This window comes from Pithys albifrons, chromosome 1, assembly GCF_047495875.1.
Source record: "Pithys albifrons albifrons isolate INPA30051 chromosome 1, PitAlb_v1, whole genome shotgun sequence".
Classification (NCBI taxonomy): Eukaryota; Metazoa; Chordata; class Aves; order Passeriformes; family Thamnophilidae; genus Pithys; species Pithys albifrons.
The window spans coordinates 71,963,363-72,034,398 of NC_092458.1; the positions used below are offsets into that span (position 1 = coordinate 71,963,363).

General features: G+C 38.5%; 3 protein-coding genes across 9 annotated transcripts; 2 read left to right on the forward strand and 1 right to left on the reverse strand.

The window, feature by feature from the left end:
- Positions 1-4,160: 4,160 nt before the first annotated feature.
- AASDHPPT (aminoadipate-semialdehyde dehydrogenase-phosphopantetheinyl transferase) lies at positions 4,161-29,773 on the reverse strand. 2 transcript variants are annotated; one of them, XM_071555037.1, is made up of 6 exons: positions 29,514-29,768; positions 28,479-28,704; positions 17,761-17,882; positions 16,898-17,059; positions 9,438-9,515; positions 4,161-5,546 (listed from the first exon to the last, which is right to left on the reverse strand). In XM_071555037.1, the coding sequence occupies exons 1-6, from the start codon at positions 29,727-29,729 to the stop codon at positions 5,388-5,390; spliced, it is 963 nt and encodes a 320-aa protein (XP_071411138.1). In that variant the 5' UTR covers positions 29,730-29,768; the 3' UTR covers positions 4,161-5,387. The 2 variants fall into 2 exon arrangements, with proteins under 2 accessions (XP_071411138.1, XP_071411139.1); XM_071555038.1 differs by lacking the exon at positions 9,438-9,515 and having other exon boundaries at positions 29,514-29,773.
- Positions 29,774-29,927: 154 nt separating this feature from the next.
- Positions 29,928-47,172, forward strand: KBTBD3 (kelch repeat and BTB domain containing 3). Of its 3 annotated transcripts, XM_071554972.1 has the most exons (4): positions 36,837-37,623; positions 38,267-38,470; positions 38,723-38,964; positions 41,617-47,172. In XM_071554972.1, exons 3-4 carry the CDS (start codon positions 38,741-38,743, stop codon positions 43,235-43,237), a joined length of 1,845 nt encoding a protein of 614 aa, XP_071411073.1. In that variant the 5' UTR covers positions 36,837-37,623; positions 38,267-38,470; positions 38,723-38,740; the 3' UTR covers positions 43,238-47,172. The 3 variants fall into 3 exon arrangements, with proteins under 3 accessions (XP_071411083.1, XP_071411073.1, XP_071411092.1); XM_071554982.1 differs by lacking the exons at positions 36,837-37,623; positions 38,267-38,470 and adding an exon at positions 29,928-30,066; XM_071554991.1 differs by lacking the exon at positions 36,837-37,623 and having other exon boundaries at positions 38,043-38,470.
- Positions 47,173-50,258: 3,086 nt separating this feature from the next.
- Positions 50,259-60,248, forward strand: MSANTD4 (Myb/SANT DNA binding domain containing 4 with coiled-coils). Of its 4 annotated transcripts, XM_071555024.1 has the most exons (4): positions 50,889-51,460; positions 51,702-53,729; positions 56,054-56,682; positions 58,336-60,248. In XM_071555024.1, the coding sequence occupies exons 3-4, from the start codon at positions 56,221-56,223 to the stop codon at positions 58,909-58,911; spliced, it is 1,038 nt and encodes a 345-aa protein (XP_071411125.1). In that variant the 5' UTR covers positions 50,889-51,460; positions 51,702-53,729; positions 56,054-56,220; the 3' UTR covers positions 58,912-60,248. The 4 variants fall into 4 exon arrangements, with proteins under 4 accessions (XP_071411105.1, XP_071411133.1, XP_071411125.1 ...); XM_071555004.1 differs by lacking the exons at positions 50,889-51,460; positions 51,702-53,729 and adding an exon at positions 50,259-50,345; XM_071555032.1 differs by lacking the exons at positions 50,889-51,460; positions 51,702-53,729 and adding an exon at positions 50,518-50,839.
- Positions 60,249-71,036: the final 10,788 nt, after the last annotated feature.

Genomic DNA, 71,036 nt, shown 5'->3' on the forward strand with positions numbered 1-71,036 from the left:
TTGACTTTTATAAATAGATAAGATCTGGCTTAGAATTCCTAGCATATCCAAGGGGTCTTTACTACTTTAGGACAAATTATTGCCTTTAGCTGATATTACTTTCTTCCTTAACTGAACACTCACCTCAGAAGATAAACTTATTTTTCAATTACTTAAAGGCATTTACATGGCCAGTGTTACATACCTCTATAGCAAGTACGTCTGACTTTACCCAATCCAACTGAAATCAATGTGCTTCCACTGCAGTGAGTAATTTTCTAGTTTTTGTTTTATCCTGAAAGGTGACCAGGAGATAACATTGTTTTATGCAAGAAGTTGCCTGACTACTCCAGTTTAAATGTAAATAAATATCTTACTGCACTCTAGGGAAAACATTCTAAATTAACATGGCAAATCATCTGAAGATCCTAACAAGCAATTAGGCAGAAACAATGATATCAGAAATATCAGTCTCCTTGTAATACGCTGTTTTCACTCACATGAGAATTTTAATTGTGGTATATGCAAGTACAAAACTGAAATACAAGCTTTACCCATACACGGTTTTACTATACAAAACTTATCTAATACATTAATTAATCTAATACATTTTCCTAATGTTTTACAGGCAGCTAATTAATTGTAGAGCATGTAACTGTCTTAAGATTAACAAAATGCTTTTATGCAGGTAGTAAACATTGCTTGCTGAGAACATTACTCTATTCAGCAGACAGTGTTTGAACTTAATACCTGCAGGAAAATTCCATTTCTCTTACAAAGAGACCAGTGACCTCATTGAATAAGCAGTTCACTGTGCCCATCACACAAACTCTTCATTAGGATGAAAAGCACATTCTACAATCAACAGATACACAGGCTGAGAATCCACTGCCCTGACGGCAGCTGTGATAAATTACTGAAAAACATGCTGCTGAAGCTGAGAAAAAAAACCAACAAAACAACTTCAAAACTGCAGTGCTGCAGTCGATAGTTTAATATTCAGTGACATCAAGTAGTGATGTTACTCAGGTGAGTGAGGTAATTCAAGAAATAAGGAGCCTGCTTTAAGAGCCATTACAGCAGGAGCATATACGTCCTTCCTCTGACCAAAGCAGTGTCAAACTGAACAAGTAACCACTGGCTGTTCAAACAGCAGCAGGTGTCGGGTGAAGCACTGTGCTGTCATGCTCTTGCTTCTGCTGAAGTATTTTAATGAAAACCTCCGAGACTCACCATCCAACCTCAGCCTTTGCCAACACTTAGCAATGAAAAGGGTATGAACAAGCCCTGCCTGGGCAGCTAACATGCTCTGCAGGCACACAGGGTGCTGGACACACAGGGCATGGTCGAGCAGGAGAATGGGCAAATGGCTGACCTGTGTGTGAATTCAGGGGCAGGCCAAGCTCCTGCTTTCTGTCTCTGGTCACAGATTCCCATGGATTAAGTTGGTTTAGCTGGCTACTTAAGTGAACTTCAGCCTATTTCAAGATTAAAGGAAAGCACACCAATGCACGCAGAAACACGATGGAATTGATGCACCACCTAATTCAGGTATTTTAACAAAAAAGGCAAGTTTGCAATGAAAATCTCAGTGTCCTTTTCAAATATCTGACTAGACTTAAATGCATGAATAAATTTATGAGGTAATTAACATATCCAAAGTGAACCATTTGTACATCTTCAACATCAAAGCTTAAAATATGAATCTGAAATAAACCCTCTCCCAACCTCTTTAGAGCTTTGCCATTCGTAAGAACATTGCCATTCACCAAAGCTTCATCAGTCTTTCCAAGTTCTGGCATTGCCTATAGGTCTATCGCACTTTGGTTATTCTGGGAACCTTGGTATTAGCTTGCTGCCCCAAGCCTGCTCCAGATGCCAACAGGCCCCACTAAATCCCTAGGACATATTGAACAATCAAGTTTGGCAAATATTTTAAGTACTCTAGATGCTGGAGGACAAAAAATGTATTTCAGCTGAAATACCCATTTTCTTACTGTTTCCATCACTTATAAATCCAAAGCAATTTTTCAAGAGTTTTAAAGAAAACTCTTGTGCAAGTGCTTTTTCTATGTCAAACTCCTACTACAACCTACGGAACCTTTTGTGTTCTAAGTCGTACTAAAAAATCTTCAGAAATTACATGTGTAAGCAACACTGTGCAGCACTGTAGCTTTGTATTTGAAAATGTGTATCTTCCTACAAGCATTAAACTTCACACTATTGCAATTTCAACCAAATGATGAGACACTTCAACACAGAATTCTGCCAGAGTTATGTCAAGAAACTGGGTTACACCTTATTATATTAAAACTGCGGAAGAAACCAAGGAGTGGACAGCTGGTCCAGGCCTTTGTTTCACAATTCATCTAAAGGATGCCATTAAGAGTATACAGTTTCTTGGTCCCATAAATTGCTTCCAAAATAGCAAAGGAGCACTAGACAAATTGTATCATCAGTCTTATCTATGTCTGGATCTAAACAACAGAAAGATTAAAAAAATAACCACAAATAGACAACACAAACACAAAACAACCCACTTTTTATTTCAGTAAAGAAATTATATTCAATCTTAGAAGAAATAGGATTCATATTGTGATGGGACTGCAAATACACGACAAAAAATATAACATATTACAAAAACTGACTTTTTGAAAAAAACCCAAAACACTTTTAAAATGTTTTCTCTCTTGAGAATTCAGAATTTATTTTCATGCTTATGTTTTCTATACGGAGTGGAGCAGTCCAAAATATCTATATTCTGGAGGATAACAAAGCACATATTAGGAAGTCTAGACATCTGCAGAATTAGGCAGCAGTTAAGGAGGAGTCAATTGCTGTTTCAGACTTGGTTGTATCAATTGTAAACCAAGAATCACTTATCTTCTTTGTAGAATGTGGTACTATATACTTGCACAGCTTCAGCAAAGAGGCAGTCTATGCTGACTTGTATAACTATCCTTTCCTTTTTATCTTCTTTGCAGATCATTGCTTTATTGCAGTGTCCTGGATAAAAATGGTTGTTTAAAGTTGAGTTCTTGCCTGGATGTTTCCAAAAACATATATATTACAAACATATATGCACTACTTCTGTTGCAACATCTATGATTTCTTGTCTAAAATGAGCACACTTGATTAACATCAGTGCACGTGATCCCATAAGATCATCATAATATGCATCTTGTAAAAGTTTATGGATTCTGTAAAAGGCTAGGAGTGAACTCACATGATCCACTTTTCAAGGTTAGATTTTCACATCAAATGGCACCAGTTTCTTGTCACACAACTGCAAATTCTCTTGAACACAGTTTTACCCCCTGAAGTTCCTAATCCACTCTGACAATTTTGATGCAAGATACAAAAAGGTTTGAACAAGATATAATCACAGAGTCAGAAAATATTCTGAATTGGAAAGCAACCACAAGGATCACCGAGTCCAACTCTTAAGTGAATGGCCTGTATGGGGGTTGAACCTGCAATTTTGGTCTTATTAACACCATGCTTGAACCAAGCTAATCTCAGGGTCCAAACTAAACCACATTTATTCAGTTTTGACAATCTTTTCACTAAAGACCAAAACTTTTATAACTTATTATTAGGTCACAGACTGTTACTAAGTACTTCTCAGAAAATACTGGGTTGATACACAGTCTAGGCTAGCAGATGTGACCTAAGATCACAAAGAAAAACAAGAAGTAGAGAGGCTGGGCAATCCCATTTTATAGGAGAAAAAAATTCCCAGCACAGCCCCTGCTGGGAAAGGCTCATGTGCACCTGAGCTTGTGTTTTTACAGCTTCTTATCCTCTAGGATCCAGGTATGTGGTATGGTCATGTCATGTAGGAAACAAAACACATGAAGGAACAGAGCTCTGGAGAACCTAAAGGCCCAAAAGCTTGTAGATGTAACTGGTCCATTTCTTACAGAAGAATGATGGGAGACAGCAAAGGTCAGCTCACCTGCACTAGACTGGGCCAACAACATGAACTAGTGAGAGAAGTTGGAGCTGTGCAGTACCAGTATTTCTAAAATGGCAGAGGAACTCTGTAGCCATTAGGACTGCACTGTGAGGAAATGCAAGGAAGTCAGTGTTATGGACATGTTTGGATACATGGCTCAATTATTTTTATATTAGCGAAAAGTTTGATAGTGAAATAAAAAAAAACAACATCAATCTTAGACCTGTGAGATTACATTAATTTATTTGTACATAATATCAACACTTACTCCAGTGTGTGCGTCCACACCATAGATGCCCAGAAAAATCTTTCAAATGAGTTTAAGAAGGACCATTCACATTCATAAGGGGTCAGAATGTCCTGCTGGCCTTTTAGCAGCATGCTTTTAGCTGATAATTCCACAACTATCCAGCTGCTCTTTCCCACAGTGGTAGAAAGAAGTGCAACAAGTCTGTCTACTTGCACTGACATGAAACAACCTGACTCAAGTGGCTCTTCACAAGGCATTACCATCACCTAACTCCACTGCTGTCTAAGATTAAAAAGGGGATTAATCTTATTTTTCAAATAGTTCAGTGTAAATTAAAGACTTGGAAAAAATCACAGTGTGAGCAACTGCAATCTTCTTCACGATTCCATTGGAACCATTGGAAACTATGATTTTATTTCATAGAAAGCTAACAAAACCAAACACCTCTGGTTTTGTAATCTTTCTAATTAGATATAGTCCTAAAAACTATCATATTCCTGGCAAGCAAACCAAGTCCAATTTTCTAATTTAACAAAATTGGTTTGTCCTCTAATTAGATGTGAGAACAGTATTATAAATAATTTAACTAACACTTTTAAAATTCTTTCTAATGAAAGAAAAATTTTGGTTGGAGACACTGCTTACATGCAAAAGTAACTAATCTCTAATATGAAAGTAATTGCTTTATCCCCAGAAATCTAGATCTGAAATTTCTCTATTCATCTCACCCCATATCTGCAATTCACTTCTACCTATTCTCTTGGCTTTATTCATCCATCTGAGAATAAAACCATTATTTTTGCAAGAGAAAAAGCAGTATTATAATTTAAGCTTCAGCATAAATTAAGTATGGAAACACATTTTAATATACTAAATACTTGTTGACTAATAAACAACATTATTGTAGATCTGCTTTCAGTTCGTAGCATGGGTAAATATTGAAGTCTGAGAACCACAGTCAACAAGATGCAAAAAAGTACGTGGCCAGCTCAGGCTTGGGCTTTTCACTCAGAATTCCTTCCACAAGGAAACTTGTGTCTTCCTTACGATTCTGATAAAGCATCAGTTTTGAAAATGGTAAAAATCAGGTTAGTAGTTTAAAGAATGAAAACCATTCTTCATCTACACACGTAGACTTATTCCCACATTTGGAATTACAGCATAAAAACTTTGACAATTTTCTTTTTCTCACAAGTATTCTTATCTTGAATGTGAACTCTGTTTCACTGGACTCTCTTGCTTTGAACAAAAATTGTCCCAATATGCAGAATCTTCAGGTGCAACTGGAATACCAGATGCAACTAAATCTTCAAAAGTCAGTAACATAAACTGTGGAGGGTTAGGCTCCAAGGAATGTACCTAAAGAAAACACATATTAGCAAAACACGAATCAATAAGTATAAAAGTTTTCTTCCTGTACAATTCTCTGTCCAGTTTAAACTATACATTGCTTACTGAAGAAGAAAGAAAAATTGAGACATTTGAGACTAATGGCACTGACTCTGATTTAGGCTATGCATTACCTAGTAGAAGCATGTGAAGGGCCTTACAGAAAATTCAAGTTTTTCCTTGAAACACAGTTCACAAAACTGACACAACAAGTGCTATAGAATGCTGCAGTATGGCAGAATGGGTGTTTAAGTCCAATAAAAAATGAAAGAAAAAGACGACCATCAAACAAATTGTTCTTCATTCTCCAGCAGAACTGATTATTTGAAACAATTATGTGAAGATTTATTCCACTAGAGGTGTGTCTATTCCTACCCTTTTTAGTACCAGTAATCATCGTGGTTGTGCATGCCTCTCTCGGACTCAAACACTACTTGAGGACTAAAGCAGTCACAATCAGCTCGCAACTTCCTGTCTTAAATCCACATTAAATGCAGACTGAGATATTGGAGATTAGAGTGTCATAGACTCCACGTTAGTTTCATCACTCCAAGAAAAATCATGTTTCAAAGCAAACAGGGTTTGGGGGTGTTTTTTTGATCACAAGTTACTGTGCAGCATGCTGTATGCCATCTCCAAGTGTAATTGATCCCAGACAGCAGGGCGAATAGTACAGCTTGCATGAACCCCACATTAATATAGCTGATTCTTCTAAATTGGCATTTGTGCAAGTGACATATTCTTAGTGTTTAATATTTTATAAAATCCATCAGGGCTGCTCTGCAGTGGGGGTACTCTGTACATCACACAAACTTGCTCATGTTTGATTCAGGCTAAGCCTGTTGAAGTCCCTCTGGGTGGCATATTAGCCACTCCTCCCAGTTTGGCGTCAGCAGCAAACCTACTGAAGGTGCACTGCAACATCATCCAGTTCATTAATGAAAATATTTAACAGGACTGGACCCAGTTTTGATCACTGGAGTACATTAGTTATTGGCCTCCAACCAGACTTTGTACCACTATCACCACCCTCTGGCCCCAACTGTTCAGCCAGTTTTCAATACACCTACTGTCTCCTTATCCAGTACATACAGCAACATTTGCTCCAGGAGGACCTTATGAGAAACAGTGCCAGAAGTAGAAAGTACTGAAATACAGGTAGAAAATATCCACTCCTCTCCCCTCATCTACCATGCTGGTCGTTTCATTGTAGAAGTTTACCAAGCATGATTTTCTCTTGGCAAAGCTATGCTGACTAGTCCTGATGATTTCTTTGTCCTTGATGTGCCTGGAAATGGTTTCTAGAATTAGCTGGCCACCTTTCCAGAGACCATACTTTATTCCTCAGACTTTGTGGACTAGTGTACAGGCACTGTAGAGGCATCTCAGCATGCTGAGTTCCTGGATAAAGGTTGGGGAATTTATTCATAATTGTGCTTTGTAGGCCCTTGCTTGCTTACATGCAAGTGTTGGAGATGATCCTGTCTAACGTCTGTTTTGAGGATTTTGTTGCCCTTTCCTGTCACATCAATGAAGGTAGGTTGGTAAATAGGTAAAAGCACGAAAAGGTCTATTCTCCATTTCTGTGTTTGAGTAAGCTACTCTTAGGAATAAATGGAGAGACAACAAAATGGGGTTTTTTTTGTTGTAACAGCACAGAACAACTCTAAGTTGTCAGTGCAGATTGAAACCAGAAGTTATTGAGCAGCCTGTAACTTTATGTCCTTACACAAGTGACATAGTGTTGAGACATTCCTGTTCATCTGACATTTTGGAGATGAGGTGAAGCTGCAAGAACTGCAAGTGATATCACAGATGCATAGCAAATACAAACTAAGCCTCAGAACTGAGTAGACATTAACAGATATAGTCTGAACTTCAGCACATGCTTGTCTGAAGGCAAGTGTGTTCTGAATGAATTTATCTCAAGTCTTGTGCAATTTAGCAAGTGATAAACAAAAATATAATTTCTGTGTAGGCTACAAAATATCAGGAAGTATAAACTCAGTTATCTTTCATTGAGATTTGGCACAGATAACTGCCTGTATCTAGGTAAAGAGTGCAGATTAAATGTTTCTTAAAACATATAGCAGTCACTAGGAGACATTTTGTTAAGTTTCTGGACACTAGAGATTTTTAACTATATTACATTAATGTAACAATTGGTCTTTCCTGTGAATTGTAGATATCAGTTCAGGAAGAAAGCTGAAAGTACATGTTCTGCAAAGAGGACATAATGAATTACTCCTGTGATTGCAGAGAGCGAACAGACACACTGACATCCTAGAACAATTGCATAATATCTGCACACATGTATTTAACCAGGATGAACAACTACTTCTCTCAACACATCTAGCGATACATTTTTAAAAAATCATTTTTTACAGTTGTTACGTAGAGAGAATGTCACTTTCATTTCTTCCACCTTCCTGTTAGAAGGACATCTAGAAAGGTATAATACCAAATTTTCACTTAATTTCTGTGCTTGGGGGTCACAGGATGCTCACTTGTCCTGCTTAAAATGACCTTTCTGTGAATTGAGATAATTAAATTTAGGTCATCACAAATTTAGTCAGTGGACAAGTATGACTTTGAGACTTCTCTTTATTCAAAGACTTTTCTTTTGAACTCTTGATATCATTATTATTCTTCCTATGCTAATTTTTAGGTATGCGATAATGACGGTGAAGGTCAATACTTAAAAATCCTGGATTTCTGTAGAATACTTAGGTAATCTTCTTTAGAAATAATAGCCACCTTCTTTTCACCTCAGACTGACATTTATCAGTATTCCTGTTGAAATCCCACTGTGAGCCTAAGTATGTCCTGTCAAACAGAAGGAACATATTTTCTTAAAAAAGTATTTCTCCACTCATTTAACACATTAAGTCCTCAAAGACAGTTTATTTCTCTTTTTTTATTTTAATCTAACCAATACTAGTTAAAAGATCTGTCTCTCTGTGTTATCTATGGACACAGACTTCAACTTTATTACCATGATGGATGTGTGCATTACTACTCTCACACTTTTATCCATTTCTGTAATAATTTTTTTCTAGTTCCTACCAGAATCTTTCTATCTAAGTAACAGAAAACAACTAACCCATTTTCTTGTAAGCAACAAAGACACCACATAAAAATCTGGCAATTTGTCATGCTCTCCTTTTCTGAATGTCTGGCTATTTCAGTTGTAACTTGCCAGTCTGTCTCTCTCTTGAATTTGGCTTTTATTGCTATTTTTATGACTGAGATCTTTGTTAAATTGCACAGAAAATCCTGAAAACCTTTTAAGTAGCTTTGTTCCTTCTCTCAATAGACACCACATGGAATGAAGACTAACACTGCTGTTCTTCCCATCTGTTGGCTGTTGTTGCTTGTCTCAAGGGTTATCTTGTCATAATGGTGTTTGAGCGATGGATCTGCTCTGGGATACATGCACTGACAGTCCCCCATTAAAATCTGCTTGGCAAAGTGTTGTACAAGTTTAGCACTCCAGACTGGTTCACTGTCTCCATTTCCTCCTGTGAAAACCATCTTTCTCACATGAGTACTACCAGGCTGTGACAAAAATCACTTAATCTTCTCTTGAATGAACACACTGAACACTGTAATACATGCATTCCAAATTTGACATTATCTGTTGCTGTCCTCTGAAAGCATTTCTCCTTCCCAGACCTCTCCTGAAATAGCCACAACAGAGTTAGAGGAAACAGTTCAGTAATACTGTTTGGCTCTGGTTAATATTGTGCTAAAGATAAACTTTCTTCTTGGCCCTACATCTAAGATAACAAACTTTTAGCTACAGCATAAGTTTATGTTCAAATGATTACCAAGACCTGAAACTGTTTCATCATTTCTTACATCAGAATCCTTCTGTACAAATCCCTCCTGTTTCCCAAGTGCCACTGCAACATGATGATGTTCATCTAACCGGGTTTCCTAGTAAAGAAGAAAAATGGCTAAGTAAATGCATTTTCTTTATTTTCTTTCCAGTGAAGACTACATAAATATTTAGAATATGGTTCAGAACAACTGTAAAACATAACTTGAAATAATTTAAAAGAATGACATTCAAAAAGCAATACTACTTTTTTAGCAGTTTTGTTGGAGAGCTCAACAATGCAGACACATTAAAAAGCTAGTGGGGCTAATGGGTTACTATAGGTTACCAACACCTCACCCATTTATAGATATTTATATTTAAGTCTGTGAACTCAGCATTCTTTTACCAGTCCCTTCTGAGTCCCAAAACATATAATACATCTTAGCTATCCATTTTCCAATAAGATGAACTGTGAACTTATGGAAGGTATTCTGAAAAAGAACAATATAAATGTAAACTTAAACCAATGACTCTCTAATTCTTGGCTTCAGACAGCAGGTAAGAGCACAGCTTTAAATTCCTGACACAGCAGTCTGTGTAAATATGAATCAGTTTTTCTCAAAATTTTTAGATATATAACTAAATATTTAATGATACAGTTTTTACATATTTAATAGTTTTGTTCATTAAGTGTTTTTGTCTACAAAGGCTGAGAATTAATCCTGAGCAAATAATTTCAGAAAAAATACCCAAACCACTTTATATACTGTTTCTGAATTATCCTTTTTCTATAGTAAACTCATAATTATATTGGCTTTTTTAAAATATGTAAGGCAAGGAAATAACATTTTTCTTGCATCTTTATGCAAAGTTTTCACAGAATTTTTGCACAGACTTACTGAAACATAAATCAAGACTAACAAGAATTTTACCTAGAAAAGTGAACAATTTAGATATTGCCATTGATCTGAAAGTCAGCTAGTCCTTGGGATATTCTCCTGACATGTAAGAGTGAATCTCCAGTTTTGCCATCCCTGGGAAATCTAACTGCACTCTATTAAAATATAAACCAAGCACCATGATGTCCTCCTACTTGCTCTGAAACATTGATGCTTGACTTGTTTTTTTCTGCTTTCAATCTGAGCAAAATATCGTTTAAACAAATTATGTCAGTCTGCATTAGGCTTCTCTACAGTCCATTACTATATAGAATTTTCAAATATTTCCGTTGCCAGAATACCATTCTCGTGATTCCTAAACAGCCCTATACATCTGCATATAAAAAAAAGTGCCAGGATGCTCAGCTCAAACCTACTCAATGTAGCTCAGCCATAACAGCAGCTGCACAAGTCCTGTGTGCAGCACAACTGCAAAGTTGGGAGGCTGCTCTAGCAAACGTGGGTGCCTTGGCAGAGGTGCTGGTGAGGAATTACAACTGTTTTTTTACTTTGATCTCTTCACCACTGTTATGGGTTTAGCCAAGTAGGCCAAAAAAATTAGGCTTTAAAGTTCAGATTAGGCCTGAAATTGTCAGCTGACTTGAGCTGGGCTGAGCTAGCTAACAGCTTACTTCTTCCAGCCAATAATACTGTATTCCATACCATACTACGTCATCTCAAAGGGTGTAAAATCCAGTGTGTGGGAGTGGCTTAGTGAGTTCCATCATGGCTGCACTAAGAGGAGGACATCTAGCAGCTCCTCTACTATGCTAGGCCCTGCTCCTGTTGCCTGTGCTTGCATTTTGTTTGCATTCAGGAAAGTAGAAATATTTTGTTGTTATACTTTCTCTTTCTTGCTGAGTATCTTTTGGAGTGCTTATGAATTTAGAGTAATGGGCTTTGTATTAATTGGGGAGTGGGGAGTTATTCCTTGTTATATATAGGTAACTTGTGTAAGTGTGTGTTATATTGTAGTTTCCTCTTAATATTCTCTTCTCTGTATAAATACATGTAGTTAGTTTCAGCATAGACCTGGCTTTGGAAGTTTTTTTTCCTCTCCCTCTTCTTTTCCCCTTATCTGGCTGGGGGGAGGAGGAACCCTTTTCACTCTGTCCTGGACAGTTGGCGCTTTGCCAGCTCAACCCAGGACAACCACCAAACCCGAACCTATTTGACAGCTTCAGCAGTGAGCTTTGCAACCCTCACCTTCTTAAAAGCAAAACTTCAAGCTCATGTTTTAACCTTTCTGCAAAACGCTAGTTAGAAAATGACTATTTTCATTCCGTCTAGATTGGGAAAAATATTTAAGTGATCATAAGAAACATTAACAAACATACAGCATAAGCAGTATTTCCCATGACTGCAAGAGCTACAGATGTATTTACTATGAAGTATTTTACTCAGTTTTCCATTCCTTTACTAAGGAACAAAACTGAAAATAAGTCAAGCATAAAGAATGCTACCTCAGAGTTTTGATGAAATACAACCATTTGCACACAGCGTGCACATTTCTGTAACTTCATCAAAAATACTATGACAATTAGATGCTTCATCATGTATTGCTAAACCATTTATATAGTTCTGGTGTGGCAGTAGCTCATATTTGTCTAGATGGAAAAATTACTGCAACTAGTTTTTTATCGTGTCAGAGGTTAAAGACAGATCAGAACAGAGGACACACTATAGCACGTTTAGCACTGGCTTATACCTACAGTCAGAAGACTGTAAACAACTGTGTTACAGCTTTAAGTTAAATGGTCAGAATTTTTCTTTTGTGAAGTCAACTTACATATTACTTCTTTTTGTGCAACTGAAAACATATTATAGACAGTATGCAACATATTGTTAATAAAATAATGTTTTTTCTGTTCAAAGCTGCATTAATCAGGCAGTGACTTTTTAGATAGACCACTCCCTGTAGAGACCCTGCTCAATGAACAGTGAATTCAAAAGGGTCCAGTTCATTTATTTCACTTTTTCTCAGTGGTCACAAAAGACTTTTCAGCATCTTTCAATGAAACATAACAAACTATGCCCTTCATCTATCCTTGCTGTTTCAGAGAAATGTAAATCCAAATGAAATATAGAAAGGAAGATCTTTCCCTGCCTATACCAGTGGCCAGCATAAACCTTAAACTATGGAGTTAATGAAACATACTGAAACTATATAAGATGTGGGTTAGCTTGCTTCACTGGAGATATCACTATCCTGGCTTATAAATCAATATCTTAAATGGAAATAAATGAGAAAACCAAAAGAAGATAATTGTATAGAATTCCTTTGAGGTAGAGATTTCTTCTTGTGAAGATTCCTCTCTATAAACCATATAATAGATAAAAATTTGTTTTTATCTGCAAAGAACAACAGTGTTACTAGAGCTGTTCAAGCTACAGGCACACCGAGAATTACAATGATCTCATTTCAAAGACTCGGTAGAATGGTATGTCTGGGATTCAAATCATTATGAATTCACTCAAGAACAGAGAGCTTATGAGGAAACTTCCAGAGAATAGAATTGATTGCTGTGTGAATCCAGTTGGATTAGCAAGTTTTAGAAATAAAAAAGTTTCTATTCTTATTTATTCCTGACAATGCAACAGGATTAACTTTTCTTACTCAAGGTGAAAGCTGTCAACTACAGTTGCACACCATCAATTACTAAATAAGTTTCAAATTGACCCAGGTAATCTCTCTTTGAAATTCATGTTCTGGAAGTAATGTATTTGCATACAAACAAACCAAGCAAATATTTGTTGTGAAAAAATGCAAACAATTATTTGTACAGCAGCACTGATGCCAAGTGATTCTTAATGCCAGAACGGGGTTTAGGACAAATCGTGTGCTTCCTTTATAAACCAGTTGTATCCAAAATTGTGGTAGGTACCAAAACAGAAATGACTGGTATCTCATTTAAGATTCTTCAATAAAGATTTCAGAAAATGCTTTCCAGCCACTCTTCCTTAACAACAGTACACAACTGAGATCAATAAGGAAAGAGTCACAAATACATTTAGCGTTTTGCAAATCAGAAATTAGGATTAATTTTTAACATTGAAATGGATCTTAAAGAACAACTAGTTCCAACAGCCTTGCTGTTGGGAGGGACACCTTCCATTAGACCAGATTGCTCAGAGTCCCATCCAAACTGGCCTTGAACATTTCCAGGGATGGGACATCAACAACTCCTCTGGGCAAATTATTCCTGTGCCAATATGTTTCCACATATAAGACACACATACACATGAGTGTGTGTGTGTGTATATACACATATAAATTATGTTTATCTCTTTAAATTATAAAACATGCCTTAATTGTTTCAATCAACTTCTTTCTCTTTAATCAAAATTAACTACTACTTCATTCTTGTCATGGTTTAACCTAGCAGGCAGCAAATACCACACCGCCTCCTCACTGGCAGGGCATTATTAGAAACCGAAAAGTTCCTGATTTAGTGTGTCAGTGTGTTATCAACACTGTTCTCATCCTAAATTCAAAACACAGCACTATGCCAGCTACTAGGAAGAAAACTGACTCTATCCAAGATGAAACCAGGAAAATTCTGCAAGATATTTTCTCCAAAAGAAGTAAATGGAGCATGTAGAATTAACCATAATCATCATCATCATAAAGCCTCCATCATAAATTAACACCCTGACACAAATACTGTTATCACTCTTCACTGAGCTAGTTATCTTTTAATTACTACTAAATAAATTCACCTTTTTAAAATGAGAAAAATGTGCACAGTCTACCTGAATAAAGCATATTTAATACATATAGCAGACATATCTTAAAATTAAATTGATGCTTTTAAATGAAACTTTACAGTACTTTTTCTCCTACTCCTTCCAAAACAGTTGAAGGGAATCTGAGTAGCAATCTCTAGAGAACTGTATGAAAACAAGTGCCTAAAGCTAAACCATTCCAGCAAGATCAAACAAGAAGAGGCTGTTTCTGAGCTACTGCCTTCCATGCAAGCTCAAAAATATATGAGTAAAGGAGGAGAAAGACAGAGCAAAACTAAACCCTTGGTAAAGGGATAGTAAGCTAAAATACTACAAATATACAAATACTACAAATAGCAAACTACATAACAAAGTAGTTAATTTGGTACTTACAAAGACATAAGTGGTTTTTTTTAAAATATTCACAGAAAATTCTACCTCCAATATGAATTGGCTTTGCTCTGACTGTGAGCAGTTACAGATGTCTGAACAGTATCAGCTTTGATTTACTCTGCTTCATCACTATTTCTCTTGACCTTTAAGTCATGGCAAGTATAAAGTGGTGGATCTTTTTCTACATTTAACTTGCCTTTTTTACAATACATGGTACTTTCTGAAGGAGATTTCAGAATATTTTGTGTAATTTAAATGGGTAAAATCCCCTTTGTTTCTCTCTCCTGTTTTTGGTAAATTAGATTCTCTGAAACTGAAATGAGGCAACCCAAAATGTGATAACTGAACTTTAAACAGTGTCTTGCTCCTTTGATCATCTCCTATCATAAAGATATAGGCAGATCTGAAAAGTAAAAATGGTATGAGTATATTTTTTTTATTTGATAGAAAAAGGTCCCTCAAGCAAACTCAGTACAACAAGAAACCCAATGAAAATACTGTATCAGTAATATGCAATCTTACAGTTGATTCTTAATGTCTGCTCTTGGGTGAGTCAGATTTCTCAAAAAGTAGTGTTTTCCATTAACAAGTTATTTCAAGAATCAAGGGAGAATAATGAATCAAAAAGGGATTTTTCTGAGTAAGAAAATGGACACAAGATGAAACAGACTTGGGAAAAGACAAAAAAAGTAAAGAGATGCTTAATTTTAGGCTGAAAATTGGTAACTGAATATTTTTAAAATTTCATTTTAATAAATCTTGGTATTTAAATCAAATTATATCCAAATTGAGTTTGCATTTAAATGAAACTTGATATTAAGTTCTTTCTTTGAAACACTAGAATTTGCCTCATTATAAGGCTGCACTCTTGGGAAGAAGGAGGGCAAGTGTGGAAGCGGAGAGATTCCTCAGACAAAAAATTACATGAATCTTCTAGCAGTAACTATTAACAAATAAGGAAAAATCAAATAATTAGAAAGCATTTAAGTATCACAGGGAGCTTTCTACATCATCATCAGGCTGTTTTAGTCAATCAATCACAGGCATGTCATCAAAGATCAAAATTAAGAGTTTCAGAAATCAATCAAAAGAGGTACACCACAATAATACAGAAAGCATTCTTGTACAAGATATGTCACAGCCTTTCCTAAGATTTTCATTTGCCAGTATATAAATCCAACTAGTGAACTTCATGACATACTGATATTGCCATACCATATAGGAATTGAGTGAGAGGGCTGATTTAGTATGAATAGACTTGTAAAATAACACAAACCAGAAGTAGATAGGAATGCTGAATGGAATCAACTGGGAAGAGATAAATTTGGAGTACAAGTTAAATACTACTGGCACATTTATTCTTTTATACTACATGCATACATTACAGTAATTTGTATACTAAATAAACAGCAGAAATGTGTGATTTAGACAGCAACTGGAACAGTTATCTGCAACAATGTAGATATTTTCAAAACGTAAATATGTATTTGAAACTGAATGCTCTTGCTGAAAGGTGTGCTTGACAATGTTAGTTGCACTTCTTTTGTTTTAAGAGATTAAATGAACACATCTCTGGGGTGCAGAAAAATGGGATTGTGATTTAATTTGGTTTTAAGGCTTAGTTTCTTAGGGTAATTAAATAATTTAAGATCATTGTATAGAATGAGAATAATTTAGGCTGGAAAACACCTTCAAGATAAGCAAGTCCAACTGTTAACCCAGAGCTGCCAAGTCCACCACTGAAACTATGTCCCTATCAGTTATTTCTCTATAAATCCTTTAAACAAAGTTAGATGATACTGGTCATTTCCTACCAAATCTAACAGAATAGATGTTTTAGTGATAAGCTTTAACAGAATGAAAACGAAAGCCTAAACCCCAACACTCAGATAGAAGATTGAGCCCAAACTAATGTTCCAATTAAGCAAAAGCAAGTTTTTTCATCTGTCCACTCCCACACATAGAAGTCACTTCAAACTCACAAAAACACACAGTTTTTATATGGACACCAAGCAAGGATCCAAAGGAGCTGAAGGCAACTCCTCCATTTCAAATATGCAACATAAACACTAATGGGGTTGCTTAATCACTAGGCCTATTCTAGACCAATTGATGAAGAACTTTAAAGCCTTAGACATTGTTCAAGAAATCAGGGCTGAATATGTTTCAGTGGACTTCCTTTATACCCTAGGATGAATTTCATAGAGTGCAAGAAACATATTCCAGGAACAGGAAAATTAAAAAGCCATTATAATGAATATATCTATGAAGTGTTTCTGCAATCACTACAAATACATTAAATTGCTGCAGTTTTATAACTTAAGTTTTGACTGATATATGCTCACTGGGTTTATATAAAGGTGTGATGTAATTAAAAATCAAATATGCAATGCAACTGTAGGGAGTTGAGACTGTATCACTAATGAAAACATAGTCCTTACCTCAAATGTCCACTCCTCTTCTTTTTCTCCATCTAGAAGCATTTTTGTCTCCTTATACATCTTCCCTATTTCCAGCTGCAATGGGGACACGTTAAATTCAATTCTTTGCAAGTTAAAGCCAATTCCAACTCCAATAGCCTTTAAGAAGCTCTCCTTTAAGGCCTAAAAGACAAAGTAAGTGTGTTTTATTCATATTGGCTGTCTTCAAATTGTTCTAAAAACATTATTTCTGAATACACATTTTAGACAAAATAAATTTCAGACTTACACCACTGTACATGTGAAGGTAGACTGATGCAATTATCATGAGAAAAAGTTATCAGTGTTGTTAATACCCAGCCTAAGTTCCTGAATTAAAAAAAACATGTAACTGCAATTACCCAGTGGCACATACAGATATGAACCCTTCACCTGGTTCTGGCTGTGTGTTTAAAATTAGCAATAAATCCCAGAAATGTCAGCTGTATTACAGTTCTCAAGGTTATTCTGTCATTTAAAAAAATCACTAAGATATCAAGTCCAATTATCTTCATCTTCACATGAAATGGCACCAAGTAGCACCAGGAGAGTTTAGATTTGATATCAGGAAAAAACTTCTTCATCAAACAGGTTTTCAAGAACTGGAACAGGATGTCCAGAGAAGTGGTTGAGTCCATCCCTGGAGTTCTTTAAAAGATGGGTAGAAGTGGTGCTTAGGGATATGGTTTAGTGGTGGATTTGATATCCTAAAGGTCTTTTCCAAGCTAAAAAATTCTCTGACTATGCAATTATAAAAAGTAACTTTTACTATGATGAAAATAATAAATTATACCAAAAAAGAACATTCAGGTTTGCAGACTTTAAATAGGGAAAAAAATTATTACCCAGTGCCGATAAAACATATCCAGCTGCTTCCATTCATTACTCATAGACTCGATTACACCCCACTCTGTCTCAGTAAACTGTCGCTTCATGATGTGAAAGAAATTTGGAATTGAGCTACTACCTATAAATCAGACAGAGATATTTACAGAAATTTCAATAGAGTAGTAATAATAAGCAAATTAATTACCTCATGTTATTGCTCAAGAAAAAAACTCATAAGAAAAAAATTTATGAACCAACTCTGCTCTACAGCTTGAATTTTTATTGTCTCAAAGCAGTGAGCTGATGACTTTTCAGGACACACTATGAAAAAAAAATTCAATAGCAGAATTGCTGCATGAAAAATGTGAAATGAAAGTCAAACATACTATGTATTTCCAGCATTCTCGGAAAAGCAAAGTATCTAACCAGTGCTGATTTTACATATATTAAAAAAATACTATATTTTGCTACAAAAGTATAGAAGCATATACAGTCTCTGGCATCTGACACCTTGATCTAGTAACATTTTATAAAACAGCATGCTGTTTGTCAAAATTCATCAAGCTATTCTGACTCCTGGCCTTGGATGCTGGGATGCAAAAGAAACATTTCTTAAGCACTTGTAGAAATACAGTCTCCCAAATTTACCATACACATATCAAGCCTTTTGGATTGGATTTATTCTGCAAGGAAAAGGGGGTAGAGAGGTACCCATAATAACAGTAAGATATATACCAAGGAAAAAGAAAAATACCCCATAAAAAACCCAACCTCAAACCACTAAACCTTCAAATCCTTACATTAAATTTAAGCTTACTCTAAAAATAAGCACAGCTGTGTGGCACTGCAGCAGCTCTTCAGGGGCTACACCACTTGTCCCCACCAGTCTAAGTTTACTTTGTACAAGACACTACAGACTGTGTGATTATATTGATCAATGGCATTTCTATAATACACTGGTAGCTGTGGACCTCATTACATGCTTGGCTGCTCACCCACAGCCTATATTAATCAGCATACCATGCAGTCTTTCCAATTGGGCTTGCAGCTGGCTAAAGAGACAATGGCAGAAATGAAGCTATTTTCTTTAGTAGGGATAATAAAAATCTGGATAGAGGCAGTTCTGCAGATTGCATAACCTATCAAGAAATTTGTTTCAATGTTCTTATTAAAAAGAAAATATCAGTCATATTTAATCCAAACTAGTCACTTCCTCTAATAACACACTGCTTTTAAGAGCCCATCACTAAATTGCTTAATGAAGATACAAATTCTAATTGCAGCTGTGCCAGTAGTTCCGTGAGTTGACTATGGGCAAGGAACTTTTTCTCTACACTAATGTTGCTCATTTCAAAGCATGGATAAGGGTAATAACCCTTATCTAAGTACTAAATAAAAACAGGTATTGGCAACAGTTATAACTGATCTGAACAGACTAATTTCACACTAAAGCACATATTCAGGTTTTCTTACAATTTCCAAATCACACCACAAAGTATTATCTGACACACACATCACACAAGACACGGCAGTGACATTTCAGAGATGCCCTCAATTGCATTCATAAAGCAAAGAAAACTTCTTAAGACTGAAATTTTTTTGATAATTGCCGTAGTCAGCTAATGGAATTATCCACAACAGTTTAAGAACAGAACTAACTTTTCTCCCTGGAGAAAATGATAACAGTAAAAGAGAAAATCAACCTCACTGTTAAGTATGCCTTGATGAATTACCAAGACAAATGCCATATCCATCTACTTACACAATCCCACTTCCCTGAAACAATGAAAAATCAAAAAAAAATTGCTGAACTTGTCAGAGTTTTACTGTTCTCATGGTGAAGAACTGTTCTATAGAGGCATAATTCCTCCTGAAGCAACCTAAGCCCATTGCCTTTTGCCCTGTTCATGCTCATGAAGACAACTATGTAAATAATCTCTACAGTCACCTTTCACTTACACTGTGATTAGATTCCCCTGCTTGGAACTTTCCCTTCCTCAGGTCAAATAAACACAGCTCCATCAGCATTTCTACATGGGTCAAGCTCCCCACTCCTCTAATCACCCTGGTGGCTCTTCACTAACCTTCTTCAATTTTACCATGCCTCTCATGACCTGGTAGATATGAAGGGAACAAAACTAGAAGTTTCCTTTTAAATGCTACCAACTCTCATATAGCAATTATTTCTTTGTTTTTAAATTTACATTTGTAAAGTACCTCCTACTTGTCAACTTGTTTCAGAAATAAACTCACTTCTTAAATAAATACTTCTTACTTACCTGTGCCAAGAAATAGAACATTTGTATATGCTTTTATAATTAAATTCTTTTCTTACCTTCACACAAACTGTTGTGTATTCTTTTTGCATTTGTTTGTAAGAGCTAATACTCTGAAAGCATTTTTCTAGTCTGCTATAAACTCTACACTTGAGCAGGTGTGGTCTGAATACTGGAAGCAGTTTTTGTTTTTACATTGGATCATCTTGCTGAAGAGAACTCTAATACATTTAAGCAAAATATACTACAGCTCCCTTTCATAATACTCAATTAGCCAAAAACAATTTGACCCAGTATCCGATTGCCTAAGAAATACAAACCTGTACATTCATTTGCATTAGACAAAATTGACTGGACGGTTTAGTTGTTCAGTGGCCTAACTCTAGAAGCACTTTTCCTCTGGAACATGTTAGCACTGCCTCCTTCCCATAACATTCATTAATTTGCTTTTTAAGGAACACCAACCAACAGAGGAAAGACATACAGCAAACCTCTGACCAGCTCCTACAGTTGGTATCTAAATTAGTTTGATAGTCACAAGATAAAAAAGAGATTTTATTCTTGAGACCAAGCTATATTTTCATTCAATTTCTCTAATCTACAGACACTTAAGCCTCATGCTCCTATCACATCATAATGCATATCTAAAACCAGTGTAGTTCCCATAAAAGTTAAATGTAAAATTAACACAGTTGTGAAGGCTGTTTCTTACCTACTATTCCCTGTTAATAAGCTTTTAAGCACATTACATCCCTAATATAAAATGAGTAATCTTTCAAAAATTGCCTTCTATGCCTTAAAAAAAATAAGACTAACTCAAAAATTAAGTTTCTTCATCAAATTCAAACCATGAAATACTCTGGAAAGTTCAAGAAGAGTGAGGAGGGGAAATATTGAGTGATACTGGAAAAAAGTCCCATATTAAACCTGGAAAGTAAACATGCTATATACAGGTAAGGTGCATGTTCATATGTGTGCATATATGTGTACATTTTGGATTTTTTTGCATTAACTATTTATATTGGAATACATGATTCCATCTTTTCTACTGTAATGAGAACTGGGTATTTTATAATTTTTTTAAAGACTAGGTAAAAAAATATGCTTTGCATTTTCCCTTTAGAACTGCAAAACCTCAGATCAAATGAAAAAGGCTGATTTTAAAAAGATGCAGGAGTGAAGAGTAACAAAACATACTATATTCTCTAGTCCTGTTTTCAAATGTGCTTTAGAAATAGTAAATACAGGGCAAATTCCCCCCCATTTTTCTACCTGCTAAAGAAGCCAAACAAGTTTTATTTGTAGGAAGACAAGAGACAATCAGAAACAAGATTCATTTAAATTATGATGCTATTAATAATGGAGATTTCTATCCATGGGGCTAATACAGAAATCTTCATACTATTTTGTTTACACTGTTACAAATATTGGGTCAATCACAACTGTGCTTTGGTAATACAGTGTACATTTGTAGGCAGGGGACAAATTTGTACCCAAAGTTATTAAAACCATGACATGTCTTCTCACAAATAATGAGAAGAGTAGATGACCGATTGTTGTCACTTCAGTTTTTACCAGGTTAACAGTGTTCAGATGGTTTGGGTCAGTCACAAACTAACTAGCTTATATTGTGGTTTATGTCTCGAACTATGGAAATTCAGACCTAAAAGCCACTACTGCCAGCTCATTGATCAACTAATCCCCAAAAAAACAAAGCAAACAAACAAACCCAAACCAACACTCAAACCAAAAATGCAATACAAAACCCCAGAATATTAACAGCTTTCCTCACTGCCACAAACTGCATAGAAAAAACAGGTCAGTGATCAAGAACTAATATCTAATCAATATATATTTTACTTTCAGATGGCAAATGGGCAAAGAGACAGTATGACATGTACTACCTATCAAAAGGAACAACTGAAGCATGAACAGATCAATCTACTTAATAACATGAAACACACAGGCTAGCTATGAATCTTGCAAACAAACAAACTGTATCAGATGAATGTTTCAAGTTCCAGACTCAGGCTCACAATCCTTTTGGTGTACGACACAAGCCATAATTGATCACAGGACACCAAAGGACACCAAACTAAACTGATGCAGAGAAAACATTTTTTCTGTGACATGACCAAGCCCTAATTGTTTATTAATAATAGGAAAAGAAAAAGGAAAAAAATATATATTTTTATTCAAAACCAAACAAGTCTGATGAAAAAACAAGAAAACTATACAAGTTTTTTTTAAATGTCCTACAAAATTGATTTCCCATCAAAATACAACACGGCATATAACAGCCACGAATACCTAGAATTCACAGCATCAACCCAATAAATGGCAAGAAAACAGCTACTTATAGAAGTAGCAAAAGTCTCCTGTCCTAAACTTTCCAGAAAACTTGATGTGACAACAGCAATCTGTCATCTTGATTGAGGAAATATAAAAATATTTGCCTTTTTGAAAATTAAAATTTCTTTTAGAAAGGAAATACATCAGGGAAATGTAGCAAAGGCTATTTTTTTACAGTTGCTAAGGAAAGACATGAAATATTTAAGGTAATTTTCTACCATTTCATAAGTCAGGCTAAAAATCTCAAGTCTGTCTCTAAAACATTGTCACCCAACCCTGAAACCAGTATGAGCTCCAAACTATAATACTTGCACAGAAAACATCCAAATAAGCTTTTGACTTTACAGTATAGAGACAGATTCTATTTTCCAACTCTTGCAACAAATATATGTACCTGTAGAGCTGAAGCTATTGGAAATGGGTAGTGTTAGCAACAAACTCCTCAAAAAGCACATTTTTAAACCTACATAGTAACTACTTAACCTCAGCCTTCAAGTCACATTTTTCTGCTAGACTTTCTTAATTTGGAAAGCCAAAGCTAACTGTCGAAAGTGCAGGCTGAGAAGTACTTTTAGTTCCGTTAAAAAACCCCAAAACTATTCTATCTAGCTGTTCATTGTGAATGTGTAACTTAATTTCCCAAAAGACCAATTAAGAAATAGATTGTTATTATTGTAAATTCAGTGTGCAGAAGGGATAAAATACCCATAACACTAAAATCAAAACCACACAGACAAACATTCTTATAGTTGCTCTTTTTCACACCTCTTATTTTTACTAAAAGCACCTGGTTTTAATTTTTTTCCTTTCTTTATTGTTAATTTGTCTGTTATTTTAAATGTATCTACTCTCCACAGCCTAATTTTTACTGTTCCGCATTTTGTTATCAGTTTATATTTTAATCCAAATGGTTTTATGTTTTGCTATTAGAGAAAGACTCACAAAAGATTAAGATGGTTTCTTTGGAGGGGAAAGACTATTTTTCCTTAAAGATGAGATTGAATCACAACAACAAATTTCTCTTTCATAGTTTATCAAGCACTGGTGCCTCATCCAGTTACAGAATTATGTAATTTCAGGTTAAACCAGTGTTAGAAATGTAACGAAATAAAGCACAATAATGAAACTGCTATACAATACCATGTATTCCTCAAGAGTAGGTTTAAGATGGCTGTTTCTTCCCAGGTTCAAACAGAGGAACAAAGAAACGTCTCCCTGTTTAGGCAGTATAAGTGCACAAGATTACTATGATTCTTTAGCTCAACAAGGATATCAGCTGTTTTAACACTCCTTCACATCTACAAAATTATGTGCTTACATATTTATAAACTCTGACTTCTTTAAACAATGAGAAGTAACATTTAAAGTGAATTCTTCATTAATTTCTTCATCTCAAGCAGTGCATCTACATATCTAAAGCTGTAACATTAGCTAATAATTTGGGGATTATCTCTTGCAGCAAAAGATTAGATGCTGATTGCTGCTATGAGATTTACTGAAATACAACAATAAAAACAAACAAAAAAAAACAGTTAAAATTTTGTTTAAGGTAAAATTAAGGCACGGCAGGGACAAAAGCACTCCAAAGAACAATCTGCTTTGGCATTTCTTTCTAGGTAGGACATTCTTATTGAAAAAGCTGAAAAGCAGCAATTAAAAAAGCATTGCAAGTTCAAAAAAAGTGAACATGGCTGCTTGCTAAAAGACGGCAAGTCCGTTAACTATGACCTAGGTGTGCCTAACTCTTAATTTAGCTTATATGTATGTATGCATGGCCAGACTTCACGAACGCAGATTTGGGCAGGGCTCTCCCCACATGCCCTTCCAGCCTGCACAGTGGATTTTTTAGGTGAGGCACAGCGTGCGCAGAACTGGCCCCACCATTTAAGTCCTGAGGTCCATCTGCCACGGCCGAGCGAGCTTGGACAGTGACAGTGAAGTCCTCAGGACTGTCACAGCACCCGGTACTAACCGGGGCTGACCCTGCTGAGCATCCGAGATGTGACGGGATGGGATGGCAGGGAGGCATTGAACTGCCAGGGGACGGTCCCACTGAGACTTGAACTCCAGTCCTTGGGATTCAGAGTGCTCTCCTTTACACCACGGGACCACCTCTTAGCTTATGACTACCAAAACAAACAGAACAAAGTTTATAACTGTGAGGAGAAAGAGCTTTCCTCCATTACCTAGACTCAAGTATGGTATTTATCTGTTTAGTGTGGGACTTGGATACTCTGGTTCATGTATGGCGTATTTTTCATTTGAAGATCTCTGTCACCTCATGTATTATCTCACCTCAATGATGAAATAATGAGAATAAAATGAGAAGAATGAGTCAAGTTCTGTTTATACTTATTTGCCTCAGAGAAAACCAGTTTCAAACAATCAGGTGTTTGCACATAATAGGCTACTTTCTTAAAAATGAATTTCATAGAGTATTTTAGATCAAATGAATTTTTCTGTAAAATTCACACACAGAAAATTTACCCTTTTCTGTCTTTTAATATGCAAGCCTAGCATAAAACCAAAATATTAATGAGAAAAGTTGATTTTATTGCCATCAAATACTTAATTCTGGAATGACATTGAGATTGGAGATGTCCAGAACAAAGCAACTATAATGTGATAGGTAAGAAAGACTTCAGCCTGATTATGAAAGATACAGAATGAATTTTTAATTTATTTACCTTTTCAAATCTGTCTAAGCTAAAGAACTGCATTACTGAAAAGAAATTCACTTGCACAGCAAGAAAGCTCTTGAACCTACGAATCCAAACTTTTTTCAAGTGCTCCAAGCAATTTTTATTCAGGTATCATTATTTCCTAAGTCTCTGAAAATGTTCTTCTTTGCACAGTTTAAGTGACTGGTAAATCAACATCCCACACACTACTTAAACCATGTTGACATTTGTTGCAAAATTTCTTTTACATAAATTAAAAATCAAACACTAGCTGAGTTTTTCCACAGGAGTTAGTAGTACTGTGAGAATTCTTCTCATTTCCTTTGGTGAAAGGCTTAAAACAATTTCACATGCAATAACTCTGGCCAAAAGATGTCCACTCAAATACTTACACTAACAAATTTATAGTACTACAGTGTGCCTGTTCCCAAATGGCTCAAAAGTCCATCTTAAACTGACCTAAAGAGAAGAAAATAATCGCTGATCTCAGTAATTCTTCAAAAATAAGTAAACTGAAACACTGATTTAAATCTACAACAATAATCTGCTAGGTAATGAAAAGGCCTAAAGAAGTTAAATACCTAAAGAAGATATTTTTCTTTTCTACCATCACTAGAGTATTTAGTTGAATATCTGAATAGAGGAAAAAGGGTATAAACTTTTATCACCTTTAAAAAAGCTGTGGGACTTTTGCAGAACTGTCTCTATTTGCAGTGGGAAGAATAGTTTTTCTTGTGTTCTGCCTTCACCTTTGAAGAAGTCTATGTCCCTTATTAGTTTCATTTTACAGATTTTAATAATGAAGCACAAATAATATGGAAAGAGGAGGCTTCTTATTGTTTGTAAGTAAAACAAAAATAAATAGCACAGATAAAGTAGCGACATAAAATATTTCTGTGCAGCCATGTCTCCTTGTTACATGCTAGCACACAAATAATAGATTTCTCAAAACTTTCAGCTGCATGATACTCTCTTGTTATATCTGCAGTGCAGATTTTTCATGTTCATTGGTCGAACAATAAAGGAATAGTGGAGACCTCAATCAAGGTTCTGTTGGATAACATCACAAGGCAAAGTACTGGGTATTTAAAAAAGCATTTGAAAAATAACCAAACAAACCTACTGTAATGTACTTTGCACACAGAGAACCCTTTGTCCTTGTAGCTGTTCTAGAGAAAAAGATTTATAGTGGATTCACTCTTGGAAATATAATGTACTCAGCAACTGCAGAACAAGAGCACCACTCAGTGGAACTATCAGAGAAAAAAATACTGGTAGTGTTACATATTCATAGCACAGCAATAAAAAAGGAGTTTCAGGTGATTCCACAAAGACAAAAATCTTTCCCAGAAATATTCTAGGTCAAAAGACAGCTAGCTTTAAACTGTAGTCTCTGCAACATGAACTAAAGTTCTAACCTTCATACTGCTTATTTGCTGGCTTACCTTAACACATACAATTACTAAGTTTCCATTATCATATTCCTTTTTCAAAAATAAAAATTACCATTACAGAAAGGAAAATGTGGGTCATCTTTAATTCTACCATTCAGTCTTTTGGAATCACGAGCATCTCCAGAATAACCACCATTTTTCTCTCTCTGAGCAAAAACACAGAAGCCTGTCTGTATCAGATCTCAAAGTAGCACTCAGTCTTTAGACAGAAATACAGCTGAACGTGTTTCATAAAACTTGTCAGCTGGACATAGACAATGCATCTTTAAAATTTCAGCCACATTTCCAGCTGCATAAAATACCAGCAGAAGATGCAAGGTATCACTACTTCTACATATAAATGTTTCAATTTTTCTGTATAAATTTCAATTTTGCACTTCCCAAGAAAAGCTTAAAATACAAATGTTTGAACATTTTGATTTTCACTATTTACCTGCTGAAACAGGAAAGCTTTTTAAAATGAGTAATGAAGGAGTCCTGCAGTAAGCCCAGTGGCAGCCCAGCCAAAGCATTTCCAGAGGGACTGGGTCTGGGTGTTAGCTTTTACAGTGCACTGTACAGCAAGCACTGTTTTAGATCTGTGCCTACATCAGTGTTGATACCATACTGGTATCAGCAGTGTTTGCACAGCATCAAGGCTTTCTCTGTAACTCTGTTCCCCAAGCAAAGAAGCTGAAGGTGTGCAAGACATTGTGAGGAGGCATAGCTGGGACATCCCTTTGCTTTGCTCTGCCTGGGAGAGTTACGATAAAAGCACTAGTTTCAAGCCTAATCTGGTTATTTGGGCCCTGTGTTACCACAGTCCCTGTTCCAATGAAGCCTCACCCAGCAGCCACAACTCCTGTAATAAAACATACAACTGCTCTGGTGTGGGGTCCTCCACAGGCCTCCCATGCTGACCACCATCTTTGGAGTGAGGGTCTACAGCAAGCGGAAATGAGTGACAGAAAAGAACTTTACTTCAGATTGCAGTAAAGTTTCTGTGCATCTCAGCTAAACATGCCAATCCACAAATATACACTTGTAGTAATCATTAAAAAGGCATGAAGCCATCAAAGTTATACAGTCAGGATTTATTTGGATCTCCACCTTAGAACAAAAAGTACTTCATAATGTAAAATGCCAGGCAACTTGGAGATTGTGAAAAAAGATTTGCTAAGAACACCAGTGTTACTGTCATATCCAGCTAAAAGTTTGAGGAAGATTCTCAAAAACCAAAATTCCAGTAAATCATAAGTCCCAGTATGTTTATGCTTTAACCCAGTCGTGTACTGATTAACATCTGTGAAATAAATGATCCCTTCAACACTGTGTTTAAAAATGCATTTTGCTACAATTCTGATTTATAACGTTAGATCTTAAGTTTATTAATCTATACAGTCCTTACATACAAACAAATAGACCAGTAACTAAATTTTGTAAAGCTTAGTCTTTTACCAGGGGCACCTCAAATGTTCCCTCCTCATGATTCCCTCTCACTAAGGATTGCTGTGTATTCACAGTGAACCTGTGTTCCCAGTTTGCTGTAGTACTGAGCCTGGTGCTATCACATAAAATGTCCATGTTTATGGAACAAATGAGTAACACTCACAGACTATAAGATTCTCATGGGGATGGATCCAACTGTCACTAGTTTGAGAGTTGTCCCTACTTCTACCTAAGACACAGAAAATCCAGAATTAAAGTATCTGCAGATGCTGGTCCTGCCAGTTATCATAGCATAATTCAAGACCTTACTTTTCCAGGGTTCTGCTTTTCTAAATGGGAAATAGATCTGTATTTGTCATAACAGAAACCCAAAAGTAAACAATTAGGAGTGCATTTAATGATAAAAAACCCCAAATACACAATACATTCATACACTCTCTTCTAATGCATTAATTTCTAGGACACAGATTAGTTCTTTGGGAAATGTGAAAATCTTCAGTACTCAAACACTACAGAATCTACTTTGGTCAGAATAATGCAATACCTGGTAAATTAGTCTTCATAATATCAATGCCAACTTGAAGCTCAGGCTCAGCTGCAAGGACTGCATAATCTCCTTGATGAGAAACATTGAAGTTATAGTTTACATTGATACCGAAGACAGTATTGGCCAGGAAAGGTTTTCCTTTTGATGTCCTTTGCAAGTGTACTTCATTCCAAGGTATGCACATCTTCTCTGCAATTAATTTCCGCATCAGCAGGCGACCAGCCTATGAAATAAAACAGAAGGGACAGAACTATTATGCTATGTTTAGAATATCCATGGTGCGAGAAAACCACCTGCCTGAAAAATGTGGCTTTATTGTTGCTGATGCAAAGTGAGAACGTATTTTAACCAAGTAATTTATATTTCTTTTGTAAAAGCCTGTGTCAACAAAGCAAGAGTTCATCAGACATGAGCATTGAATACATTTATTATCACTACTGGCAAAAAGACAAGGCAAGACTCCAAAGCAGTCTCAGCCTAGCAGAATCACAAAATCATTTGTCTGCCTTATTTTACTTACTTAGGATACTCTGTGGCACAAATAAATACTGTTTACACCACCCTGAACAGTAACATTGTCTCAACAGCCTTCGTTTCTGTACAAGCACTCCAATACTTCAGCGCTAAATGACATAAATACCGAGCAGGTGAAAGTGATGGGTGACTTCTTACAAGTTAGCAGGTCTGTATAACTACCACATTGTGATGCGAGATGTAAAACCTGAATCGTGTAGAACACCTTTAATCTCTTACATATTACAATGCTGTCTTATGTAGTCTCCCAGGGTACGCTGATTTTGTCTCCTAACTTGACAGGGAATTTGTGAAGTCTTTCAGAGTAAGTACTCAGAACAGACCACAAATACTCCCCGGTGAAGCACAGCTACACACTTTACACATTAAGCTTTATACTTTACGATGCATTTACTTCCCCGAAATGCCCTTGTGGGTCATGTTTCCCTGCGAGGAGTCAGACATTTGGGCAATGCCGGATCTGCAGAGAGCAAACCGCGTCCCCGCGCCCCCATGTACCAAGGCGGCTTTGGCATCGCGGGCAAAGGCAAACTGGCCGATGCGCTCCTTCTCCTCGGGCTGCACCAGCTGCGCCGCCAGCAGCCACTCCCGGCGCTGGGGACGCCAGGCCCCGCAGGGAAAGGCCCAGCGCACGCTGCCCATGGCCACGCACGGCCCCGCTCCCGGCAGCGCGGCACGGACCCGCACGGATCGGAGCGACCAGGACCCGCCCATCCACCCCGAGAGAGCCTATCGGCGTGCGGGAGGACGGAAGGCCCCGCCCTCGGATTACGACAGCCAATCGAATGTCAGTGCGCGCCGTGAGTGACAGGCGGATGCGCCAGGTACCGGCCTATCAGGGGAAAGGCGGCGCCTGCGGCGGAGCTGCGCCCGCGGTGCCGTCAGGGAGGAGCCGCTGCGGATGGGGCGGGCTCTCATCCGGACTGACGGCCGGCGGGACCATTCCGAAGGCGAGGAGCACGAGAATGACACCGGCAGAAGCCAATCCACTGGCGCTGCTGCTGCGGAGGGTGGGCCAGACCGGTCGGTGAGCTGCGGGTGTTGGCTGCAGGTGGGTTCGCGCTGCTCGGAGGGCACTGGCGCTTGGCCGGCTGCGAAGCGGCGGCAGTGCCGGAGGGGCCGCTCCCGCGGCCGCGCCGTGAGAGGAGGGGACCCCCAAAGCGCCGTCCCGTCCGCCCTGCCGGGATTAGTCCCCTTAGAATGAACGGAGCCGCCGCGGGGCGCACGCGCCGGCCGCCCGGGCATGCGCAGTGGCGGCGCTGACGCCGCTGCCCTCCCCCGGCGGGCGGGGCAGGGCGATGGCTGCGGGCAGGGCTGGGAATAGCGATGGTGGGGACAGCGATGGTGGCGGTAGCGATGATGACCGAGACCCTCGGCCGTGACAGAGGGAACGTAGTTGCCCTGTAACTTCTGGCTGCCCCCGGGTTGGCGCCAGACAGGGACGTGTTTATGCAGTGGGAGGCGCGCGGGCGGGGTGGATGGGGATGCTGGTTCCGGTGGCACCGTGGCAGGGCACTGACAGGTGATGCTCCCCGCTGTCCCCGGCCCCATCGCCGCCATCGGCGCGCCCTCCTGAGATGTTGCCATCGGCACGTCCGTCCTGCTGGGGAGCTGTGCCGGCCCCTGGCAAAGCGGTGGCAGCGGGGCTGCCCCTGCCTGCCGGGTCTCACTGCCTTGTACTGCCCAAAAAAGAGGAGCCGATTGTCCCCGCAGAGATGCTGCATGTGCAGCACCCTGGTTGGGTTTTGCCTTCTAAAGGTCTGCCTGAACAAAAGCCTCTTGTCTGCTATGCTCGTTCTGCTGAGAGCTCTAATGGTTGTCAGAACTGGGTTTCCATGCGCCCTCAATGACAGGCCATCTGTAAATCCTGAAGAGGTGATAAAGGCCTGTGCCCCTTGGTTCTAAAGTTGGGCCATGGCTAAAAATGTAGTGCCTGTTTGAACATTTACAACCCTTCTTGCTGTTGCTTGCCTTTAGAAATATTTACATTTCGACCATCCTATATTGACCATGCACAAATGGAAAAGTATTGAAAATTACATTACTGCAGTTGTTTTTTGTTTCTTTTGTTTAGCATTGCCAGCTCCCTGCTCATGGGGGGAAAGTGCTGTTTCTCCCAGGCCAGAAGGCCCTTCTGCCTAAAATAAGTCTCAGTTATAACTGTGTAAAGGTTGGTCTTTGCAAAATATTTTAAACACAGAAGTAACATTTGGGTAAGAAAATGTTTCATCGAGGAATCAGTAGTGTAATTTACTTATTTCAAAGTATTATTCCCATTTTTCTTCATGACTTAGTGAAGCAAGGGATAACATAATCTATAATATCTAAAGACAGAGACAAAGTTAACCAACAGCAGAAGAGGATTTAGCAAAGTCAAGACAAAAACTCAGGAAAATGCTATTCACCAATATCAAACTGCAGCTGACGTTTCAAGTATTGTATTCTGCACACTTCAAAGTGTAAATTGTGGCTGTATCTATATTTAAGTTACTGATGGGTGATATTTCTAGTTCCAAAAACCCTGTGGGTTTGATTCATAGGTTTGACTGGTCCATGCTGTCTACTTAGAGAAATTTAAACATATAACAGTTTTTTCACTAGTGAATTTACTGATTTTCTTTCAAAATAAGCTTCATTTGTAAACGCAAACTGAAACTCAAGATGCATTGTATGATATGTGATATAATTATGTATCTATTGAATATAAACCCACATTTTTATTATAAATAAAACATGATAATAAGCTATGTCAAATTACTCTATGCTCAATGTGGCATGTGTGTTTTGAAAAAAATATCTTTTAATCACATACAAAATTGACAGACTTTAGAAGCCATTAAAAGCAGTTAGATTCTTTTCCAGAATTTGCAGTTATTATTTTTGCCAGAATTAGAAGTACAGCAAGTCAGAAATTACAGTTCTTGATCATTTTAGCTAAGAAAATAATTTGCAAAGGAACTTGATGAATTTGAGAAACTTAGCTTTAGGATAAAATCCAGTCAGTTTTAGTTCTTCTGAGTGATTACTGCTTTATCTCAATGGATTCATATGTTTGTGAGAGAATATGCATTTAACGATCACTGCCTACAGAGTGGGAATCTTCCACTTTTGGAATGCTTCCAGAAATCAGTGCAATTTCCTTACTTCCTGCTGGTATCATACTGGGTTTTTTTCCATGTTGTTGTTTTCTTCCATCACTTCTGAAGGACACAAAGCTTTAAAGTCTCTGTGTCACATTTCAGTCTGAGAATACTATCTCAACATGTATTATTGATAAATGCCACTTTTATGGATTAAATGTCTCAGAATGTCACAGGCTTTTTTTTTTTTGGTTGTCTATAAATGATTGATTGAATATTATTTTTCTTTGAAGTTCAGTTATTTATGAAAAAGCTGTGAGACTCAGTTGCATTGAAATTTCCAGACAAGAACCTGGAATTTTCTTAATATTTTCAATCTTAGACAATCATTGACAATCAAAACATTAATACAGTATAAAAGTACAGAACTTTTTACTCAGTATTTATAGTTTTGTTGCATTTTAAACCACTCTTTTCTTTTTAGTCAGCAATGAGAAGTGTCACCAAATCCTTCAGATACCTGTTTCACTCATACTCATCTTGGTGAAAGTTAAAGTAGATGTGTAGTGCAGAGTGATGTCTTTAAAACTTGTTAAGAAATTATTAGTTTCTTCCCTTTTGAATGAGTAAGGAGAGAAAATAGCAAATCATCTTAATGGGTATATACTAGACTTAATAATATAGCACTTATTTTTAATATTAGATTTTAAAATGCTGACCTTGACCTTTTCAAAACATATTTAATGTACAGTTAAATTTTGTATGAAAAAAAATCTTGAACTTTAGAGAAATGTATACAATTTCTTCATGTTCATTGCTCTTAATTCTTTCTTCATAGGTACATAAATCACACTGTAAAATGTCAGCTCTTAAATATCTCTTTTTTCAAATCCCGCTATCCAGTAAGACATATTGTCTAAGCTGGGAGAAGGCCAAGTGACAAATGTAATGTTCCATTGAAGAACAATTTATTTCTCATAAGATACCTGCTAAGAAGTATTAAGAACTAATTTTTTTTAATTGGTGAGTGTTGTGGCATAGCTGTATTGTGCTGTCAGATAAAGCAGATAGATTATTTTACAATTGTTTGTAAATACTTGTCCTGGGTTGAGCTGGCAAAACGCCAGCTGTCCAGGACAGAGTGAAAGGGGTTCCTCCTCCCCCCAACCAGCTAAGGGGAAAAGAAGAGGGAGAGGAAGAAAAAACCCTCAAACTAGGTTTATGCTGAAACTAACTACATGTATTTATACAGAAAAGAGAAAATTAAAACTACAATATAACACACACTTACACAAGTTATGTATAACAAGAAATAATTTCCCACTTCCTAGTAAACACAAATTCTACCATTTTAACTACAAATCGTTCCAGAGAAGTCAATTCTTCAGAGACAGACTTAAGCAGAGAGAAAAGCTAAGAAGAAACATTTTACTTCCCTAAGATAACATGATGGTAAGCTGGTGCTCCGGGCTTGGGCCTCCCCATCCCTCCTGGGACAGCAGAGTGTCTTGCTGGGACTACAGCTGTGAAGCAACTGAACAAAGCCACACCCACACACCAGCTCTTACCTCTTTTGAGATGATGCAACATGGTATGGAATACAATATTATTGGCCAGAAGAAGTCAGCTGTTAGCTAGCTCAGCCCAGCTTAAATCAGCTGACAATCCTAGGCCTAGCTGAACTTTAAAACCTAAGTTTAGGCCCACCTGGCTAAACCCATAACAATACTGAAGTCCCAAATAAAGCTTGAGTTGAGACTGGTTTTGCCAGCTGTGTTGGTAGAGGAGGGAACATCTACACACAGAATGTTATTTGTACTTTCTGAGTGACTACACACCTCATGTAAGGTTGGTGTCCTTCATGTTGGGAACAGTGGAGCTTCAGTCCCATTACAAGGGTTTGGTCGTGTTTATGGTCAGGCAGCCACAGCCATAATGGCTTTTTCTGGCAAAGTGCTAACTTACCTATATGTGATATGTATGCTCAATACTTTGACATAAAACATCCTCTAGGCTTTTAAAATTCACACATATTTGTATATATATTTTGTCTTACTGTTACAAAGTTATCAAACAGTTTGGTCTAAGTCTTGTCCACTGTCTTTCTGTACCCATATCTGGGTGTTTTGATTGTTGGTTTTCAGCAAAATCTTTAGAGCAAAATTCTTTACCGATATACATTATATGAGTATGTTCTGATCAAACAGACCCTTCGCAAACAAAAGTTCATCTCTGCTCAAAGTTCTCTTCACAGTTCTGTTTGTTTTGCTCTTTCAAATCTGGTGGAATGGATGTGGACACCATTTTTAGGAGGCATATTGCAGTGGTTATTATTTTAGTGTATGCTTGTTGAGATATTCTGAAAATGTCTGTCCTGGATGCTTTTGGTCTGCTGTATGAGTTTAACAACATGCTGTGTTTACAGTCTTTTAGTGTAATCTAGGCTTGAACATGTATCCAGGTTATGAAATTGATACTCAAAAGGGCATCTGGACTTTCCAAAGGAAAAGTATAAGCAAATAAGCAACTCATTCTGACTACTTCTACATACAGAACTGTAAGAACATTTTAAGAAGGATTGTTGATGGTGCCAACTAAAAGCAAATCATCATAAATGTGTTATGTCTTTAACTATCTTTGGAAAGGGACCATTAGCATTGGTGAAGTAAAACAATAACCCTAGAAATTCAGTGAGTGATTTTGGCAGCTGTTTGCACGGTATTAAGGTCAGTTAAACATCTTGTAGCTTTTTACCATTAGATTAGATACTGCAAAGAGGAATATGTGTATATCTCATATCTTGACTATGGGCTTCTTGATTTCTCAGTGTGATTACCTGGCGTCTGGGTCAATGAGCTCATTATGTTCCAGACTGCTCCATCCCTTATCATCTTGGGAAAGGGACAGTGTTAAAATGGGCAAGGAGGTGGGACTAGATGATCTTTAAGGCTTCTTCTAACCTGAAGCATTTTATGATTCTTAAAACAGAGGGATCTTGTAAACAGCAGAACTAATGAGGTCTGGGTCCTTATTGATTTGTGACAGACCATAGGAATGCTCTTACCCTCAGAGCTCCCAGGTGGTCCCTTATTTCATCCATACTAATGACCAAAATTAGCTCACTGTCCCCAGCCTCCTTCTGCTCAGCTGCTAGCAGCTCTGTGGCCATACATAGGCTGGCCATTGCCTGCTACTTAGCTATCAAGTGTGCAGAATGCCGTGCCCCTCAACTGTAGATCTGTTCAGATAGCTTTGAGAGGTACATACATGTCCCCCAAGCATGTATTATGTGGGGTTGGCCTTAATAACTGTGAAGATTGTATCAAATTTCACTGTAATGTGCATTTGGCCCATTGTTTAAGGTGGCTTTTCAGAAAAACAAAACAAGAAACCAAAAACCAGGGCAAGTGTATTAACTTTGAGGCAGTTCAATTTTGGAATTGCTTAGGGTTGTCTTTGGTTTTGGGTTTTTTTGGTTTTTTGGGGTTTTATTTAGAAAATCAGGGTAATAGCTAATGGGGCATTTGTGAGCACAGGGAATTTAAACGTCTGGTGTGTGAGCAGGGGACCTTTGTCAAGTGGTCTGTGATGGGGTCCCATCCGGCAGTGCTCAGGGTCTGTTGTGTCACGTTGCAGGAGGTGTTGGAAGGCTGGCTGCTCTGTGGCACACAGCCATGTGCTAAGAAACAGGAGATCCCAACTCTAATGAACCCTCTGCTGGAGTTTGGTTCTGGGTAATCCACATAAAAAGAGGCTTTTTAATTGAAATCCTGTGGGAGTTAATGGAGCAAATAAAAGCAGGCTTGTAGCCCAGCTTTCCTGAACTGCAGACCTGTGCAACATACATCTGCACCCCCTATGTTTTCTACCCTTTTGTCAGTAACTTGATCAAATATTTATTAAAAAGCCCTATTGATTAATTCACATGGCTTTGTAGAAGAAAGAATTAAATAATTATAAATACTAGTTGGCCTTGTTTAACAGACCAAGTTTTAGCTGAATTCATCAACAGATTCAGTAGAGTGGTAAATTAATACCAAAATTATCAAATAAATTAGGAATCAGCTATAAGAGAGATAAGAATTCAATTTATTAATACGTATTTCCTTAATGAAGGAGAGGGTGAATTAGGTTAAGTGGTAGCACAGTGTTGATTACTACATAACTTAATGATGGACAAAAACATTAACGATACACTACTGAATTTTGCCTTTAATAAAACAATGAGACACTGCTATTAGAGATTAGGATTAGGATGCACTAGATGACCTGCAAACTGGAGTAGTGAGACAGCAATGAGATCTTAACCATAATGTTGTACAACAAATCTGATATCAGTGAAACAAATTTAAGATCAAACTGTAGTGGATGAAGAGAAAACTGCAAGACACAGTAAGGAAAAACAAAAATTCAGTCTTATAAATGGATCTTGGAAAGATTGGCAATTATTCATTGTAATGAAAGTTGGGAGAGGCTATCAATACGATAATTAAAAGAGTGAAAAAATATACAACAGGATTAAATCAAATTACAGTTTAACAGAAGAACAAATTGTAAGCATTAATAAATTGATTGTGTAATTAAGAAGTTTGCAGTCTTGACACCAGTGTACTGGTGGTATAGTCTTCTTGTGGTAATAGTGTGGTAAAAGAAAACTTTCTGAAACATAGATTGCTTTGATGAAAGTGATTATATGATGTCTTTGACTAAAATAGCAGAGATGGCCTTGATAAGAGTAGAATGTTTCTGTGTTCATTATACAAAGATGAATATTACTGATATTGGTAATTTTACCTACACAAAAAAAATTGTAGATTGGAGCTTGCTATAAAAATTACATATAAAGAAGAAAGATTTCTACTATCTATTGTCAGTGCCAGAATTTTGTGAAAAGGTTTACATTTCTTTTAGAATAAATGTTACTTTACGTGATGCCAAATAAACTTTGAAATTCACTTCTCAAAAAAAGTTTCATTCAAATGTCGGAAACTAATATAATTGAAACAACTCTCCTTTTGAAAATTCAGTCTTTTGAGGAGGAGGATTTTAAGTTCATAAGAAAAGGGTATTTTCTAGAGAATTCTGACATACAGAAAAGCTTTAGGATTTGTGGAAGTTGGGGCTCATGAGGAGGCCATACATTATCAGAATAAATGGTGGTCTTGTTCTTCTGTATTTTCCTAGTTCCTCAGGCTTAGAATGGAAAGAGTGAATACGTGAGATTGTCTGACCATGGGAAGGAGAAGATGCCTTCTGCAAGGGTGCCAAGTGCTGGCAGCAAGATCACTGGATCTCTTCTATTCCAGGAGACATGGAGGTCTATTTGTGGTTGGAGCTACCTGACTAGATAAAGTATAGATCAGTCTGCTGTGAAAGTACTTCCCATGAAGAAGACTTGTCTGATGCTTTAGTTCGCTCTGAAAGTATCATGTTATCAGATAAGCCTTTCCATGAAATTGAAAACCAAACCCAGTATTTTTCTGGTTTCTGGATTTGGCTTGGAATTTTTTATCTCCTTGTCAATTCAGGTGGGCCATTATCTGTTGCTAATTTTAATTGGAATTGTGGAAGGAAGCAAAATCCTGGAATAAAAAAAACCCCTTGGAATGTTTCTTTAAGCTTTAAAGTGGGCAGTCTTGACAGAGATTTGCAGTAAGGTCAGTTTATGCATTTGCAGCATATAAATAGCTCTTTAAATAAGTGTAAAATAAAATATACTCATGTTTAAAGCTTCTTTATGTTAAAAAAGTGGAGTAACATTTTCATTGTAAAAAACAGTTAAAGCCAACTTACCATAGAAAAAAATGCACGTCAGTATAGGGATTTTCACCAGAACCAGAACTTGGCTGCTGAAAGGGAGATTGCATTGTCTTAAATTTAATGGGTTTTGAAGCCAGTTAATTTATGCCACTGTAAATGAAGCTCACAGTGGGCAAACACAAAGTTTCCTTAGCAAGACTAGAGGTACAAGACAAAATCAGTTTCAATTGGGTGAACGCTCAAAGGTGTAGTGTCACCAAACTGTCTCTAAGTGGCCCGATTTGTTAAGCCCCAGCAATCCCGTGATTCATCCAGGCTGTTGGTGTCCATTTGTATTCTGTTATTTCAGGGTAAAGCGTCTCTTGGGAATTCACTTAGGAAGAAGTCTAATAGCCTGTATCTCCCTTCCAGGGCAAGCTGTAGAAGAATGAGCCTTTTGGAATCTAAAATATGTAACAAAGTTTTCTTTTTCCATCTCATCTTACATTAAATTGTAAGTGTTTGGGGGATCTTGAGGGTGAGCCTAGGACTAGTCTTTCTCTTAAATGACCATTAAAAATTCTGTCACACTCCTTGATGTGCTTCCTGCAGACTTTACTGGACAAATTCCTACAGGTGAGTATTATTTGTAGAGTTGTTCTTTGATATATGGCATATTCTTTACTTTTCAAAATATGCTGTGTGTTTATATTTTAGAAACCAGAAGTATTATTATCAAATTCAGTGTAAAAGTCACTTATAAAACAAATTTCTAACTGCACGTAGGACTTGCAATCTAAATTCAATGTTGGGAAGTTTTTTGTTTGTTGTATGGGGTTTTTTTTAATAACAAGACTGTAGAATTAATTACATATTTTTCCATTTCAGGAATAGATTGAAGAAAACATGGCCAATCAACGGGATTACATTAGCAGACCTATTTGCAATGGGATTTCTGTTCCTGAAAATAAAATCAATGCCTTAGTGGCTGAAGGTCATGGACAACAAATTCTAAAAGTACTACAGAAGTTCAGAGAACAAAATATATTTTTTGATTTTAAAATTGTTGTGAAAGATGAAATAATTCCCTGTCATCGTTGTGTACTGGCAGCGTGCAGTGATTTTTTCAGGTAAATCTAATTTTCAAAAGAGTTTGCAGGAAATAAATTCTAAGTTCTCTGGGAGGGAAGGAAGGAATAGTTTTTTTGAGGGAAGCATTCAAGTATCATTTAAAGGATACATCAATTACATCTGTTTGTATTTTCAAAGTGGCATGAGGACTCTGAATTTGGGATTCATACAGCAGTCAACACTCTGAAATACAAGTTTGATACTGTAAGCACAAGTTCTATATCTATTAAGGGTTACCTGTTCTCTGTATCAGTACTTGAAGGTTTGCAAGGATATTGTTTGACTTTGTGTAGGACAGTCTATGTACTTGGATACATTTACATAGTGAAACATGACAGGTTGATTACAAATGTATCCATTGAGCAATTGTGGATTAACTGTACATAATTTTGGAATGGGAGTGGATTTTGTTTGTCTAAGGTGAGTGGTTGGTATATAGAGATTGTCTTCAGAGGTATTTAAACAGATAAACTTTTTCTAAACTACAGATTTCAGCCTTTCAGCATGAAATGGATCTGTGATCTTTCTTCTGGTGCTTAAAGCTGTATGTTCTTAAGGAACAGCCAGATCATTCACACACAGTATATTTATGAAGAACCTTGCAAGCCCTTTTATTAGTAAGTCTCAAACTTGCAATTCCATGCTGAAGGTCTGTTTCTGAATACACTGTTTACTAAAAACAAAGGTCAGACGGAAACAATGAAAAAAATGGGGTCCTGGAAATGAGTTAGTGACCTCGACTCAGTTGCTGGTACAGAGGTGATGTGTTATTTTCAAATCTCCTGGAACATCCCATGTTCTATGGGACAGAAGATAGCTAGACATATTCTTAGAATTACTGAAAAAAGAAGAAATCAAATGAAATGAGCAATTTCTCCACTGTAGCAACAGAATTATTTTTTCTCTGACACACAGAACTATTTGCATTTATGTCTTAACAGCAGCTAGATGCTCTGGTAGAAGAAATATTAGGATGAAATAGCTCCCAGTGGTAATTTATAGAACTGAAGTTACACACATGCTAACATGTGTCATTTTCACTACCTATACCCTCTACAGGTGAAAAGTTGCCAGGAAAGATCTCTCCCTACTTCTAACAGTTATAATAGCAGCTGTCAGATTCATAAGTTGTCCTGGAATGCAAGGCCCATTTTTTACCTTCAAGGAATAAAAATTACTTAAGTCCACTAGATACATTTTAAAATGGAACACCTTTTGTCTTCCTTGGCCTTAGGATTTATCTTAGTTGGTTTCCTTGTGTAAACCCAAGATTCAGCAACATTTTGATTCTTACTTGTTAGCCTTCAGAGTCAAAGCCTTTGCCCAAATTTGCTCTCCTTCTACTGGTGTTTTTCAGTTACTATTTTACCCCATAATTAGAAATTTCCTTCATAGCTCTTGGGTTAATGAGGAAAGGGTTCTAAGGGTCATAATTCAGGATGCAAAAAGGTCTTTGGGACATACGTGTCTTACTGTAATTTTATGTCCTTGTTCAGGAAGTCAGACAAGTTCCTGCTTTACAGGACATTCACTTCCTAAAGAGGATGCTATACACAGTAAATTCTTTTTTTCTTTCTTTGGCTTCAGAAAAGGATGGGACTTTAAAAATCCCGTACTATAGAGATATTAACTGTATAACTGAACTATGATATAATTCTTTTTTAATATGAACTGTCCATGATATATTAATAATAATCCAGATTCTGTACTTAGCATCTGATGATTTATCTGAATCTTCCTCCACTACATCTTTTGTAAAGTTCAGAAGCCATTCCTAACCCAACTTCACGCTCAGGGTATAGCACAGGATATTGCAACATTGTTCTGTTGCCAGCACTTACTGGTTTGAAAAACTTTAATTATTTTATCTTGTCATATTAGATTGTGTAAAATAGTTAAATGTTATTACATATTTAGAATAAAGCAGTTGAAGTTTTATAAAATGTCTACAGATCTGACCCATAGTTCATTCCACAGTTTCAACCATCTTTGTAGTCAATCACAATCTACTTTCTTCACAGTTTCATTGTGTCATGCAATCCTATGTCAAAACATTATCTTTTTCTGACCTTGGCCTGTACTCATTCATCTGTCAATTCTAAAGCAAGAATTGTTTCCTAGTGGTTTTTTTTCCATATTCACCCCTCACATACTTCTTAATCCTGCGAAATGCACCCATCATCCCTCCTGCCAGTTGCTCAGCCTGCAATTTGGAAAGCCTTTTTTCACTTAATGTTATGTATTCATTCAGACTGCATGACCTAAATCATGGGGCTTTTTTTACTATATATTTTTAAATAAGCCTTTCTTTCCTAAGCTATTGAAACTGATGCTGTCCTGAACAATCTCACAGTTTCTCTCTCAGTTGAAAGCTCTCACCTTGAGACTTATTCGCTCTCTGTGAAAATCCATAGAAAACACAGGTGCAGCTATAATTTTTTAAGCCACCACTTTGAATATTTTCTTGTCACCACTCCTTTTTTTTTCTTCAAACATGCCAAGTAAATGCACTGTTCTTTCTTATAAGAACTTCCATACTTTAGGCCTATTTTAGATCAGCCCACCTTATTATAAACTCCTCCTTCCTCTCACATCAGTGTTTCTGCTGTTTGCTAAATCTTTGTGTGTGTATCTTTGTATTTTATTCACAGAGCCATGTTTGAAGTTAATATGAAAGAACGAGATGATGGCAATGTTACTATTAGTAATCTATCACCAAAGGCAGTGAAAGCTTTTCTTGATTATGCTTACACAGGAAAAACAGAGATAACAAATGATAACGTGGAAATGCTCTTCCAACTGTCATCATTCCTTCAAGTTTCACTCCTTTCCAAAGCTTGCAGTGACTTTCTAATAAGAAGTATTGATCTTGTGAATTGCCTACAGTTGCTTTCTCTATCAGAAAGTTATGGGTCCGTCCGCTTGTTTGATCATGCACTAGATTTTGTACAGCACCACTTTTCATTGCTGCTCAGATCAAGTGATTTTTTGGAGATGAATTTTGAAATACTACAAAAATGTCTTGAAGCTGATGAGCTAAATGTCCCTGAGGAAGAATCAGTGTTGAAAGCTGTCCTTCAGTGGACCAAGCACAACTTAGAAACACGGCAGAAATACCTGCCTAATTTGATTAAAAAAGTGAGACTCCACCAGTTACCTGAAAAGACTTTGCAGGACTTTCTGCATTCTGAAGAACACTTACTTAAGAGTGCTAATTGCTCAGTAATTATCAGTGATGCAGTTAAAAGTGTGCAAAACTTTAGTGGACTGTATCCAGATGCACGTCCCTCAACAACAGAAAAATACATATTTGTTCATAAAACTGATGAAGATGGAGAAAATAGACATACATTCTGCTACAACATCAAAACAGATAAATGGAAGGAACTACCACATACGCACATGATTGATCTGCCAGGGTCAAGTTTATCTAGCTATGGAGAAAAAATATTTATAACTGGAGGATGCAAGGGGAACTGTTACAGGACTGTCAGGCTTCATATTGCTGAACCGTTTCATGATGCCACTGACCAAACCTGGTGCTACTGTCCAGTCAGCAATGAATTCTCCATAGTGTCAGCTATGAAAAAACCACGGACAATGCACACATCTGTTGTAACCTTAAATCAGCTCTTTGTAATAGGTGGAAAGACCAGAGGAGCTCAAGAAACCCGAAGTCTTTTGGATGTAGAATCCTATAATCCTCTTTCCAAAGACTGGAAATCTGTAAGCCAATTACCAAGAGGTATCTACTATCCAGAAGCAAGTGCATGTCAGAACATAATTTATGTCCTTGGCTCAGAAGTAGAGATTACTGATGCCTTTAATCCATCCCTTGACTGTTTCTTTAAGTATAATGCTATGACTGATCAGTGGTCTGAGCTTGTAGCAGAATTTGGGCAGTTTTTCCATGCAACTCTAATCAAAGCTGTTCCAGTGAACTGTACATTGTACATATGTGATCTCTCCACCTACAAGGTCTACAGTTTTTGTCCAGAAACCTGTGTTTGGAAAGGGGAAGGATCTTTTGAATGTGCCGGCTTTAATGCAGGGGCAGTTGGGACAGAAGACAAAATTTATATATTAGGTGGTGATTATGCTCCAGAAGAAATCACAGATGAAGTTCAAGTCTACCATAGTAGTAGGTCTGAGTGGGAAGAAGTTTCACCAATGCCAAGAGCCTTAACTGAGTTTTACTGTCAAGTCATTCAGTTTAATAAATATAGAGACCCCTGGTCACCTGTGCTGACAATTTGCTCTGGGGAATTTTGAAACTCCTGAATCAAAAGAATCTATTTAAATGCAAAAGTTTTAGAACAGATTTTTAAGTATTCATTTACAGATGGAAAAATATGTACTTGTTTGTTTAAATCTTCAGTTCAAATTGTATGATGTAGGATTGCTTTTGGAAGACTCCATTAAAATGTCATTCATGCTAGTCATTATACAGAAAATATTACTTATCTAATAATTTTAAAAATGGTACTGCTTTCCATAAAAAAACAACAGTCATGAGGAATTCATTGTGTAATATGTGCCATTATTTCTGTAATACTGACAGTTGTCCCAGTAGACAAATTGCTAAATGAGAAAACTGACTGTGATACTGTTTTCCCTAAGTAACTGAAGTTTAAAAGAAATTACATTATTATTGTTTTCTTTATTTTTTTTATATTCATAAACCTGTAAGAGGAATTGTCAGCTTTATATTATCAGAACAACCCTAGCAAGGGCAAGAGCCAAAGTGACCTTCACAGCATTAAAACCAGGTATCTAACTTGAAGAGACTGATAATTCCTATCATCTTACTTTAGCTCTTCAGTTTTACCAGTTTTTCTCCATCCCTGTGACTTAGTAGTAGCTTTATTTTCTGTTTCCATCCCATTAATTGTAGCAAGATAAACGTCAATAACATGCTGCAGGGAGGGCAAGATTTCTACAGTATGAATGATACCTGTGATATCTTTGCTCAGTCATGCTGTTAACTAAAGAAAAAACATTTGAGGATGTTTTCTAACAGAAGTCTTCCATCTCTGAAGTCTCCAATGCTACCTACTAAGCAGTCACCAGGCTGCTTATAGCAGCAAGCTGTAAAACAAATTGTAGTTGTTGCTTCAGTTAACTATGGGAAAAGTTTGTATCTTGTCATACATCAAAAAAAAGTTACAAAAATACACCCCCACATTAAAAGTCAAAGTAAATAGTATTTCTGAGGTGAAAAATCTTCTGTAATGGTTTAAATGAATTAAAACACTTTATCTTTTACTTAATGGAATTTTATGTGTTAAAATATTATCCAGTGAACACTACACGATACGAGGCTTGATAAACTTCCAGTAGTCATCTATAATAATGTTAAAATTGTAATGGACTTTTAGTATTAATATTAGTCTAGGCATACATTATGAAGTAAATTTGATCTCACACTTACAGAGTGGGTCCTCTTTCTGACAGGAGGACAGTGAAATTAGCTAGGTTTCATAAATTCATTTGTGATTTTCTACAGCCTTAGAATTTTTTTTACCAGATATTTGACAAGACATTGAGAGCCCTTATGTTCCTTGTAAGTATCGTGTAAGCAGTAAGGTTGTCTTAGGCCAGACAGAATGGTTCTGAACATCTAAGCACACCTTTTTCAAGCAGTTTAAAAAGGAATAAAGTTTAGTGAGGCATCTGGAACATCTTTCATATGACTTGAGACAGCTGTAGTAAGTTCATTATCACATCACTACTGCATGTACTTTTTGCAAAACTCAAGCTCAATAGTAATGCTTAAAACCTAATACTGCCTAGAACACAATTCTGTTTAAAACAGTGAAGAACAGAATTCTGTATGACTATAATTTGTTAACAGATAACTTCCTAAATTTAGATAACATTTATTATAACTCTTTTCATAAGTATGTAAGTTAAGATTATGCTGATTGGAGAAATATTCATAGAGAAGAAACCTTCCACTCAGTAATTCATTTGTATTAAGATGCATGTCAGTTGTGTAGAAGTAAATAGGGGCTTCAGGCAACTTCCACATTTATTTTGCATTTTGCATAGAGTCTCCAAATCATACTGCAATTACACATAGTTAGGGAACCTCTATAATCACCTTACAGAAATGCACATATTTTTATATTAGAACACAACTACTTTTTGTTAGTGCAAAGCAAATGTATTGAGTAGTATTGAATAGAGAGAAGGAGAATATTATTCCTGCTTACTGAACCTCTAGGAGAAAAATAAGACATATAGGAGAACAGTAGTTTTAATTATTAATAGTACTAATAAAGCTACTCAGCGTAGCTTAGAGATTTCATTAAGCGTTAATTATTGCAACTTGTCACGTCATCAGAATACGAGGCCCAATTCTCCTTTGCTTGTGTATTTTTGTTGGTTTTATACCTGAGTATTATGAATATGCAATGTATGTAATGAGAAAAGTAACAAATTATGCCTATACTATGTGGGTATAAATAGCTATGCAAATTGGAAGAGACTAGAGAATTGCAAGGGTTTTTTAATGGTCACTATCATGACCAAATCACCAGATCACATAAACAGCAAGTGAGTGAGTCAATCAGTAATTCAGGTGATGCTCTTTCCTCCAAGCTTTTCCTTACAGCAGACTTTTTTGGCAGACTTCCATCCAGCTGCCTGGCTGTATGTATAAGACTGGTATATGATATCAGACAGAGCAATGGCATATGAGATAGATTAGTGTAGATAGTGAATACTGAATGAAGCTTAATTGGGAAAACAGACATGCTTCTTTAATATTCTACGCTACACTTGCACAGGAACTAATGTCAGTTGACCGTTTGACAAATCACTCATGGACTTCACATGGAGTTGAACTCTTTTACTCAGTGATCAGGAAATTATGTAGTAGTGCCAGTTACTTTCTAGTATTGCTTACAGAAAAGTTACCGTGAAACGAGACTGTTTTTCTTCAGTTAGGCAGGTAAGCCTATACTATGGATCTCACAGAAGGAAAAAGCGTCATTTGCCACAATTCCACATACAAAGTATTAAATTTGGTAGCAGAATTTAATGCAGAAGCAGCTGTGTTAGACAGTCATAGTTTAAAACAAGGCTTTGTGATAGAATTAAAGGCCTGTGTTCCAAACCCCGTAATTAATTGCTAAAGATGTAAAGAATCTCAGTGAAGTCAGCTACACAGAAGAATGTGGATTATTTGCATGAGTAACTGCTGTAAGTCTGGATCAAATAGATTTTTCATTCTACTTTACACAGCTGTTATGCAATTTAATAAAGGTCACAAAGTTAGTGCAAAGCGAGTTTTTCTGTATCTTTTTTGACTTTTCAAAGCTTACAGTATTTTATGAAAAAGTACCTTCCTTAAAAAATAGCTGATGACTACATTAATGATTACCAGTGTTCTCACTGAAATAGAGTAAGATGTCTAAAAGATACAAATTGCATGTAAAATTATAATTACTATTTGCACTTAAATGATGTAACCAAAACATTTCTAATACAATTCTATTTTATGTCACAGAACACATTATAAGCATGACCAGTATAATATACATGGAGATAATATATATTGTATGTGGGATTTTAATATCCAGTGATGATTATATTGGATAATCTTAATTTTTAAAGAATGCTATCAAAACATTTAGCACTTTGGTAATGTTATCACACTGGTTTAGTTGTTACAATATCAATTATTTAGGTGTTTATATTGATTATGTTTGCACAGACCTGATGATTATTATTTATGTATTAATTTTTTGTTTTCTATATTCTAAGTACATTTTTAAGAAGTTATTTTGCTACTGTTAATTCATTATATTCACAAAATTGAGTTGATTTATCAGGTCAGATTTATTTATGGTTTTATTCCATGAAGAAAGCTATTTACCTCCTCTGGTTAGTATTAGGTAGTAGGCAAGGTATAGGCTGTAGAATGTGCTGACTGGAATTTGTAATGTGGAGTCTAATTGTAGATGTTTCTGTTTGTTGGTGACCAACAGGAGGCAGCATAAGATCTATTTTAATTAAAACAGACTGAAAACAGGGCTATGTTTGACAATATTTATAGTTAACCATTATGCTCAATTTACTTTTTTTCCCTTCTAACATCCAAAAAAGCATAGAAATTAGTAACATTTTGCTGCTGCCTGGCTCTGCTGATATGGGGAAAGTATGGTACTACATGTTGCCGAGATGTTCATTCTTTTGTGAAATAAAACACTGAACAATTGAACTCTACTCAGGTCTGATTTTTTTTTTAAGTGAATTTCAAAATACAAAGAATCTACAGTGTTTCTAATGTGGTTAACTCCTTTTTTGTTTCCCTCTCTTTTTTTTTTTAAACTGGAGAACATTTTGAATGTTAGATTATAAGGAAGAATGCCATTAGCATGCATGAAAACTGCAGTGAGGGGTTATTGTAGTCATCCTTGGACCTTGTATTTGTATATCCTTTGCATATTGAGTTGCTGTTCCCATGCTGAAATGTTCTAAGTTTAGCACTGTAATGTATTCATGGAAATTGGTATTTTTTTCATTTTTTTACTAGATCCATCTAACTCAGACAAGTTTTTTTAACAGTTTAAGTAATGCAAATGATTAGCTATTTATTTTTACTGAGATGGACTTGCAAACTGCTATGGTGCAGAAATGGCATCAATACGTAGTGAGGGAGCCCTGTGTTGTATTGCATTCTTGCAGAACTTAAAATTCTGTAACCCTCAAACCTGTGTACACATAAAATAGTCACAGCAATACAAATGAACCTTCCAGTGCTCCAAGACCTTTGCCTCACAGCTAGCAAACGTCATTTGGAGACATGTACAAAGCGTGCCAACAGAGTTCACAATGTTAAAAGCTTATATTGAACAATGGAGGGATTCACAGACCAAATTTGAGAGCTCTAGTTGTGTAACCCTGTGCAAAATCAGAAGAAAATTGTGTATGTATGTTCTACAAAACAGCAAATTCATGAAGGATGAACAGTTTGTATCTGGAGTAGACCATATGATGGGGCTTTTCCTATTGTCATCAAAAGCAAGTAAATGAGTAAAATACACACAAATTACACATAAGTGCAAGACAGTTCACATGAATGAAAGAGGTCCAAGGATTTTTGTTGGAGGAAGTTAGCACATACCAAGATTTTTCACCAGTGGTCAATAGTCTCCATAATAGAGCTAATTAGAATTACGTGCACAGCTACTGTAGGAAATCATATGATTCCTAGTTAAAATTATTCTAATGGATACTAATCATATTTAGTGGTTTTGTGCTTTGCAATAAGACACTCAATGAGGTGCAATTAAGACTAATTATTTTTGCAGACTGGCAGAGGTTCAGATTGTTAATGACTTTCACTTTCCACCATTTTCCCACCTCCCTGCACCTGAATCTAGTTTGAACTACTTTGCAAGACCTTTAGGGCACACTTGAATCTCATTCCTGAGCATTGAGAAAATACTGACAATAATGTAAATGGAAGCCAAGTTTGTACATAGGCCTCAGAAATAACACTGTATTAATATATGCCAGCAGTGTGGCATGGTCTTGCTACCCTACTCCTATTTCCTTTTTTAATTTTGTTATGATTTTCAGTACACCATGGGCAAGTAAAGCAGCAAAACTACCACTACCTGTAAGGAAACTTATCAGTTCATAACCTTTAGTTTCTATGAAATATTTTCAGGAAGTTCACTATCAGAATGGTTGACTGAAACTGGAAAAATACTGTTTTAAAGGAGATTTGTACTTCCATCACGATTTTGATCACTTGAAGCTGTATTAATCAAATAACTTATCTGTCCAGTGAAAATAAACAAGTCCAAAACTTGGATTTGAAAGGACTGAGGAAGTAATAAATTAAAAGTTAATAAATATGAAAAATAATATGTGCACACATTGGGGTAGGCAGAACAGGGGCAGGAAACTTCAGACAAAATGTAGTGCCTTAAGCCTGCACGAAGGTTATGTGACCAAGGCAACAGGATGCGACATAAGGGAAGTTACAGCCAGGTGAGGGTTGGTCTCTTCTTCCGGGCACTCAGCAACAGGACAAGGGGGCACGGGCTCAAGCTCTGCCAGGGGAAATTTAAGTTCGATATCAGAAAAAAAACTCTTTACAGAGAGAGTGCTCAGGCATTGGAATGGCCTGCCCAGAGAGGTGGTGGATTCCCCATCCCTGGAGGTTTTTAAACTGAGATTGGACGTGGCACTGAGTGCCATGACCTGGTAAAGGGACTGGAGTTGGACCAAGGACTGGACTTGATGATCTGAAAGGTCTTTTCCAATCCTATCGATTCCATGATTCTATAAGAGCACCAGGCACCTCTTGGCGGAGGAGCCCCAAACCAGAGAGCTTCGCAACAGCGTTTGGTGTGTGTATTCGCCCACATCGGGAGGGGGCGCCTTACATACGCAGCTCTTTTCGAAAGTTGTTTTCCTTTCTTTAATTACAGCATCTAGAAACAGTCCCGTGGTGTAAAGGAGAGCACTCTGGACTCTTGAATCCCAAGGACCTGAGTTCGAGTCTCAGTGGGGACCGTCTCCTGGCAGTTCAATGCCTCCCTGCCATCCCATCCCGTCACATCTCGGATGCTCAGCAGGGCCAGCCCCGGTTAGTACCGGGTGCTGTGACAGTCCCGAGGACTTCACTGTCACTGTCTAAGCTCGCTCGGCCGTGGCAGATGGACCTCAGGACTTGAACGGTGAGGCCAGTTCTGCGCACGCTGTGCCTCACCTAAAAAACCCACTGCGCAAGCTGGAAGGGCACACCCACGTGGGGAGAGCCCTTCCCCAATCTTTTCCTTCGGGAAGTCTGGCCATACAATTACAGCATCTACACAAGCGTAATTTCTCTATTTTAATCACAAACCGCGCAGTTCGAGACGAACCGCCACTTGTCGCGCACTCGCTCCTCGTTGCGGCATGAGACGCTTCCTGGACACACCGCCCCGCACGGCGAGCCCGCAGACAAACCCAGCACCGTCGGCCTCTCACTGCCTCTCCCTGCCCCGCATCCCCGCGGAGGGCCCCGCCCCTCGCTGTGCCGCGCCCTCCGTCCGCGCAGGCGGAGCCACCACGCCAGACCCACCCGACCGGCCCCGCCGTGACCCCGCGGAGGGTCTCCCGTTACAGGGGGGCGGACCGCGGCCGCTCGTAGCCAATCACCGACAGGTCCGCGGAAGACAGGCGGCGGCTCCAGCCAATGGTGACACGGCTAGCGGAGGGGGGCGTGGGGGCGCGCGGCTCACCCGAGGTGGGCGGGGGAGCGACAGGCGCGGAACGCCAATAGGCGCCCGGCGGAGCTTGACAGGCAGGCGGCTTGACCAATGGGAGCGCAGCGGCCGTTAAAGGGCCGGCGGCCGCAGGGGAGCGTCGGGCGCAGGTGAGCGGCGCGCGCGGCCCCCGGGGACCGGGCGGGAGCGGCCCCGGCCCGGGGATGGAGATGGGGCGGCCGCTGCCCCCGCGGTGTGCGGGAACCCCCCGGCCCTGTGGGAGGGGTGCAGTGGGGAGGGCCCGCCGCTCTCGGCCCCGGCGGGCGGCGAGGCGATTGTCCTCTCCCGCTCGCCGCCGTGAGGCTCCGCTCCTCTTCTTCCCTCTCCCCGTAGGCTCGCAGGGCCGTGCCGGCTGGAGGGGCCTTGGCCTGCGGCGGGGCCTGGCTGCTCCCCGGGGCTCAGGGGCCGTGTCCCCGCCTGCCTTTGTTGCCGCCGCACTCCCGCAGCGCTCGGGTGCGAGCGGGCTGGCCCCGCACCGGGGCTGGGCCCGCCCTCAGCGCCCGGAACGCGCCCCCACCCCGGGAGGAGGGTTTGGGCCGTGCGTGCCCGTGACGGGTTCAGGGGAAGGGGAACTTCAGCCTCATGAGGCAGTGGATTCAATAGCGTGAGTCCACAGCTGCTTCCCGCCCCCAGTGCCTCCTCTACTTAGTTAAAATACCCTTTTAGGAGGTGGTAGCGGTTCCCATCCGTGCGTGCCTGCTCCTTTGCGCACACCCCGGGCTCCTTGCAGGGAGGGCTGTGTTGGGCGATGTGTTGACCAGCACCCAGCCTGCTTTGTACAAAAGCCGAAGTTTGCTCCAAGTCAGTTTAGCCATCTGATGGGAATCACATACGAAGTTTTCTAGGAAGCTCTAGGTTTTAGTGTCATGCAAAGATACTCAGATGGTCGAATTTTGTTTAAAAAACCGTACAGGTAGGAGGTCCTCCTAATTTAAACTTTAGTTTTTTATTCAAACGTAAGCCCTGAAAGTTTAAAAAGTACCATCAAGACATCATATTTGGAAAAAAAAAAAAGAAGGCCATGATGATTTTCCTAAAGAGTAATTTTAAGACTTTTGATGCTAACAGCGCCCCTTTGGTCCTGGTGAATGCATGGATCTTTTTGTTTGCTTCCTTTGTTTATTTTGTGAGGGGTTAATTTTATTGTCGGTCTAGCAACATCAGACAGTAAGGTGTGAACAAAGGAGACAGAAAAGACAGAGGCAGAAAGTGGATGCCTCTGCTAGTAAGTATGTCACTGTTCTGCCTATTTAGGGAGTTTCCAGCTTACTTTTACAATACTTGTTTTATTTCAACTTTAATAGTTTGCGTTTCATTTGTCCGGTGACGAGGACCTTCTTGACATTGGGTTGCTTCTGGCTTGACGAGACCCTGAAACTCATAGCTCCATGTTGCCATCTTTTCTGGAAGACCCTTGAAATCTTTTTTATCATATAATCAGAATTTCTGCTTTTTTTTTTTCCTAGCCAAGACTTTGCAATTCTATCCAAACTGTAAGAAGATGCACTTTGCATTTGCAATTCCTTCTCAACTTTTTGTGCGCCTCCTCAGTGGCAGAGCACAGGAAACTGGGATGTCCTTGACTTAGAGTGAGTGCTGCTCAGCAGCAAGCAACACATCAGAGTGTTACCAACGTTATTGTAGCACTATATTAAAAACACAGCACTGTCCCAGCTACTAGAAAGAAAATCAACACTATCCCAACTGAAACCAGGACAATGCTGTATGTCATGTTTATGGAAATCAAGCTTTTCAAAGTGGTGGTAGGGTGGTTTTTTCCTGTAGCTGTCTAGAATGTACATATCCTAACTTATGCCATTCCTGTCTCTTAAGTGCTCCAAGCATGTAACAGTTCATTTTTCTGCGTTAAAGAGTAATATCCTGGAGACCATCTAGCAGTGTCAGAAAACTGAATATCACAAACCTCAGGTTTATTTAGATAAGGCTTTTTAGTTAGTACCTCAGAAAGGTACACAGTGCCGTGGGAGTAAATACACTGTTAAACAATTCACTAACACCCATGTATATTAATAAGATGGGAATTGTCTTTAGTGAGGCGATGTGCTTTCAACAAGGAAAGAGTTAGAAAAGGCAAGATGTCCTTAGCAATTGGAAATTAGTAGTCAAAAGTGTTAAAACAGATAGGTTTTGCTGATGTTTTACTGGGAAATTCAGGGCTTGTATCAGATGTGTTCTAGCAAAAGTTAAAAAAAGTCTAAAAAATCCCTTTACCTAATAAAGGAATTGGATGCCAGTAGTTTCTAAGTTAGTTGTGTAGTTCTTAAAGGTTATGTCCTTGGTTTATGCCATAAAATCCAAGACCAGGATTAGACCCTTCACAAATAATGGCTGGGGATATCAGTCAGGTGATGCAGAGCACTGGCACGAGTTGCAGCGAGGCTGAACTGCAGGGTAACCTGACCTTTGCGTGTTTTAACTCTGAGACTTCTTTAGGGCTAAGGAGAAACCTTGCCTGGCTGCATCTTCCATGTTCATGTAAAACTATATTTAGAAGATGATGAAAATTTGATTTGAAAACCCAGAGTTTGGTTTTTGGTTTTTTTGTTTTCCTGTGTTTGTGACCTCATTATCCTGCTGTGCTGCACTGAGTAATTTAGGGAGGGGCAGGATAACTGGAGATATCATATGAGCCTCTAAAATCTTGTGCTTCCCTGTTACTGGGAATGACCAGAACCTTGTTCTTGTAGCTGGGGCTAAGTAAAGGGCTTAGCCTGCATATACCTGAGATGAGAAGTGTGCTGTTTAGGTACTCTGAGGGAAAATTAAGTGTCTGGCATTTACAAGAGTCTGACATGCCCAACTGGCAAGTACTTTGGAAAGTTTAATCCATTTTTCCATAGTTGGCGAAATACTTGAGAGTTCATTTAAATATGTGCTTAAGATCAAACACGAAGTTCTACTGACATCGGTAGAAATAAGTGTGACCTTATAAACGGAGATTTAATGTCTTGGCAGTGACAAGTTAGAAATACTGTAATTCTTGTGAAACCTGTGTTTTACCTGAGAACTCTGTGTAATTCTTTTTACCTGGAAAAGCAGCTAAGAATGGATACCTCTGTATCTTTCACACGCACTCTCCAACCTGAAAAGAGGTTAAGTGCAAACGTGTGTGTTTCTAAAGCCAGGATGAAGATACTCGTACTTTTTCATTCCTCAGTAATATGTTTATCAGTCCAGAATAATTGCCTTGTAAATGATGATTCTAAAAGTGTTCTAAATTGTTCTGTGTGCAGGTAACTTTCCTGAAGAATTTGCTTGCTCAGTGACTTAATAAATGGTTAAAAAAACCTCAGCCAAACACTTTACATAAAATAAACTTAGAATTTGGTGCATAGGTCAAGAAATTCAGTTGCCATAATAATAGTAAAGTACTAATACTGTAATTTGCATTTGAAAAGCACAGCAAGTACCAAATGAATTGATTTACTGGCAGACAAGTAAATGTGATGCTTCTTTCTTGATATCTTTTCATGGTAAGCTAATAATAATGAAGGTTAAAGGATACGCTTCAAGATCAATAAAAGGTCTCAGAAAAAAGTTATGTCATTCTAGCAGATACAATGCTCTGTTATGGTGTAAATATGACTTTCTAAATTGTCAATGTTTTTTTACTACTGGTCATGTCAAGTTAACGGTCTGCATTAAAGCAGTCCACAACATTTTTAAAATAATTCCCTTTTCTCAGAACCAATTAGAATTTTTTTTTCAGAAGGGTAAAAAGTTTCACAAGTCCTAAAAAGCAGCATGCAGCTTCCTGCTTGAGTCTGAGGAGTCCAGAGTGCTGGGTAGTTGCATGGGAGCACTGCAGTGGTGTGTGGTAATACAGGCTTATGCTTAATGCAATTGATTTCCACTTGGGACTTGGTTTTGCATATTTGCTAGCTAATAATTATTGGAAGTAAGTGGATTCACAGTGACAACAATATTTCAATGAGGGAAAATAGTAAAGCAGCTTTCTAAATGCAGCATTCTAAAAAATACTCCATGGCAGCATGCTTGCCTGTTGGGTATGAAAAAACATTGGTTGACATGAAAAACTGCAAGTGGGCCACGTATTTACAGTCAGTAGCACGTAGGAGATGAATAACAATGTCTAAACTACATTATCCCCCAAATGGAGAGTTGTGTAATGTAATGTGCCAATGTGTATGTTTTAACCAAGTTTAGGTAGAATAACAGGAAAAAATACTTAGTATGTTAAGAATCCTCTATAGCTCAGGAAGCAACCAGTGGGAGTGTTTTAAGAATTAAAAAGTCAGTAGCAGTTGAATATATAATCTGCAAGTTATTTGCCTTCAGGTAGACAAATGCCTATATGTATGGCCAGACTTGGCGAACGCAGATTTGGGCAGGGCTCTCCCCACATGGGTGTGCCCTTCCAGCCTGCGCAGTGGATTTTTTAGGTGAGGCACAGCATGCGCAGAACTGGCCCCACCATTTAAGTCCTGAGGTCCATCTGCCACGGCCGAGCGAGCTTGGACAGTGCCAGTGAAGTCCTCGGGACTGTCACAGCACCCGGTACTAACCGGGGCTGACCCTGCTGAGCATTCAAGATGTGACAGGATGGGATGGCAGTGAGGCATTGAACTGCCAGGGGACGGTCCCACTGAGACTCGAATTCAGGTCCTTGGGATTCAGAGTCCAGAGTGCTCTCCATTACACTACGGGACCGCCCTAGACAAATGCCTGTAATGAACCAACACAGCAGCTTGAAATTGTGTGTACTGTATAAGTGAATCCCTGTCCTGCTTGTTTTAAAGCCTTCTAAACATGCCTATAGTAGTAGGTAACATGGTACAAAAGAAAGTTCAAAATAACTGCTTACCAAGCAGTTATGACCAAGAGCCATTTTTGATTCTCTGTATTTCCTTTCAGGTTTTGGTTGTTTTGGGGGGCTGCTTGGATTTTTTGTTTGTTTTCTTTGTTCTTGTGGGAGTCTATGATATTCATTACTGCGTTAGTAGTCCCCTGTTTTATTCCTCTCAAACTGCCCACCTCTGTACAGAGTTGCATACAATCTGTCAGGTGTATTTATGGGGTAGTGTTCTCTTCAGCATCAGGGACAGGACTAGCTGTTGTTGAAGGCAGAGGACTAGATGAACTTTCAAGCTGGCATTGCATCTGACATGCAGTGTGGGAAGGACAGAGATACTTTACCATAGGCATATTGTGACTTACTCTTAAAACTGTTGACTGTTAAAACATCTCTTGTGTATGACATCTCTTTGAACTAGTAGTTATTGTACGACATTCAACAGGATTGCTCCAGTTCTTATATTTCTGATGAAGATAAGTCAGAAGAGCTTCTAAAATTTCAGCTTTTCATATTAATCTATTTGTTAATGGAAATGGTGTCTCATTTAAAATGTGACTCAGAAATTTCAGTCCCTTACACACTTGATGTTTTTGAAGTAATGATATAACAATTTAGGCTTCTTTTGGAAATAATTTAGCATTTGGACCGAAATGAGTATGTCAAATTTCAGTCCTAAGCAAATCCCAACTGGCAACTCTTATGAGTTGAAGGAAAGTAGCTGTATTTTTGTAATGGAAATATCAAATCAATCTTAACAGTTCGTGACATGGATATATTAATGGGTTTGTAATTCATAGGAGATTAAAGAAGGTATCTATGGCTGCTTTATATTCAGAGTCTAACAAAATGGTTTTCTTTTATCAAAAGAACAGTCGACTCAAAATACATATGCCTTAAATGATGACATAGGAGTCAAGTTGTTAAATGAAAATATATGGTGTGTACCCTGGAGATTTATGTTGTTTGCTCTTTTTCTCTTAGGAAGCCTGACAAATAGAAAAATACTACCAAGTGAAGAGAAAATTCATTTCACGAGAACTGAGCTCTGCTTTCATTGGCTTTTAAATTTATTTACATTAATAGCTGATTAGTGTCAGATCATCTCTGTAGTCTACTGTGGTGAAATTACTAGGTTAAAGCTGGAAAAAATGAAACAATTGAAAAGAAAAAGAAAAAGCAATTTTAGTGTTCAGGAAACTCAAACTCTCCTTAAGGAAATCAGAAAAAGGAGAGAAGTACTCTTTTCAAAGCAACTTAATACAACAATTAATGAGATGAAACGGAAAGCTTGGGAGGAAATAGCAGAGTGTGTCAATGCTGTAGGTGAAGGAGAGCAAAGAACAGGGACAGAAGTGAAAAGGCGATACCTTGACTGGAGAGCACTCATGAAGAGAAAACGTCTGAATGCAAACATCAAAGTAGTAGGTGCTGGGTTTCACCTTCCTTCATCCAATTTAGATGACTCTCTCAATGAAGACATGGATGAGAAAATGGGATTTGCAATTGAATCTAGTTTTGAATGGCAAAATATCTCTGACTTCAGAGAAGCTGGTGGATCTTTAACAGAAATCAAAGTGGAAGAGGAAGAGGAAGATCCGCAGAATTTTGAAGTGAGTGACTTGACATACCTTAACTATGTCCTTTAAGGCAATATGGCCTTTGTTTCATTTCAGCATAAGGCTTTTTGCTGTGTTTCTCAATGGTGCCTGTTTCTAGTTTTTTTCTGAATGTTTGAATTAAAGAAATGTATTTCAGAGGGATGGTTTTCATGTCTAGCAACTTGGAATTGTGTGTAAGATCCTAGATGTTGATTATCAAATTGATATCCCTAAAGTTTGAATATGTCTTTGCATGTGTATTTTGTATTTGTATGTGCCAGAGATAAGAATTAGTTCAGTCAGAAGAATGAAAATACCTTCTTGAAGGAAACTGGTTATTGTAATATTCAGGCTGCATAGATGGATGAATGGAGATGAGGAGTGCACTACTTTAACAAATGGAAGTGTTTGTTACCTGCAGATACAGAAAGAAATAGACCACTCTTTGCATGGTCTTAAAATAAACCCACAGGAGATGAAAACATTACTTGAATAAGTCAGCTGGCCATTCCTCTCTGTTAAAATTTTAGCATGAATTTGACTAGCAGCTGTGGGTTTTTTAGACAGATTGTTACTCGCAGTAGTACTGTGACTGTCCTAGAGCCAGATGGAGTCAAGTCAAATGTTGGGATGGTTTTACCACGCCTCTACAAATATACAGTTCTCATTTCAAAAAGGGGTACTCTAACAGGTTGGTTCTTTTTTTTTTTTTTTTTTTTTGAGTGGTAAGGGTAGGAAAGCAAATCCTGTCTTAGGTCAGTTGATACGTGTGCTGGGAAAAAATCAGTGTAAGCTGTTAAATGGTAGTAAGACTCCTGGCAGACAGTGCTGAAGAACAGAGTCTGTCTTCTCTAATGTTAGAGGACTGGCAGTGACTCTCATAGTCTTAAGGGTTTTCTGAACCCCGTCTTCCTCAGTTTGCCTTTCTTTTGCAACATGCTTACTGTGAGACAATTATCTCTTGTGTACTAAATATGAACTTGTAGCATGTAAGAACTGTAATTCTGCGTGAGTTGTTACAGTCTGCTGAGAGCAGTGGTCCTAACCCCCTCCTCATCTGCATCATGAATAGCTTTACAGCAAATGGAATATAGAATGGTTAAAGTCCTGTGTATAGACTCACTTAATGGAATTGGAAGGGTTGAGTGTGTGAAAAATGTCAGTGTTAAATGTTTCTTAGAAAATGGAATCCTCAAGTTAGTGAAGCTTAGTTTAGCTTACATACCACATAGCCTATGGATCCATCTGCTCTGATAAATAATTAGTCACAACAAATTCCTAGTGGCTTACATAAGTGTCACTCAGGTCTATGAGAAATAAGAACATATGCTTTTTTAGATCTGCTTTTCTGTCAGTGGTTCTGAATGATCTGTAATAACAACTGTGCCAAGTTTTCTGTATGTTCTTGCATGTCCACTGACAAGTGGATTTTCCATTTTTCATTACCAGGTATTAACTTGCAGATAAACTGTGTTTCTTTACCTGTGTAATGACAGAAAAATCTGATCTAACATGGTTATTTCACAATGTGCGAGTGAAAAAGTTCTGAGTAGCTTTAAAGATACAAAAATGCAGTATGTTCTTTTCAGTCAAATTGTGTGTAACACATTTATTCTGGCATAAAGACTGGAGTGTAATTCTTGTCTGTCACGTTCCTTTCTGCAGTTTCCTATTGAGGAAGAAGAAGAAATATTGTCGTCAGTTTTACCAGATTCGAAAAAGGAAAATGATCTACCAGACTTCCCCCACATTGAAGAGTTTGGAAATCTAAGCTCTGCTCAAGCTAGGCTAGCCTATGAAGATTCTCACTTGCTTGTAAATCTGGAGAAGCAAAAGCTGGACCTGGAGAAACAGCGACTAGATATTGAAGCTGAAAGGTTGCAAGTGGAGAAGGAGCGCCTGCAAATTGAAAAGGAACGGTTGCGGCATGTTGACTTGGAGCGCGAGAGGCTTCAGATTGAGAAGGAGCGACTTCAGATTGAATGGGAGAAACTGAGGCTGGAGACTCTTCAAGCTGAAAAACCTGCCCTGGAAAATGACCTCAATCAAGCAGAAAAACCCATCATGCAGCCTCTGGATTTAGAAACTGAAAAGTTAAAACTTGAAAAAGAACGTTTGCAGTTAGAGAAAGAGAGGCTGCAGTTCCTAAAATTCGAGTCGGAGAAGCTGCAGATTGAGAAGGAACGCTTGCAAGTGGAGAAGGAGCGCCTTCGAATTCAGAGAGAGGGTCACTTGCAGTGAACTTCTCAACTTTCAAGTGTCAACATTAGTGTTTTGATGTTTCTAAAATAGAGGTAGTTCTTTTCTTAATACTGAAACTGTCCTAGAGGCTTAACATTTTTCTGTTCGAGTTGAACATTATGTTAAACTGAAAAAGAAAATGGTGCTCAATCTGTCAGTGTGCCTACATAAATGAGCTTATGTGTGAAATTGCTTTTCAGTGTATCAGAATTAAGTGTTATGTTCTCCTGTCTTCAGTATTGTGCTGTATTAGTTCGGTGTCCTCCTCTCGTAGATGTGTTAAGAAGAATCAAGGCTGAACCTTGTGCTGTTTTTCACGGTACTAACAGTAAGGAAGGATCAGAATAAATCAACATATGTTGTGAGGACATGGCGCTGACAATAACCCATACGGTAATGAAGTATTACAGTAATACAGAGTCACGATGAGATTGATTCATTAAACTTAGTTTCCCCTTTTTTGTCTTTTTTTTTCCCACCCCCACAGTTGAGAAAAGAGTTGAAGAGTTTTGTAGAAGTTAAAGTGCAAGTTAAATTTGTTGCAGTTGATTTTACTGCAGTGCCATGGCTTGAACTGAATGAGAGTGCAGAAAATAATATTCTTTCTTTTGCATGAAGTATTCATGCTAAAGTAAGGTAGACATCAACCATACCTACTATAAGCTAGACTATGGGTTTCACCAGCTCCTTAATAATGCTATATGGAATATAGCACTTGTCTTATATAGCACAGGGATTTACTGATTGATCAGGCGTGCTCTCTGGTGAGTCTGTGATGACTCCCTGAAGGAAATTGCTAGTCCTGGTTTGTTTGCTGGTGATGGGAGTCTCAGGAGTGGAGACACATAGGCTGAGCACAGACTGAGGAGCACTGAGCTTGAACACTAACATGCTCATTGCTGGTTCCACTTGGCCAGCACTGAGGTCATGCCTGCGAGGCAGCCAGAAGAGGCTTCTGTGGTCACTGTATATTGTATTTTAATTAGACAAACAGAAACAATCCTTGCTGAAGGCTGTCAGTATTTTCGTAAGCAGTGTATTCATTTAACAAAAAAACCACCAAGGAAGGAAGCTTTCTATTATTTCATATATATTTGAATCTGAACTGAGCCAGACTTCACATCTCATCTTTCTGCGATTGTCTGTTGTTGACTCCGTTTGAAACTTAGGACTATGAGAATTCTAAGTCTATATGTTGAGTGACTTATGTGAATTCTTGTGCAAGTAAATATATTTATACCACTACAGGTTTACTTTTATTCTGCAAAGAAAATGTTATTTTTTTATTACTGAAACAAGTGTGCTTCTACAGTGGAAATAAATTTGACTACTACACTCCAGAATGGCTCTTGAGACTGTCTTTGTTCACAGAGAAATAAGGCTACACCTAGAAGAGAAACCTGGATACTCAACACTGCAGCATCCCCAAAATTGCTGGTGCCTGTATTCCCTGTGTAGTAAATCGGAGAGATGAGGCACCTCATCAGAGTTGGACTTGAATCAACCACCACTTACCTGAGAAAGGAAGAAGGAAGGAGACATTAATCAGCTAGACAGAAATGCACTAGGGGGAAGCGTATCAGGTTTTTCTTCCTAAATGTGACTGGCTGACCCTGGGTGGGTGCCAGGTGCCCTCCCAAAGCTGCTCTGTCACTCCCCTTCTCAGCTGGACAGGGCAGAGAAAATACAACAAAAGGCTTCTGGGTCAAGATAAGGACAGGGAGAGATTACTCACAGTCACTGACACAGGCAAAACAGACTCAGCTTGGGGAAATCAGCTTATTACCCCTCATATAAGAGTAGGGTAATGAGCAATAAAACCAAATCTTTAAACACCTTTCCCACAGTCTTACCCTCTGGCCAGGCTTAACCTCACTCCTGATTTTCTCTGCCTCCCCGAGTGGTGCAAGGGGAGGCGGACTCTGCTCAGTTCATCACACACTGTCTCTGCTGCTCCTTCCTCTTCACAGGGAGGACTCCTCACACCCTGCTCCAGCATGGGATCCCTCCCACAAGTTTTTCTAGGACAAACTTCATGAACTGCTTCTATGTGGGCCCCTTCCACAGAGTACAGTCCCTCAGGAACAGGCTGCTCCAGCATGGGTCCCCTGCAGTGTCTCAAGTCCTGAGGAAACCTCTGCCCGTGTGAGCTCTCTTCACTGTGGGGCCACAGGTCCTGCCATTTGCCTGCTCCAGAATGGGCTTCCCATGGGGTCACAGCCTCCTTCTGGTGCTTTTACCTTCTCTGGCAGGGGACTCATCCACAGATTTGTATGTGGATCTCTGATTTTCTGTGTGCCTCCATGGGCTGCAGGGGCACATCTGCCTATGGGCTGCAAGGGAATCTCTGCTCCAGTGTGTGCTGCTCCTCCTTCGCTAACCTTGGTGTCTACAGGGCTTTTTCTCACATATTGTCACTCCTCTCTCTGGCTGCAGTTGCTTCTGTGGAGTAACTTTTTTACTTTCCTAAGTAACATTATCCCAGAGTTACTACCAGTGTTACCAGTGAACTCTGCCTTGGCTAGTGGCAGGTCCATCTTGGAGGTGGCCTGGCATTGGCTCTGCCAGATGTGGGGGAAACTTCTGGAAGCTGCTCACTGAAGCCACCCCTGTAACTCCTCCTACTAGCAAGACCTTGCAACACAAATCCAATACACTAAAAAAGTGACAAAATTTCAGCTCCCTGATATATATCAAACAAATTGATATTAAAAATAGCTTTTTGTGATTTGGAGAAATTATTTATCTTTTAAAACAAGAGAGAGGCACGATTCAGAAGGTTTGTCAGGATTGTCTAGCACATTGAGATAGTGGAGTTAGATGGATTTTATTATTGCTGTGTCCTGAGGTGACCAACTTTTTGGGTAACTATTCTGACTGCCAAACAGGGTGAGTAGGAACAAGGGGTAATATAACCAGCTCTGCAAGAGGTGACATGACCAGAAGGACCAAACCAGAACAGAGAGAGAACCTTCCTATAGTCTCATCTGTAAAAAGTATCTAGTAAGGAAGGAAAAATTTTGGAATCTGGATCCTGTTTTGACAGATGGTTGAGTTGCTGCTTTATGCCAGCACCTCTCTCTTCATGTTTTACTCCAATTGTATGACTTATCTGTGAGTATAACAGCTTCTATTTTACATTTAACATCTTCAGAATTACACCCCAAGAGCATTAAAGGTTACAGGGAAAAATATAAATCTAAACCAGTTCAGAATTCTATATTGTTCAGAAATTTGAACACTTCCAAATGCTAATAGAGCAGTATGTAAGAATTATTTTTCCAACAACTTTTCAGCCTCCTAGGGAAATGATCCCTATTTTGGTTATAGAAAACCTCTTGGAAAATACTGAATTATGAAATTAAATATTGGGATAAATCATTGAAAGTACAGTTTCAACATAAAATTTTGAGAAAATTACAGTGTTTAATGCATCAATTTTATAGCTTGCTTTTTTCATAATGAAAACACAGTCAATTTGTGGTAATTTGAATGTAAATGTCATATTTTTAAATACTAATCTGCAGTCTCTTAAACTTCCTTTGCTTTATTTACCAACCTGGGATCCTGACAGCAAAGCCTAAGGGCAGATTTCAACCATGTAAATGTCACCGAAGGCAGGGCATTCACATAAGCTCAGTTCTGTGATAGAGAGGCAGATATTTGTAATCCTATTTAAAATAAGGACCTGGGATTTTAAGTAATGAGTGACATTTCCAAACTGAGAAGAAGGTTAAGACAAGGGAGAAACCACACATCTGTGAACGAAGAGGCAAGTGTTTGAATTAAAAAAAGGAGAGGGGTGAAGATCAAACATTTAGTAAAACAGGAGCCAGGAGAAAATGGTGATAGAGAAATACTCAATTTTCATTTTAAACTTCTTTATTAGGATTTTTTCTGTTGCACTGATGTCCGATCTCATGGCTCTGTGACCCCCAAGGGGATTTATGAACAGGGAAAGTGAGTGACAAAGTGCACCTGACCTCCATCAGGCAGCTTCACAGCTGCTGCCAAAGACAGCAGTTCACAAACTTCATGTGTGCCATCTGACTTCTGATCCTGCAGTGGGAACATGCGCTGGGAGCTTCATAAATGGCTTTATGTCCACTACTCTATGAAGAGGTTTCTGGCCTGTAATATTGGAGCCAGAAGACTAAATACCAAAGGTAAAATAAAAGCTACCTCCAAGAGTTTCTCCTTGTCTGTTATTAATGATGGATCTCAGTAATTTGTGCGTGGCTAAGACATTAATGAGGAGAAGCAACGTATGTCCAGGTGTTTTTACAGTGCCATTTGGAGACAACCTGGCTAATGCTTAACAGTGTTCTATCAACAGAGGAGATCTTAGGGTAAGGGTGTAAATATGGTCCCCAAGAATAACCCAGGACGAACAGCAGCCATACCCCCAGGAAAACACAGTTAACAGGGCACAGTAGGATTCAAAGGCAAAGTTGTTCCCTTGAGCAAGTGGTCATGTGTCATTTCTGGGACATTTTGAGCAACTTTTGTTTTGCATAAAGAGATTCTGCAAGCAATGTGTATAAAAGGTATAAAATATTAATTTATTAAGACAAATTATTAAATTATTATCAAGACCAATAAGAGATGGTTAGGATCTCATAAGCTCTCAGATTAAGCATTAGTATTGTCATCAACTCAAAGTGTCTTTACTCTCCAGAGAGTCATCAGTCATAAGCGTTTCTAAAATTCCCCTTGCAAGTGGGAACAGACGCTTGTAACTCATATTTCTTCACCTTTTCACAGAACTATTGATACAGTTGCCACAAAAGAGCCTCAACAATATCATCTGCCTCTCTGGCTCATCCTCCCCCAGAAGCTCCCTTCAGAAAGGCATGAAGGAGAAAGGAGAGGGAGTCAGACCTAGGGCTAATATTTGACGAACACAAAAATACCCTCAAAAATCCTACTCTGTGTCAATCAAGAACCTTGACAGAAGTGCTAGGTGGGAGAAGAGGGAGGACGAAAGACTGATTTTTCTCTGTTGTTGCTGAAATCGATTTGTGAATTTCAGCCAGAGAGTGTCCAAAAATACTACCACATGCAATGGTGTTTTGTACCAAGGACTCAGAATGTTTGTAGCTGGTATTAAAACTATAGAAAGATTTTAATCCAGATTTTAAAAAAAAAAAAAAAGCTATACAAATACTCACCCTTTTTTAGTTTCCAGATTATCAACTTGTTTGAAGATGCTTGTTCCAAGCAAATAGGAATAGGCAGGGAAGAATGCCTTCAGTATGTACTCAGGACAAATTATAGTACTTAATCTTTTCCTCTCATTCCTGTTTTTTTTTTTTTGGGGGGGGTGCCGTTTTGTACCAAAACAATGATTTTTTCGAGCCACTAGCTAGGCCACCCATGCTTTTGGCTTGGTGTCATCAGGCGATCTAGCAATGAAACGGTGATCTAGCCATTTGCCACTTGTGCAGCATCAAATGGGAGTCAGGGAGGGAGTGCTGGGCAATGGGACTGAGGCAGCTCTCGCCCACAGCTATTGTTTTTTCTTCCTGGTCTCTTAAAGCAAAATTTCCTGGTGCTAGGTCATACTCACTATGACAATGAATGCAACAGTTCTCAGCCATCACAAAGCATACTGGAAAAAAAAAATAGGTCCCCTGACACGAGGCCAGAAGAAGCCCTTTTCAAACACTACACATACTTTTAAACTTGACCTACTTTAGAGGACAATCCCATCCTCTCCTTTTACAGATAGTAAGAATACCATTGTTATTTTCTGTTCCAGTTTTATTGTTTTTAATTTCCCTGCTTCACTCTATCAGTAGTTTTATTCTATACATTAGCAGACTGTGAAATACCTTGTCTTGTTACTTCCATATTTTCTAATTGCCACACTCCATCATTAGTCAACGGGTTCATAGTGTGGAAGGCAAAGTTGCTATTTCATTTCATGCTATATAATACAATGCTTTTGGTTCAGTAATTACATTGTGCCAGACTTGTGATCAATCCTGAGATATCTCACTTTTGATGGATAGCCCTATCACACAGTGTATAGGAGTTAAAGAAAGAAGCAAATTTTTAATTTTATTCCTCTGTCAATTTAGCTACTCAAATACTACTTTTCAGACCAGTATTTATCTCACTGAGATAGGTAGAGATTACACAAATGAGAACTTAAAAGAGAGAACTGAAGTTTGAAAAGCATTCTCTAAAATTTTGGTTTGCAAAACAGGAAAGATATAAATTAGACATTCTTCCACAGAAAGCTAATGTGTGTTCATCTGCTAATGGATTGCAAATCTTCTAGTCACGTGTTTAATGTACTGGAGAAAACTATTACCTGCTTCTTATAAGTGTTCCAAGGGTTATGTGAAATAAGAGGATGGTCTTACTGCTCAGTAGTAGGCCTCTAAAAAAAAAGATTTTCAAAGATTTTCAGCTCAGTCCTAGAAATGTTTAAAATCAATTTTATGAAGTGTCAGTTAACTTTCAAACAGTCATAGGATATAGGAAATGCCTTTTCCTAACAAGGGAACAGTTGCGATTGTGGGGTTACAAGAGTGCAACACAGGTCACAAGGACAGCTGGGATAGCCACACCAAGCAAGTAAGGGTGGAGAGGGCTGTAGTCTTTAGGGAACAAGTAACATCTTAGTGCCCTGAGAGCAGAGGAAAGCTTGATCCTAGTTGGGCATGTTTACCCTTTTCTGGGAAGGATCTGTTAGGACCCAATTTCAGAGGCAGAGTTTCTGGCCAGACAGACAATTGCTTTGGCTCAGTAAAATAATGTTCATGTCCTTGTGTATTTTATAGAATTGCATTTTGTGAGGGTAAAACCTATTCCTAGGTTTTGAATCTAAATAGAAAATGTTCTTGATTATGTTTCAATATTCCCTTGTCTTCATTTCTCTTTGACTTTTGCTCAGGGCCACACCTTGGACTTTTCCATCTTACTTCCTATCTGCCATCCTTTTTATATATCTGTCCTAGTTTAAGGGAAACCAAAGTGTTTACCAAGGTCAGAGGAGAGGATTCCTCCTCAAAAACTATGTCACCCCTTATTAAATTTAAAAAAACCCCTTTAATTAGAAAATGTATATAAGAAGCATAACTGTTCTTAACCTCTCTCTCTCTCTCTCTCTCTCTCTCTCTCTCTCTCTCTCTCTCTCTTAAAACCCACAACCCCCAAAACTCTAGGTTCTTCCTGGTGCAATTATATTTATGGACAGTGTCAGTGTCACAACTCAGCTGGCTGCTAGGTGAATTCTCAGTCTTTTCCCAGCAAGGCAGAGATAAGGAAGGTGTATGACTCACGTGGGGCAGGATGGAGTCTTTTCCATGGGGAAGAGCAGACTCTCTCTCTCTTTGTCCTTTGTTCAAAGAAAGAAAAGCTGGGAGTTGAGGAGTGGTGGTAATTCCCAGAAATCTGCTTGCAGTCAAAGTTGGTCCCCAGGAGAAAAAGGTCTGCAGTGTGTCCTGAAACAGCTATGACCCTCCTCTCTCTCCTCTCTCTCTCTCTGAAGCTGGGGTGCCCAGAGATGGAGGGGGGGAAGGCAAAGAGCAGAGCCAGAAGAAGCTCTCAACGGCTCAGCAAAACAGTGGCCTTTCCCAGCAGCTGTCCAAAACAAAGTGAAGCCAGCACACAGGAAAGCCTCTCCCCCTCCCAGGTGCTGGGAGTGTGTTCCTCACCTCTGCCCAACCATTAATTTGGAATCTAGAGATGTCAATCACTCCTTTGTTCTCAGTCCGGGCACTTCAACTCCCAAAACCTTTGTGTTGGTAGGGTGATAAAAATTCCCTGAAGGAACCCTCCCACCACCACCTTTCTTTGCTTGAACATTTGACAATATCATCCTTCCTCCAAGGACTAGCAGTAAGATCCCAGTAGTCAGAAATAAGAGAGTTATAAAAACTTCAGAAACACAAGGTCCAGTACCCTGGAGAGAGTTTGCTCATCCCAGCAAAGCAAGGTGAGGTGGATGTGTCTGCAAAGTCTGTCAAGATCACTTTGTATGCAAAACTTTGGGAAAGATCTGAGGTTCAGCAGTCCGTGGTAGTTCAGGGGACAGAGGCCAACAGGAGGACTAGACTAGTAAAGCAGGTAGTACACACTCTGCTGTGACAATGGATATTAAAACAGCTGAAAGGAGTTAACTGTGATACTTAGCGAGTAGAGAGAGAAGAAACTGGGGAAACTAGGCATTAGACAGAGCATTCTTGGTGGACAGAGGCTGCCTGCCTGTCTTCACAGCTTCTTTCCCTTCCTCAAGAAGAAACAGCATAGCATTGCTTTGGGTTTTCCATTAAAACAGTTCCTTTCAGCATCCCCTACATGGCAGATGAGTAAAACCAACATGCAGGGCCAGCTGTAATAATAGAAGAGCAACTCAAAAGGAACAGATCTGGAATTGGAGAACAGTGGTAGAGTCAGTAAGTGAGTATCAGGGACACAGGTGAAGTCCCAGAACGATGGCAGCTACAGAACTGAATAGCATCTCACCTCCATTTTTGTCTCTCCAGTACCAATATGCCTTTCTATTGATTCAGGAATTCAACTGACTTTTAAATAGAAACATCACTACTATTTTATACACATGTTACTGCTAACACAAAGGTCTTTTAGCTGAAAGACTTCAGGTTGCTTACAAGTACGGCAAAGTGCTCCACCCAAGAGGATTCAGGAGAAATGTTATGAAGACAGGCCATTTGATCAGCCACTCCACTTCTGGTATGTATCTTTGTGCACTGTTACATCAAAACAGCAATTAAGAAAGGAAAAACAGCAGGAAAAGTGGGGAAATTGAATTTGCAAGGGGGAAGTAATGAATTGTTAATTTTACTATGCCTGGGTTCAGATATACTAAACATGAACAATGCTTTAGCCCACTGGTGCCTTGAGCAGTTGCAGAACTGAGGACTGCTTGGTGATCCCTCCCTGAGGAATATGTCACAGGATTTCTGGAGAGAACCTGAGAGCCCAGGAGGTGAAACCAAGGTGATGGCTGAAGGCAGCACAGACCCCTGGGTAGTATGAATATCCATAACCCTGGGATCCCGGGAACCAGTCTGTGCTGAGGCTGAGCAGCTGGGGCAGGAGGAGCGGTTCAGCATCCCACTGAGCTGTGACTATCCATATCCAAGTGCCCAAAACTTTAAAGAATTGCCCAGAAGACAGAAAGCAAAAAACCCCTTAGATAAATGTTATTCTTCTTTTGTGCTGCTTTTAGCAGAGAAAAATATTTCAGTGCTAAGGGCAGGAGACATAAAGGAACCAATCTAATGTAAACATTAAAAACCCCTTGATTTTGTTTTTTGGTTGTATGGGTGTTGCTTTTCAAGACCTGGACAGGGCATGGACGAGAGTACAGTTCCTTTTAGACATGTTCAGATCTCCCTGCATATATCTTCCAGAGCACTGGCACATCATCTGCTCTGGGGCTGGTGATTGGTGCACTATTGGCTTTCTAAGTCACTCAGAGCAGGCTATAGCTAAAAGAACTAGCACTGTTTCTCTTACAAGTTGGGACTGGAGAGATCATTTGGCTCAGAAATATAGAGAAAAAAGTGTGGGCTAATCAAAAATGGTATCCAGGTAAGCTCTTACTCTTAAAGGACAAGCTAAGGGTTATCATCAACTTCTGAGCTGTCTCACAATGAAGAAAGAGCATTTCTGTCAAGTCAAATGTGCATGGTCACATACTTTTCTAGGAACTGATTTATAGGTGATCTTATATATAAAATGTAGATAATCTTAAATTTTTTTGTCATAGATCATCTTGATAACAAAATATCTTCTGGAATCAGTTCTTTCAGAGGCAGAAATGAACACAAATACTTGGACCCTTCCTGTGAATTAAAGAGAATGTGCCAGCTCCTCCTCCTTCCTGGAGCCTGCCAGCTTCCCTTCCTTCAAATTGTTTTCCCATCTGCCATGTTTATAATAATTGCAATGTTTCTGCAAGAAGAAGACAAGGCTGTTTATTTAGGAGGCTGTACTCAGAAGCTTGTCAGTTTAACTGGACTGTTTGCCGGAAAAGAAAATTCAGCCTATTAGAAGATGCCAACTTTTATTCAGGATGAGCAAATTCATTCAGAAAATAAGTCCCTTGTGCCCTCTTCACACTGCCTCTTTTGATATATGAGTATTGTTAAGTCTGAGTAGTTCATATGTTTATTCTTTTTGTAGAAAAGTGTTATTTCCTGTAGAAAAAAAAGTCTTTTGGGAAAGAAAGTAAGCTCTGTGAGCTGCAGTTCAGAGCTTTTCATCCAAGAGTTCAGAAAGAGGATAGGGGAAAAACAAAAACAGTGCAAGTGGAGCAGACTTTGAAAAGCCTTCTTGCGAACCCGCTTTGATGCTGCCAAAGGGAGGGAAGCAACCTCCGGACCTGATCTGCCACCATATCTTGGGGTCAGCAGAACCTTCTGCATGGTACAGATTATGTTGGGGACCATGGTCCTTCTCCCAACAAGCACTGTGCCTCACAGTCCTCACTGTTGCCTGCATCAAGGGAAGCTCAGCAGTGCAACAGTGTCCATGTGGGTGTGCAGAAATGTGTAGAGCCAAAGGAGGTTTAGGAGAATATAGGTTTTGGTGGAGATGGACCTCATGTTCCCTAGGATAAGAACTGCCCTTCAGCCCATGGGGGATGCAGTGGAACATTTATCCCTTGCACTGGTGTGCATCTACCCAGGTGTATACTAAAAATCTGACCCATGTGACATTTTTGACTGGGCAATATGCATTGGTGGAAGGAAAGGAGGTTGTTGTTTTCCTTAATTAGTCTTGTCCAGTGTGGCTCAAGCAGTCCATGTCCTGTGGCAGGGCATTTTCCATTTGCTGCACAGGCTGCCCACCATCGCTGTGCTTCTGTAACTGGAGTTAGAGGAGAAGAAAAGGGTGGGGAGCAAGGACAGCTGGAGAATTCAGAGATACTCTCAGGAAGAGACCAAATTAACAACACTAGTAAATCCTAAGGAAATGTAAAGCACTTTTCTTATCAAGTGACCACGAAAACATCATGGGCACTGATTCAAAGTCTCCTAAGGAAAAAAATAAAGCATGTCTTCGAGACTGAAAAAAGGAAAGGAAGAAACACATTCCATTATTAAGAAGTGACTATACTGGTTATTCAAACTGATTGTATGATACTGAGATAAATGGATTTTAGTCTGAAATAATTCCTCCAAAAGTAATGTTGAACTTTTCTGGGGCAACTTTCAGAAAATCAGTGGTGCACCCAAGGAAAAGGAAATCACAGAACTGGAAGGACAGGGTGGAGCTGCTCAGGTTAGTTGCATAGTACATTTTCCTGATGGAATATTTCTTGTCAAAGGCCTGGGCTATGGAACTGTGCTGGCATGAGTGGCTGAGAAGAGTGAGCAGGTCTAGAGATGGAACAAATACAATTTATGTGGCATGATTCTTAATGACATTGTTTAGAATTAATTTTAATTGGATAGCTAAAAATGGATACCAGAAGGAAAGCAGATGCAAACAGGGAGCTTTAAGATTATATTTTCTGGTGAGCCAGTATCTTGCCATCAAGCTTCTTTTCTGACATAGTCTGTGTTTTTTCCCTAGTGTAAATTCCACACTGATCTTACTAATCCTGGATTTTTATTGGAGATATTTTTTTCTAGACTTTCTCTGCGCCTTTGTCATATTCAATCAACCTGGAGTTCAGACTGAAATTTTAAATTCTTTTTTAAACCAGTGTAGTGAGACAAGGAGTAAACCTGAAGTGTCCAGTTCACGTTTCCCCAAACTCAGGTACAATGGCTGCCTGGACAAATTTTGCCCTATATATATATATATATATATATATTTTTTTTTTTTTTTTTTTTAATGCTGGAGAATGAAGGGAAATAATAAGGACTGAACAAAGGGAGAAGAAATGGTAACTTGTTTTAAACAAGTATAAGAGGAAATTTGATCAAGGTACTTGTGAGAACTAAAACCAAATACCTCCAAAGATTTTAAATTTAGCATTTTTGGCTTGAAATTTGACCTCCAATGGAACCGCTGTCAGCCTCTGCAACCCTGAGAGATGCTGTTTCGTAGGTGATGGGAATCTTCAGGGACAAACAGGTTTGCAAGAGCTAAGCATTTTTATATGAATGGCTCAGATCAATTCTCAGCACATGCAG

Coding starts and splice junctions, on each gene's coding strand:
- AASDHPPT (XM_071555037.1), bottom strand. CDS start 29,729: ATGGGCGGGTCCTGGTCGCTCCGATCCGTGCGGGTCCGTGCCGCGCTG. Junction 28,705..29,513: donor GCGATGCCAAAGCCGCCTTG/GTACATGGGGGC, acceptor TTTATTTCATAG/GCTGGTCGCCTGCTGATGCG. Junction 17,060..17,760: donor ATATGTTTTATCGGCACTGG/GTAATAATTTTT, acceptor TTTGTCTTTTAG/GCCTTAAAGGAGAGCTTCTT.
- KBTBD3 (XM_071554982.1), top strand. CDS start 38,741: ATGGCCAATCAACGGGATTACATTAGCAGACCTATTTGCAATGGGATT. Junction 38,965..41,616: donor GCGTGCAGTGATTTTTTCAG/GTAAATCTAATT, acceptor TTTTATTCACAG/AGCCATGTTTGAAGTTAATA.
- MSANTD4 (XM_071555004.1), top strand. CDS start 56,221: ATGAAACAATTGAAAAGAAAAAGAAAAAGCAATTTTAGTGTTCAGGAA. Junction 56,683..58,335: donor AAGATCCGCAGAATTTTGAA/GTGAGTGACTTG, acceptor TCCTTTCTGCAG/TTTCCTATTGAGGAAGAAGA.